General features: G+C 49.6%; 4 protein-coding genes across 15 annotated transcripts in view; 2 read left to right on the forward strand and 2 right to left on the reverse strand.

Annotated features, from left to right (window-relative positions):
* Positions 1–18,288: 18,288 nt before the first annotated feature.
* On the reverse strand, positions 18,289–29,350 carry RTCA (RNA 3'-terminal phosphate cyclase). Of its 4 annotated transcripts, none has more exons than XM_023746183.1 (10): positions 29,322–29,350; positions 26,398–26,541; positions 25,632–25,755; positions 24,677–24,735; positions 23,084–23,225; positions 22,592–22,716; positions 21,356–21,414; positions 20,310–20,404; positions 19,080–19,184; positions 18,289–18,715 (listed from the first exon to the last, which is right to left on the reverse strand). In XM_023746183.1, the coding sequence occupies exons 1-10, from the start codon at positions 29,333–29,335 to the stop codon at positions 18,614–18,616; spliced, it is 969 nt and encodes a 322-aa protein (XP_023601951.1). In that variant the 5' UTR covers positions 29,336–29,350; the 3' UTR covers positions 18,289–18,613. The 4 variants fall into 4 exon arrangements, with proteins under 4 accessions (XP_023601951.1, XP_023601953.1, XP_023601952.1 ...); XM_023746185.1 differs by lacking the exon at positions 29,322–29,350 and adding an exon at positions 28,352–28,425 and having other exon boundaries at positions 25,632–25,733; XM_023746184.1 differs by lacking the exon at positions 29,322–29,350 and adding an exon at positions 28,352–28,419.
* Positions 29,351–31,625: 2,275 nt separating this feature from the next.
* Positions 31,626–47,766, forward strand: DBT (dihydrolipoamide branched chain transacylase E2). 2 transcript variants are annotated; one of them, XM_006105070.3, is made up of 11 exons: positions 31,626–31,696; positions 32,981–33,104; positions 36,372–36,447; positions 37,684–37,865; positions 39,318–39,439; positions 40,994–41,210; positions 41,875–42,041; positions 43,693–43,770; positions 44,908–45,099; positions 45,209–45,280; positions 46,897–47,766. In XM_006105070.3, exons 1-11 carry the CDS (start codon positions 31,646–31,648, stop codon positions 47,062–47,064), a joined length of 1,449 nt encoding a protein of 482 aa, XP_006105132.1. In that variant the 5' UTR covers positions 31,626–31,645; the 3' UTR covers positions 47,065–47,766. The 2 variants fall into 2 exon arrangements, with proteins under 2 accessions (XP_006105132.1, XP_023601954.1); XM_023746186.1 differs by lacking the exon at positions 43,693–43,770.
* A 4,150-nt stretch (positions 47,767–51,916) lies between these two features.
* Positions 51,917–65,284, forward strand: LRRC39 (leucine rich repeat containing 39). The gene is made up of 10 exons (XM_006105072.3): positions 51,917–52,028; positions 53,051–53,241; positions 56,634–56,739; positions 57,311–57,467; positions 58,652–58,788; positions 60,259–60,404; positions 61,319–61,471; positions 62,956–63,095; positions 63,214–63,288; positions 65,169–65,284. Exons 2-10 carry the CDS (start codon positions 53,129–53,131, stop codon positions 65,222–65,224), a joined length of 1,083 nt encoding a protein of 360 aa, XP_006105134.1. The 5' UTR covers positions 51,917–52,028; positions 53,051–53,128; the 3' UTR covers positions 65,225–65,284.
* TRMT13 (tRNA methyltransferase 13 homolog) overlaps positions 63,923–68,902 on the reverse strand; it is a 9,229-nt gene continuing 4,249 nt past the window's right edge. Inside the window, exons 4-11 of one of the 8 annotated variants that reach the window (XM_023746179.1) lie at positions 68,753–68,815; positions 68,511–68,580; positions 68,248–68,354; positions 67,669–67,896; positions 67,471–67,543; positions 67,067–67,141; positions 66,145–66,343; positions 63,923–65,637 (exon numbers count right to left, since the gene is read on the reverse strand). In XM_023746179.1, coding sequence (XP_023601947.1) covers positions 65,442–65,637; positions 66,145–66,343; positions 67,067–67,141; positions 67,471–67,543; positions 67,669–67,896; positions 68,248–68,354; positions 68,511–68,580; positions 68,753–68,815 — 1,011 coding nt within the window. In that variant the 3' untranslated portion in view covers positions 63,923–65,441. Of the gene's footprint in view, positions 65,638–65,913; positions 66,344–67,066; positions 67,142–67,470; positions 67,544–67,668; positions 67,897–68,247; positions 68,355–68,510; positions 68,581–68,752; positions 68,816–68,902 lie in introns of all 8 variants that reach the window. The other 7 variants (XM_023746176.1, XM_023746175.1, XM_023746177.1 and 4 more) reach the window with 7 other exon arrangements.

A 68,902-nucleotide genomic window follows, 5' to 3' on the forward strand; every position in this document is an offset into this window, starting at 1 on the left:
ACATCACAGTCAGGGCCTGTGAATCTTGATAACTCTCTGAGTATTTCTCGACGTCAGAACACCTCGAACTGGTTTCCTTTGCCATACCGGCATGCGAGTATGCGACCTTGTTCTCATGGGGGCAAAATTTCCCATCCGAGACCCCATGCGCTCAACCTCAGGCCGCCCCTCGGGAGTAGAAACCATCACAATTGCCCACCTTTTCATCGTGCCGGGGCGGGGCGGGCGCCGGGGGTCGGGGACCGGGGACCGGGAACCGGGGGACAGGCCGGGAGGGGCCGCGTGTCCTCGGGGGACACCAACGGAAGAGTGTCTTCCCGGCGCCTCGGCAGAAGCGCGCGGGGGCCGGGTCCTCCCCCAGAGGCCCCGGCGGGTTTCTGGGCAACTTTCAAGCCGGGTGTCCCGCGGCCGTGCCCCGGGAGAGGACGGGCTGGATATGAAAATGGCGCTCCGGACCATCGTCAGAAGAGCATGCGCCCTGAGTGGTTTGTGCAGAAACGCAGAGGGGCCGGCGGCGGCTCCCTTACCCACCCGGGGAGGAAGGGGGCGCCCGTGGCCCCAGCCGGCTGGGCGGCAGCGCCGCGGGGCGGGCGAGTCTAGCTGGGCTCTCGCTGGTCTCAGCCCCCGGGCAGCTCTGCTGGCTGCACAGAAGCTAACAGGCGCCGGCGATGATAGAGGGACATGGCTTCGATATTCAGAAGAAGGGGTCAGAGCATCTCCTGCGACTGGCACACGCCTTTGGAAGAGAGTGAAGAGGAAAACCTACCCTAACATCCAAATCTCTAAGCTCTAAGGCCAGAATCCCACCAGTTGGGAGCTGGAAGAGTCACTAAAGAGCACCTTTCACCATCCCCCGGTCTTCACAGGAGGAAAACTATCTCAAAAGACTTTTTAAACATGTGAACGTCCTGAAAAGGAGGCGTTGTGAGGACGGTTCCACTCTGTTGAGACGCATTCCCTGTTTTAGGGGCCAGGGGCCCATGGCTCTGAGCTCAGAAAATGCAAACATCTCTTAAGCACGTGGGCCACAGCCACACAATCAGGTGAATTTTGCCTGATGTTTATTCCCCCGAATCTTGGTGTCAGCAAGCACGTTGGCCAATTCACATTATGTTCTTGAAAAATTCTCATTGAGATTTGTATGTGGAAAAGCCAAGCATTCGAATGTCTCAATAAACGTACCCACTCTGTTGGAAAGGCTAAATTAATTCAATGATGGAGAGCTTTATCCAAATTTGCCAATTTAAAAGTCATGTAGAATCTAAATTCGCTTACCAGATTCCTTAACAATTTTTCATCCCTGTTTTGTATTAGAAATGCTGCATTAGAAAAAGAAGTTGGAGTTCTCATTCAATGCGTAAACTTTACATTTCTCAAAGGAAATGGTCTAATGAAAAGAAATCTTAACACTATGCTTTCAGAGAAGGCAGACTTCATTGAACACCCTTTTGTTGTTTTTTAAATTGAATTTACAGAAACATGTTCTGTCCTATAATTCTCTTGCTTAGAAATTTGGGTCATGAGGAGTGAATCATGGCCTAAACAAATAGACGTCCTTCAAATTAAGCCCTCAAAATGAAAGGGTTTCTTTTTCCTTAGCACATGTGCAATATGAACATTATAATGAAATTTTTGAAATTAAAAATACTCATTTCGAAGACTCTAAGTAAGTTTTAAAATTTTTGCATGAAAAGAAAGTGATTGTCTGAATGATCAAAGCTCTCAAGCAAAATCTTCAGAACCTACATGGCATAGAAAAGTCTACAAAAAAATCAAGACAGTGCACACAGCACACATCCCTGTCAAAGTTCTAACGAGATCACAAACACTATTCTCTCAATTATGAAGTCAGAGTTCCCACTGGTTGTAGTTTCATAATAAAGTCATGATTTCACCATCTATGGGGGAGGATCATGGAAGACACTCCTTTCCAATCACCCAACTTCATATAAAAGTTAGGAATTTGCTTTTAAACAAACAAACGAAAAAGTGTTTCACACAAAGGAAATACTGAGAGAACTAAGATGTCACTCAACTGCAGGAAAGGGAGTCAATGTTATTCATAGACATTTAATAGCAGAGAAGTGACTGGAGTTTGAAAAGACCAGCATTTAGTCTAACTCTGCAAATGCCATGTGAGTGCTGCCTGTGACGCCCGGAGAGCAGGCCCAGGCTTTGCTTGTGACCAGCAGAGCTGGAAAACTCGGAGCTAAAGGCAGCTCCAAAATACGTCGCCACCCCCGGTCCTAATTCTGCCCCTCGAGGCTGTACTGATCACCCTTAGTCACTCTTGAGCCTAACAACCCTTCCAAAATGCAAAGGCAGTCTGGTTGAACATGGCCCTATGAACCAGGATGCCACGGCTCAATTCCCGGTCAGGGCACATGCCTGGGTTGTGGACTTAGTCCCCAGTGTGGGATGTGCAGGAGGCAGCCAATCAATGATTCTCTCTCATCATCGATGTTTCTATCTCTCTCTCCCTCTTCCTTCCTCTCTGACATCAATAAAAATATGTATATTTTTTTAAAATGCAAAGGCGCTCTCTCAGACCACATCTTCCTCTTAGTCTTTCCCAGATTAAGTCCCCCCTCCCCCTTTTTTTTCAGCCTTCTCTTAAATTCCATGCCCCCCTTGCTGTTCAGTCATTCTCTTCTCGAATTTGTCTATATCCCTCACAGTGTGTCCCAGAATGAACGTAGGCCAGTGGTGGCCTGGTGCCCCCAGCTCTGATATCAGAAGAAAGCAGTGAGGGGAGATTCAGATGGGAACGAAAGCCATACAAAACATAAAAACTAATGTTATTACTTAGCTGCAAGAAAATGAGAAAATATCTTCTTGCAAGAAAAAAGCACCCCAGGATGGTCAAAGGCCTGACAGCTGTGAGATTTACATCTTGTATCTGTTTAAAATCATCATCATTTCTCAGAATGTGTCATCGGAACATGCACTTTTAGTTCATGTCATGATGATGGGATCCAAACAACTAAAAGAAAACATAGCACACATACTCTGAATTCTCTTTAAAAGCAATTTTCAGTTTAACTAGGGAGCCAGGACTGCAGAACCCCGCACTGCTGAGGAATTTGAAATCCAAGGTCATGTGAATTGTTTGAATGTTTGAGAACTAATTCCTTGCCGGATGCCAAGAATAATTTAAAGCAGTTTTTAGTAAAATATACATACAAGATATTATTACAGTTACAAGAAGAATACCAAAAATATGTAGGCAGTGTGGCTCATAATACAGCTGCCCATGATGCTAAGACCTGGGCCTACCCCCGCCACATTCTGCACCCCACTAATCACCGATGCGTTTAAGAATTCCAAACCAGGCCGAAACCGGTTTGGCTCAGTGGATAGAGCGTCGGCCTGCGGACTCAAGGGTCCCAGGTTCGATTCCAGTCAAGGGCATGTACCTGGGTTGCGGGCACATCCCCAGTGGGAGATGTGCAGGAGGCAGCTGGTCGATGTTTCTCTCTCATCGATGTCTCTAACTCTCTATCTCTCTCCCTTCCTCTCTGTAAAAAATCAATAAAATATATTTAAAAAAAAAAAAAAGAATTCCAAACCAGAAGGAAAGACAGCAGGAGCCAGGCGGGACCTGGGACATCAGCTAGTTCCCGTGTTCAAACAGACTTCCTGGAGTCCAAGGAAGCAGGGGTCCCACCTGACTAGGTTTTGCCTATTTAATATATTTCATTTGTGAAAGATCATGTGATAACAGAGGAAAGAAAAGAGAAGGAGCTGAGGTGCAGAGTGGGGAACGGGTTTTCCAAAGTCACATAGCTGATCGGGGGTAGAAACAAGACCAGCATTCATCATTTGGTCTAATACCAACCATCTTTTCTCCGTTTTCTCCTAATTTAGCTTATTTTACATTGTTTAGCTCTCCGGTTCTTAAACATTTGAGATGATAAAGTATTGAGTAATATGTATATGCACAATATCTTAACTATTTTCTTCAAATTTTAGAGAAGATATTGAAATAACTTAAGTTCAGAATGAAAAAAAGTAGAAGATGTTGTATTGTCTGCCATTGCTATTGTTGTCATGTGGCTTCTATACAAATCTGAGTTATTTGTCCACTCCTGTGATTTGTTAATAGCATAACAGCATTCTAAAGAACATAGTTGAAGAAATGCTAGTTTAGTGAACATTAAATAAAACAACTCAATCATCATTCTTGACTGCTGCAGCCAGTAAAGAATGATGTAGTTTTAGGTCGAGCCAGGTAGCTCGGTTGGATTCGATCCCCGGTAGGGGCACATACAAGAATCAACAAATTGATGCTTCCTTCTCTCTCTCTAAACAAAAAAATCAATCAGTAAATACAAATTTAATAACATTATAAAATCAATAAGCTAAAAATTTATATTAAAAAATTTTTAAATAAAGTATTAGGAGGAGATGAACTTATGTGAATCATTGGATATATAAGTCAGTTCCTTTGTAGCCTGGAGTCACAGAAAAAACAATAGATTTTTCATCAGGAGCCCAGGTTGTAGGCATCGCTCTATCGCCAACTACATGCATTTTCTTAGATCGTTTCCTCTGCCGTTAAGTAGGAATTATAATAATTTCTAACTCATAGGAATAATAGTCGAATTAAAGGACTGTGCCATGTTGTCATGCCATTGTACACAAAAATGTGTTACTAATATAAAAGCCTATATTAAATACTAAATTATTTCCAAAATATGATTTTCACACACTTCAACTTATTTTATCTATCTGAATGTAGGTATTGTTACTTAACGTCCTCCTACTTAACCACATAAGCACAATATGCACTCACAGAGACGCTCTACTTATCGGCTGAGGACAACTCCACGGGCACAAGGGCGCGCCGTCCTTCATTTCGGATTGCCTGTGGCCATGGCGCTGTCTCTAGAGGGTGATGGTGTGATGGGGGCCAACGACGCCCCCCACGTCCCTGTGCAGGCGTCCTCAGGGGGTTCCTAAATTGCCCTGCTCTGGCTCGCCTTCCTTCGCTCGGTCTGTTCCAGAAGCCTGGGGCACAAATGTTGTTCCCGGCAGTTTCCATGGAAACCCTGGATGCCTCTTTGGAACTCTAGGTCTCCTGACCAGAAACTCCGGGAGAAAATAATACATTCAGTCATCTAATGGGGACCTTTGGTTTCCATTTCTCCCATCAGAATGCTGTGCAGTTATTGGACAGATGCCTGAAGGTTGCTCTGACTGCTGTTACTAACCCCTGTCATTGTATAGTATTGACTCTCATGGGAAAAACACACTTCCATGTACCACGCCTTCCTGCATGAGGGTTCTATGTTCTCCAGATTAGACCTAAAGTAGAATTTGAATTTGTTCGTGTAGGATACGCGTGGTAGGAATAATGCAACATGCACACAAACAAAAGTAATTTCTGCTTTTCCTAAAATATAGATCTTAGGTAAAATGCTTCTCTTCGTCACCATGGTATGTTTTCCATAACACGAAATAGCCATGTGCTTTCCACCTGTGCCTCGTGCATTCAGCAAGTAGTTGCTGTCTGCTATGTGCCTGGCGCTGTGCTGGGTGCCAGGGTTATCATCGAGAACCAGGCAGAAATGTCCTTGTTCTTAAGAAATGTCCATTCTAGAAAGGGACCAGGTAGGCAAGCAGGCTGCAGAGGGAGAAGGTGGAAGGTTGGAGTGAAAGGGGAGCGAGACGGGGGAAGGAGTGGGTGTGACGCCTGAGGGCTGAGATAGTGAGGCCCCACCGCGCTTCCTGTACGTGGTTGTGGGGAAGTGAGACCCTTGGGGTAGAGAAGAAACTCCATGGTGGGCTCTGAGCTCCGTGCAAACATTTCAGCAAAGGCCCTGACCTGTTAGGGTCATCAGCGATGAAGGGGCTTGTAAAAGGCTTCGTTGATGAAAAGGCCGATGAAAGCCTAGACGTCAGGGGTACCCTACATTGGCTTCCACGGGAGTGAAAGATTTCACTATTTTAAAAATCAAGCCATTGATTTCATTGTTTAATTATTGCCTGTTTATCCAATCGCTTCAAATAAAAGTGACCTCCCAGGAAGCGTGTAGGGAACCAGAGGGGCAGCAAACCCGAATCACCCTGGGGAATCCCACCTGACATTCCAGGGGGCGGGAGAGAAGGGGAAAAGGGGAGCTTCAGATGGGTTTCCTTTCCTCAAAAGACACCAAAACGGAGACATTGAGACACAGAGGCAAGAGGATTCGGCTTAACCGGTGCCAGAGTCTCCTCAACTTAACGGCAGGCTCTCAAACGATGCGAGAAGCATTGCTTTTGAATGTTCTGGAAGAGGAGAGAAAAGGAAAGTGTGTGTCTAGCTACATTACAGAGGATCTCAGAGGGAAAGGAGGGTGGGGTGGGGGGGGGGAATCACGCAAAGACCTGGTGTGCACATATGCCTAGCCCATGGGCACAGACAATAGTGCGGTGAAGGCCTGGGGGGTGGGCGGTCTATGGGGGGAAAGGTGGACCATCTTTAATACGTTCTACAATAAAGATTAACTTAAAATAAATAAATAATAAATTTAAAAGATTTTAAGAGCGGGATCTAGCCAAAACCGGTTTGGCTCAGTGGATAGAGCGTCGGCCTGCGGACTGAAAGGTCCCAGGTTCGATTCCAGTCAAGGGCATGTACCTTGGTTGCAGGCACATCCCCAGTGGGAGATGTGCAGGAGGCAGCTGACCAATGTTTCTCTCTCATCAATGTTTCTAACTCTCTATCTCTCTCCCTTCCTCTCTGTAAAAAATCAATAAAATATATTTAAAAAAAAAAAAAGAGCGGGATCTAGTCCGCTCTTCCTCGTTATAAAGAAGTCTGACATGTTCAAAGCTGTGGGGTTTGCTGCATCGAGAATCCCAGGCCCTCGAGAGCATCACTACCCTGACCATCAAGCCATCTGCCCACCTCGCGGAGCCTCGGCCGAACAATTAACACTCACAGAGGTTCCAGAAAGGCGACCACTCCAGAGCACCGAGCATTGCTGCCGGGCTCGCACCTTCCCAGACGCTACGTAATTAGAAACCACAGATGTGAGCGGAGTGCGTTAGACTTTCACCCTCGTCCCCGGATCCAGCGACGCGCACAGCAGGCTGGTGCCTTCAAGGGGCAGGACATGGACCTTCCGAAAGGAATGCCACTTGGGAGCGCTCTCCTGTGTCTGCTCCCAACACCTCTGACACCACCTGTGTGTGGGTTTTCACATCAGGCGGTTCTCCATCTCTCGGGGGTACTGACGGCGAATTCTGACTCTCCCCGGGGTGAGCGCAGACCCCACAGGCCTGTCTCACAAGACTGGGCCCACTTCGGATGCCGCCACAAGTCCCGCGTGGCCCCTGCACTTCTGACCGTCCAGCTCCGGATCGGGCCTCTCCTCAGGCCCGACCATTTGCCAGAATAGCTCCCAGGCCTCGGAAAAACATTCTACTGACTTTTGCCCATGTTTTCATAAAGGATTCAAACCAGGAACAGCCCGAGGGGAGCCATGCAGAAGGCGAGGTGTGGGGAAGGGGCCCTCTCTGCCGCCACAGCTTTGGGAAGGTCGCCAACGCCCTTCCCAGCGCCTCTACCTGCTGAAATCCTCGTGGCCGAGAACAGCTCAAATGATACTTCTGTCCGACTCAGTCACTCCCTCTCCTGTGTCCCCCAGACATCTTCCCGCACCTCTCTTTGGGGGCGCTGATCACACTAACTAGCATCTGCCATAAAGGCCCTGGGTCCATGACTCCACCCCCCCAGGCTGTGGAGCGCCTCCTCTTTCAAAGGGTGCCTTGCCTGCAATAAATCCCTGAAAAGGTGACGCCTGTCTGCAGGACGATGAGTCATCCCGAGTGGCTGAAGCAAAGAAAGGCAGTTCGGGATATAAAACTGGAGCATAATGGGAGTTTCTAACGCCGGGCTGAGGTGTTCGGGGTGTCACAACACACCCCGGCGTCCTGATTCCTTCATCTCCCCTTTACAGTAAGTCAGGCTTGTCGTGTGTTGTTGGTTGTTTTCAAGCCGTAAGTCTATGTTGGGTTGAAAAACAGAGCCATCAGATTGTTAGCAGAGGAAAGAGAAAAGAAAGAACCCCTGCTCGTGTGGAACTCTCCTTCATTCCTCCGAAGCCCAGACACTGTGGAGGCCACATTGAAATGCCTGCCTTTGACAGTAGACCAGCGGTTCTCAACCTGTGGGTCGCGACCCCTTTGGGGGTCGAACGACCCTTTCACAGGGATTGCCTAAGACCATCCTGCATATCAGATATTTACATGACGATTCATAACAGTAGCAACATTACAGTTATGAAGTAGCAACGAAAATGATTTTATGGTTGGGTCACAACATGAGGAACTGTATTAAAGGGCCAGAGGTTGAGAACCACTGCATTAGACCTACGATTGGGTTTAGGCTCTGAGATTTGAGCGCCCCTCTCCGGCTCAGCGTGTCCTCTGTAAAGGGAGGATGACACTGTCCTGGCTGCAACTTGTAAAGGACGAGAAAGAAGCCCCACATCGTGCGTGGGGAGGAGGAAACGACAGAAGGTGACTGAAGCGCCTTCGCACAGGTTACGCCCGCCGGTGAATGAGCAGCTTCCCTAGCTACCGCCTCCACGACCTTCTGTTGCAGGGGTCGCCAGCGAGACCTGTGCAGGCAGAATGGCTGAATCAAAGCAGGAAAGTCTGGATGTATTGGGAAGCATTCTAGAAGAATCTGCATTTCCTGTTTTACCCTTCAAGTGCATGGTCTGTGCGTAGCTTAACTATTGAGAAACGTCCCTGTAAAGGCAGAATTTTGGGTAGAAATTATAACTCGGGCTATTGCTTCTCTGATCCAGTGCCTACTCGTGCTCCTCCTTGCCCCTTCCCGGGGCTGAGATCTGCAACCCCAGGAAGATGTGCTAAGTGTGCGCCCTTCAAAGGGAACCCGGGAAACACCGTACTGTCTGTCTGGAAAGTGACCTTGGTTTCTGGAGAACAGTTTGCCACCTTGAGGGCTGTTGTGAGTCACAGAAGCAAGGCCCGGCTGCGAGAGATCGGGACAAATGCCCAGCCAGCGTCCTGGGAGCAAGTGCCACCACATCCACCCCCCCCCCCCGCCCCCTGTTCTATTCTTTCTCTTCTGATCCATCCTCTCCACGCTCTGCCGATCCCTCAGGTCCACCCTGAGCCCGAGAGGAGTCCGCAGGAAACTGGCTAATCAACTGGACCTGGGGTCAGCCGACCTGCGTTCAAATCCCAGCCTAGCTGCTTGCTTGCTTTTTAGATATATTTTTATTGATTTCAAAGAGGAAGGGAGAGGGAGAGAGAGACAGAAATATCAGTGATGAAGGAGAAACATGGATCGGCTGCCTCCTGCACGCCCCCCAGTGGGGGTCGAGCCCACAACCCCGGGCATGTGCCCTGACCGGGAATTGAACCGTGACCTCCTGGTTCCTAGATCACGCTCAACCACTGAGCCCCGCCGGCCGGGCCCCGCCTCGCTGCTTTCTTCCCAGCTCAGTGACTTAACCCGACCTGCATCGCTTAACGTAGGCATCGCTGAGCTCCTCTGCACCGTGGGGGTCAGCGAAGTGAGGGAGAGCATGCCAGGCCGTCAGACTGTGCCTGGCAACTGCAGTCAACAAAGGGTAGTTGCTGTCATCACTGTATTAGCCTTCACTGGAAGATACTTACCCTGTCTATAACTTTTAAAGGACAAGAAAAAAACATAGCACCAGGCAGCCCTACCCCAGGAGCTCAGAGAGGCGACGAATGAAATAGTGCTTACGAGGCCTGTTGAGTCACGCAGGAGAGAAGTAACACGGGTGTGGGCAGCTAGCAGGGGAAAGGGCTGACCCACAAAAGATCGCCTGCCGCTCACCTTTACATGACAGCAGCTCCGACTACAGAGATCATAAAAGAGACAACTGCCCTTGACATTTGACCCCCTAGAAGCTGTCACGGGCTCTGAGTCAGCCAACCGGGTACAGATTCCAGGGACCTGACTCTTATAAAAACAACCAGGGCGCGTGAAAGATGCCCGGACCCACCCCTCCCCCAGGACCTGGAGACGAAGCAGCCAAATCCACGGGCGCACACACACACACACATGCTTCCTAGAGTAAGTCCTTTCATAGAGCAAGTCCTTTCAGACGCTTCCTGGGCCCAAAGCACACCCCCGGGACACTGACCTGCGATTTGTGGGGCCCATACTTCCTCTTCTGCATAAGGATACCCGCTTGGGCTGTAAGGACCCCACATATTCTGAGTCACCTTCTCATTCTTCTGGGCGGCACGAGCCCCTTGTCCCCGGGTGAGAAGACAGGAGAGGTCTGCCCTATCACATGGGCAGGCCGGGGGTCCGGTTACCTTCTATCAGTTAGATTGCAGGCCGAGGGAACCGCATCGGGTTACGGGCTAGGTGTGCAGGCGTCGCCAGGCAAGGGCGGGTATGGATGACAGAGCGCGAGGCTTTGCCGTCGGAAAACACCAACCTGGCACAACGTGCAGCCTGATCCCAGACTTCTACCCAAACTGCCCGGAAGCTCGGAGGAAAGCCCACGGGCACCACCAGGAAGGCCGAGCGCATCGGGGCCTGTGGCGTCACTGAGGCGCTTTGTGGTGAGCGAAGGACCAGCGGGAGGGAGGGCTGGCCTCTGAGCTGAGAGGCCAACCGTCTGTGCTGGTGAAGATGAAGGTCCACACTCCCTGGGTTCAACTCCCGGCGCTGCCACTCGGGAGCAATGACGCCCTGGGCACGTTTCTCCATTCGTAGAAGAATGCTGATTCTAATAAACGCCAGCCATTGGCTAGACCCATCAACACCAGGCTAACGGGAGCTTTCCCGACAGTTGCTCTCTCAGAAACATGAGGACTGACGCGGACACTGGCCAGGGATTCCCAACCTCATCATGTGGCCACTTTGGACTCGATAGCAGCGCTGACACCCACCCACCACGTCCATCGTCCCGGCTGTGACATCCAGGGCCTCTGTGCTGGAGCCAGGAATAGCCGTGTAAGAACACACCATCTTCGGCATGTCACTCTCGCCTACATGTCCCGTCCACTACATCCACCATGTAACTAAATGATACACAAACCACAATGCAAAAGGCTGCCTTAAAATTACTTCCTCCCTTGCCCTTCATTCAACTCTGTGTAAAGATGGACAATGTCTGTCCTTTTTACCTACGTGTTTTCAGTGCCTGGCACGCAATGGACAATGAATGAATGAATGATAGGTGAATGAATGAATGAATGGATGGATGAGTGAATGAATGAATGAATGAATGGATGGATGATGAGTGAATGAATGGATGGATGGATGGACGATGAGTGAATGAACACACTCCAGCTTTTTCATATTAGACAAGTCTGCGTAGTGGTTAGGTTTCCTCACTCTTTGACTCCAGTCAACACGCAGAGGAGGTAAGCATGGATCACACACTCACCGGTGACGAGGAAACGGAACGCTGCGACAAGCTGGGCCAGGGTCCCGGGAGGCGGGAGGCGGGCGCACCCTTTCCACAGACTTCAGGGCGCAGAGCCGAAGGCCAAACACCTGATCTTCCCCGGGAAACAGCGCCAAAGGCCCAGCCCGAGGACTGGGGCCAAATAGGCCAGTGAGCAAGGAGGCCGGCAGCAAATCCCGGCGAGGGCTGAGCCCGCGGAGTCCCAGCGAGCAGGTGACAGCAGCTCAGACCCAGCAGCCGCCTGGGAAACCCCACGAACGGGCAGAAGCACTTTGGGCCCATCGAAGAAGAAGCTGTAATCATGTAGAGAACAGCTGAAATATGCTATAAAATAACACGAGAGTCCCAGAGTTCAGCAGACAGAATTTTCAAGGGAGCACCTGCTATTTCCATAGGAGCCCAAGAAAGTGATGCAACTGCATCAGGTGATGGCGTGATGTTTCTGAAGCACACGGTGGCGGGTTCCTGAATCCCCAGCTGCCCGCTGCCGGGATATAAACTGGTAAACAGACACACAGCCCCGCAAAGCCGTCACCTGCCCCTACCGCTTCCTTCACGGCCCCTTTACCATTCCCCGAATCTTCATTCAGCTAAAATGGAAATTCTTTTGGGCTCTGTGCCTTTTTCCCTTTTACACATACATAGCGAGCTTTCTTATAATGACGGGTTCTGTTTTCCTGCAGCAGGATTGCCTGGCGATTTCTGATTGGATGCCAGACTCTACGGTTTTTTCCCTTATTGGGGGCTGATATTTCCGTGTCCTGGTAAACATCCCTGAGATTGGTGCCGGGCCACAGTTAAGTTAGTGGGAGGCAGGTGCACCCTTTCGGGTGTCTTTTAAATGTGTTCGGGGGGACCAGTCAGCATTTGTTCTAGAACTAGCTATGCCCCACTTCTGGAGTGACCGTCTGAGTGCGCTGGACAATGCTCTGTGAACTAGGCCGTTTTCTCATAAGGTGGGGGTGGGGGGTGCGGGGGTGGGGGCTGGGGGTGCAGTGGGCAGGTGTGTGAGCACCAAGTCCTGTTCCCTCTGACCCTCTCAGGTGATTGGTCACGGCCCCAGGAAGTTGCTCACGTGCGTGTGCTCGTCAGTCAGTACTCTGCTGAGCATCTGAGGGGACCCTCTGCAGGTCTCTGGGCTCCTCTCTCTCCTCTCCAGGACTCTGTGGTGCGGACTCGAACCCTCCAGGTCTCCTTAGTCTGCACCCTCCGCTCGGCTCAGCGAGTTCACCAGGCTCTGGGGCTTCCCCACCCTGCCCCGGCCTGGAAGCTTTCTCCTCGCAGGAGCGGGGCGGTCATGGGCTCCCGGTGTCTGCCCTCCAGCTCAGACAGCATCTCCTTCATGGCTGATGGGCAACATCTCGAGCATGACCGCCCCATACGTTCTGTTCGCTTTTCAAGTGGTCTCGGGCAGAAGGGTGCACCTAGCGCCTGTTCTGCTAGCCTGGCTGGAAACAGGAGCCTGACAAACATGTTTGTTGTGTGTCCTGTAAATATCCACAGATAACAGATAGCTACGGCCCAGCTGGCCTGGCTCAGCGGTTGAGCATTGACCTATGAATCGGGAGGTCAGGGTTTGATTCCCTGGTCAGGGCACAGGCCCGGGTTATGGGCTGGATCCCCAGTGTGGGGTGTGCAAGAGGCAGCCCATCCATGATGCTCTCTCATCATTCATGTTTCTCTCTCTCTCCCTCTCCCTGCCTCTCTGAAATAAATAAAAACATATTTTAATAAATAATAGCTACAAATCCCTTATATATACATGACTCTTATACAACTAGGCTTTAAATTTTATAAATTAATTATAGTCAAATCCAAAAGTGAGTAACACTCGCTCAGATGAACAGCATTATTTTAATGGCAGCCTGCAGGTGCCTGATGCGGTGGTTTGCCTTAAACTGGGCACAGCAGTCCTCGCTCCAAACAGGTCTGCCTCCCTCGGGCTGCGCTGACTCACTCCTCCCTTCGTCCTCTGTGTTTAAGTCCCTGGAAAACATCCGTCTGCACCATGTCCCGTGATGTCATTCAGCCTCCGCTTTGTTCAAACACGCCAGTCACATGTTGAGTCCCCCTTGTTCTCTGTGGTGCCAGGCAATGACATGTGCGAGTGTGAACGCTGGGATTGTGTGACAGCGTGTGGTCATACAATGGCACGCGGATGATCCTGACTGCAGTCACTGAATTGGAAAAGCAAACATTTAAAAATTCTTGTCTAGAGCACACCGTGTGTTACAGACACTGCAAGTCCCAGGCAGGACAATAAAACTTCCATCAGCGTGGGAGCCACGGCGAGCAGGCTGACGACGTATGTGAGCCGAACTGTGAGGTCGCGTCTGCGACATCTAAGACGGCTGGTCCCGGGAGACTCGGGAACCGGGGCTGTGAGGAGCTGGGAGGGAAAAGTGGGGGAACGCTAAGGGAATGACAAGGCACCTGCCGGGAAGAGGCACAGGGGGGAGAAGAGAGCGTGACAGGATCTACTGATGACAAAGGAGGCGAAGAGGAGGAAGAGAGAGAAACCTGAGAGGAAGAATCTCAGTGTCAGAAACCCCAAGAGTAAGAAGACGGGAAAACAGATTATTCAGGGTCTTTACAGAGAAAAGACCATCTCCAGGGCGGGAAAGGACAAGATACCCCAGCCAAGGGCATGTGGAAGCATCGGGCAGCTTTCGCCAACAGCCAGCGCGTGGACCACGTGGACCCTGTGGAGTGGATCGCAGGGACCGCGGGGATGGGGAGTACATCAGGATGGAACCCAGGTCTTCCGGAGGGGCCCGGGGGAGTTCAGCGCTGGGCGCTGGGTTGGGAAGTCGGGTGCCTGGACCCCTCACACAACAAGAACTCGGCAGGACAGCTGGGAGGACACTACCAGGGCTTCCTGCTGCAGAAGCCTGCAGCTCGGTCCGAGGTCTCACCTGGGGAGCTCCGCGTCTGCTTCTGGTGTCCTGGGCGCTCTCCTGGTTTGGCCTGTGACGTGGCCATGTTTTCCCACCGTGTGACTGGAGGAGCCCTTCCTTCCCTATTGTGACTAGTTCTGGCCCTGTCCATGGCTTCCCTGAGCCTGGTTCCCTTACCTGCTCTGCTCCTTCTAGATTCAATGACGCTACCCACCGCCTCCCAGGGTGAGGGCAAGGCGTCCAGGGAACAGACAGGCCCACAGGATGGAAAAGGGGGGAGGGCCATCAGAGTAACCAAGCTCCAGGGAGTGAGGTCCCTATGTAGACCTCGGCGCTAAGTGGATGCCAAGAAGAGTACCTGCTTGGGCCCTGGTTGGTTTGGCTCAGTGGATAGAGCGTTGGCCTGAGGACTGAAGGGTCCCAGGTTCGAAGGGTCTTAGGTTCGATTCCGGTCAAGGGCACAGGCCTGGGTTGCGGGCTCGATCTCCAGTAGGGGGCGTGCAGGAGGCAGCCGATCAATGATTCTCTCTCATCATTGATGTTTCTATCTCTCTCTCCCTCTCCTTCTTCCTTCCTCTCTGAAATCAATAAAAATATATATATATTTTTAAAAAGAGTACCTGCTTGGTACTCTACACCTGCAAGTCCATGTGGTGAGAGTGCTCAGCAGGCCCTGGCTGGGTGGCTCAGGTGGTTAGAGCACTGCCTTGACATGCCAAGGTTGTGGGTTCCATCCCTGGTCAGAGCACATGCAAGAATCAACCAATGGCTCTAGCTGGTCTGGCTCAGTGGATAGGGCGTCGGCCTGCAGACAGAGGGGTCCCGGGTTTGATCCCGGTCAAGGGCACGTACGTAGGTGGCAGGCCCGATCCCTGGCCCTGGTCGGGGTGCATGCAGGAGGCAACCACTCAATGTGTCTCTCTCACGTCGATGTTTCTCTATTTCTGTCTTTCTCCCTCCCTCCCACTCTCTCTAAAAATCAATGGAAAAATATCCTCGGGTGAGGATTAACAACAACAACAAAAATCAACCAATGAATGCATAAAGAAGTAGAACAACAAATCGATGTTTGTCTCTCTCCCTTCCTCCCTCCCTCTAAAATCATTTTTTTTAAAGAATGAATAACTGGGAGATTGAATATGCAAAGCCAGCTGAGAGATGTGCAGGACACTGGAGAAAAAATCTCAACTGTAAGCCTTAGTGCCTGAGAACCCCCACGACGCCATCCGGGTCGGCTGTCTGCACACGCCTACCCACCGGTGTGGGAGGGGACCCGGCGGCCAGAAAGGTGAGAGGGTGGGAAAGGGCAGGGCTCCAGGCTCCCGGCCTGGAGAGGGAACCTTTCCCCTTTGTGTTCTCTGGGGTGACCGAGGGGGTGAAACCCGAGCCAGGACAGGAGTGAGATGAGACGCCGTGCCCTATTTCAGCTCAAAAGCGCCTTAGGAATTCGACGTCATTGGTTGTTCACACGGCCCACTGGGGAGCCGCCCGCTGCGGCGCGGCGTGAGGGCCCTCGGGTTTCGCATCAATGGGCGCTCTTTTCCGAGACAGAAAGTCCACTGAGGACATTCACCAGGATCTGTCTGATAAGGCAGTTCTTGGGGGGGGAGGGGGACGGGTAGCTGCAAAGATTGCCTTCGGTTCAGGAAGCGGCCTCACCCTGCGGTCTCATGTCACCTGCAGCAGGCACCGCCCTATTCGGTGGAGGAATACACGGGTTGTTTAAAAATGTCCTGCCAAGGCAGCAGAATGATTCTAATGGCTTTTTTTATCTCAACATTGTGACTTTATGTGTTCTGCAAGGACCCAAATGTTTCCACTTAAAATAGAAATAGGATCCTGGCAGACCATACAAGGAATGGTAGAGCTGGGAAGAATATCAGAGACTCTGCCCGGCCGGTGTGTGGCTCAGTGGTTGAGAGTTGACCCATGAACCAGGAGGTCACAGTTTGATTCCCGGTCAGGGCACATGTCCGGGTTACAGGCTCCATCCCAAGTAGGGGGCGTGCAGGGGGCAGCTGACCAATGATTCTCTCATTATTGATGTTTCTATCTCTCTCCTTCTCTCCCTTCCTCTCTGAAAGAAATGAAAACATATTTTTTAAAAAAGAATATCAGATTCTAGTCCTCATCCTATATAATAAAAGCATAGTATGCAAATTGTCCCCTCAACCGGGACTTGTCCAGGAGTTCGACCAGGGGGCGGGGCCGGCTGGGGGAAAGGAGGGGGCCCCGCTGGGGACCCTACCAGTGCCTGAATTTCGTGCACTGGGGCTCTAGTAATTTTATAAAAGAATGGAAATCTAACAGTTCTAAGCATTTCAACTCAACTGATACTTCTGTAAGCGATCGAAAAATAGGGTCCCCTGAAAAGCTAAGGCTCCAGGGCTGGTTAACTCACCTAAGCTGACAGCTAGGAAGCGGTGGAGCTGTCGGCAAACTCGCATCTGCTTGTCTGTTGGCTCTGGAAGGGCCGTGACATGGTGGGGAAGAGAGCGTCGTGCTGCGGCCTGGCCTTCCTCCCGCCGGCAGGACCCCCTGCACACCGAGGCTGGTAACCTGAGCGCGAGGAGGGATGTGCTGCACTTTGAATCAATGCTGAGCAGAGGCGAGCAGGGATTGGGGGCTGCCTTCCTACTTGAGTTTCTGGAATCTGATCCTATGACAACGGGGTAATGACCGACCTGCGCCTCTTTCTTCCCACGTGGGGCGTGGATTCTTCCAGCGGTGCCCCAGCCTGGAGCCTCCTGGGGCCAGTGCTCCTCCCAGGGTGTCAGGTGGCCAGTCCGAACCAGTTGCTCGCCTCGGGGCCCTTTGAGAAACATAGAGACTCCTGGGTCTCCCCCCAGTTATCCCGTCAGAATTCCAGGGGGCTGAGCGGGCAGCCTGGGAGCGGCATCTGTGTAGGCTGCCCTGAGACACTGGTGCACGCTGCCGGACAAGTGGCTCCGACCGGCGGCTGCACAGCCAGTCCCCAGGCGTCTGAGACAGCCGGTTGGTGATGACCGTCGAGGCGCCTCGCGCTGGGCTGTCTTCGCCAGGACACAGCTCTTCAGAAGCGCAGCCTAGAAACCGCCTTCAATCGCCTCACGTCTTAACGTATTATCCCAACTACATGATTTGGAAAATGGGGAAAAAACAGAAAGCAGCAGCAGTATCTACAGGGGTGGGCAAAGGTCGGTTTACAGTTGTGAGTACACGAAAGTTTATTCTTGTATTATTATTTATTCACTATTGTATGATTTATTTGTATTATTCCTCTATTATTCATTATTATCTTGTTACTGTCCTTAGGACTTATCTGTTAGGTAATGATGGCTGGGATTTCACCGGCTTTTGCCCACCCCTGTGTACACAGAGCCCTCATTCCCATTAGTCAGCTGCCTTGAACATTTTCCATGTATTGCTTTCCTATTTTTCCTCCCTTCCTCTCTCTCCCTCCCTTCCTTCCTCAATTACTGTACAGTTAAGCATAACAAATGTAGACCAGCTCAGCGCTTTCTGAATGTGTGGTAACGCCACCCTCTGATCTATGTCTTGGACTGTTTGATCTATGTCTTGGACTGTTTTCATCATCACGGGTTGAAGTCCCAGACGGAACAGTTCAGCCCGCTTAGCTCAGACACCAAACTGGTTCCCAAGTAACGTAAGTGTGGGAGCGCCCGGTGCTGCGAGAATGCCGAGCGATGGAAGGCACGCTGTGTTCCGAGACACACAGCCAGTTTGTCCTGCGAGCGGAACAGTAACAGAGCTGGGGCCCACATCCTGCAATTCTCCTTGTTTGGCTTTCACAACACGCCCAACAGGTTCGGCGCCGGCGTGTTACCCCAGGCCCGGCGAGGGCGAGGGAGAGGGCATGTGGAGTTAGGATGAGACGATGCTCACTGAGTCGTGGACACAGCGAGGGCGTGAGCGGGGAGCGGTCCATTCACACGGTGCGTGAGACTCGGCGCAGCGATCAGACCACGCAGGTATCACGGGCACCTCGACATCCCCGACTTCATTTATTAAGTAAGAAAGGAAAGCACACGTACTCCGGGGGAACAGAAGATTTTATACCAACACGTTCACACTGAGATCAGCTGTCAGACACCCACCGGCGGACAGCTCCCTGTCCACGTGCCGGGGGACATTCTGAGTCAGACGAATTGGACCGCGGCCCTGCAGATCTAGAACACTCTACTCCGCCTGGAGTTTCAGTGGGTCCTTTAGCAAGGACTCCCGAAGTGCCGTCCTGCGGTATTTACGACATGAGTCAGTGCGATAGGTCGCCGCGGTGCCGTCCCCAAGGCACAGCCCCTACAGGTTTGGATTCGTCATCGCGATCCCTTGGCACTCGATGATGTAGGCGTCTTTCGAGGCATCTCCTTCCTCTTCTGATTTCTTCACCGTGAATTTAGCCTGAAACCAGGAGAGAGCTCAGTGCGCAGGTGATAGGAAGTGCCCATAGCTCCATGAGCTTAAACAGGTGGGTAGCTAAACATCAGAGTCCTTTTAATTTTATAATTTTTTTTTAAATTAAGCATTTAAGTATTTTTTCTTCTCTTAAAATTGGTTCTCTGCACTTTTTACAGTTAATGCACACAGCTTCATTTCTTGCCTTTTTCAGTAACATGGAGCATATGTCCACCTTACTACAGTCTTTATAATGTAGTTTTATAAAATAATATAAAATGTATAAAGACAACTGGGTTTCTGTTTATTAAAATCTGACCCCAAACCGGCTATGATAAAAATCAGCTACTACTTCTGCTGGGACGCTCACCTTTGCTAGCTGTTCGGCAAAATGTATAGCCGTCTGCGTGTGGAGTGTCACGGGTCCTGTTTTTATTCTGGAAACTCCGTTGGCCAGTGCCATGAAAATGATCAGCTATGGAAAAGGAGTAAAGAAGAAACATCTCACACAGTGGCTAATATTGGAGTTAAAATTCTCTTGCTTCCCACATATAAATACCAGAAATCATAGCAGCTGAAAGAATTCCTATTTCCTTAGGTTTCCAGAAACCCTAAGAAGATGACAGAAAACCCGTGTCACCCAGAGTCTATAGTGTGGTACCAAACCGTTCCACAGCAGTCCTCAATATAGATTTTTTTAAAAATTAATGCTTAAGAATAAACTATTGCTGAAAGGTGACATAGTAATCAGACCAACTATCTGTACGGGCTGGTCTACATATGACAGGCTTCTTCCACCCTCTAGAAGAACACCCTTCTAACAGGTAAATCAACACTCTAATTCAGAATTACGGCGAGCGTGGCGTAGACCTGGGCCGGAAGGAAGGGACTGGCAGTAAGGGAAACCGTCTTAAGAAACTGGTCAAGAGCCTGAGGAACAGTTTCTAAAGGGAGGCTGCTGACTTGAGATGGAGAAGGGAAAAGCGTGGCAGGAGGAAAATCTATCAGGACGGTGGGCCACGGGAAGATGCCACTTGGAAATAGTCACTGGTTTCTCAGTGGGAGCAGGCGTGTCCGGGTAGAGGCCTATGGCACTTCCGAGAGGAGGCGCTGCAGGCATGAGCGATGGGATGAGGAGCAAGGCGGGGCCAGGGACGGAGACCTGAGAGTTGTCAGTGCAGATGGAACCTAACCCATGAGATGGGGCAGAGTCACTACGGGAGTGAATGCAGACCCAGAAAAGAGGGGTGAGCCCGAGCCTCGGGCTCCCTAACTGCTCAGGGTGAGATGATGGGAATGTCAACAGTGACGAGCCAGCAAAGAGACTGGATAGATGGCCTTGAGACAGGAAGACAGTGTGTCAGCACCACGGGAGGAAGTATTTCAGGAGGGAGGGTGACCGGCCGTGCCGAGTGCTGCAGCCAGGTCTGGAATCCGAGGAACAAATTCCAGGCTAATACTTTAATAACTCACTCAACTGCGCCACGCCAGCCGGGGCCTGACAGCCGGGGTCTGACAGTCAGTATTAACATGTGCACTCAACGCAACTACCAAGCATTCAGATCCGACAGGCCCCGAGGCTGGCCCCGGAAGTCGCTACCTGGTCTTGCAGGTACTCGTCCACGGCCCCGCCGTGCCTCAGGTTCGCCAGGAGCATCTCCGCAGCGTCGATGCCAACCTTGTCTGCATTGACACCTACAGGCACGGGGTAAAACAACTGCATTAACGGAGAGGCCAAAACCTGAACTCGCAGATCCCCGTCAGCACGGATACGACGTTTTTCAGGCCTCTCCACTCATGCAGTGCGACTTCCAGGGCAGGAGCTTTCCTGTATTTAACCTTCTGGGCACTCGGCGTATGACTGTCTAACCACAAGATGATCAAGCAAACCCAAAAGGTGGGAAATCTTATAAGAAAATGGTCTGGACTTTTAAAATGTCAATATCACCAAAGGGGGGGAAAATGGTGAAGAGACTATTCTGTAGCAAAAAGAAACTCAACAGACATGATGACCAAATGCTGTCAGTGCTTAAAAAAGATAATAAAACAAGAAAATCTGCCCAGCCTGAGTGGCTCAGGGGTGGAGCGTCAACCTATGAACCAGAAGGTCACGGTTCAATTCTTGGTCAGGGCACATGCCCAGGTTGCGGGCTAGATTCCCAGTGGGGGTGGGGGGCGTGCAGGAGGCAGCTGACGAATGATTCTCTCTCATCATTGATGTTTCTCTCTCTCCCTCTCCCTTCCTCTCTGGCATCAATAAAAATAAGTATTTTTGAAAACCCCACATTGCACTAAGAGACTTTGGTGCAATGGTTATGTCTGTAGGTGACAGACACCTTCTTGGGGCGTAAGGATGGTGCTGTGATGATGCTGCCATCTTCAGAGATCTTGCAGCTCGATGCTCAGGACGGGGGGGGGGGGGGGGGCGGGCAGTGAGAACAAGGTGGGGCGTTCACCAGCCCTGCAACTCTTCTATGGGTTTCAAATCTTTCAAAGCGTAAAGCTGGGGGAAAGACTGAAAACGTAATGGGCTCTAAAACAGAACCAGTCAACCGTACCCTTTTCAGCCTGCCACCCAGCACTCCTCCCACAGAGACATGGAGAGTTTAACTGGCGCTGGGCACAGGGGACCCCCTTCGTTTGTACCTCGTTTGCCGAGCGCTGACCCCGCCAGCAGGCAGCCCGTGGACGTCTCAGCCACCACGCTGCAGAGGAAGAGAAGAGCATGAGCGCCCGAGCCACCGAGACCCTCGCGTACATGCCAGGACACAGGGCGGCCGCTGGCCGACGGGGAGAATCAGATCTGGCTGGTACGCGGCAAAAGTGAGTGCTTCCAGCGGAGAGCAGCGTGATTGACGTTCTCCATCCTCACGGAGGCGTGAGGGCCCTCATCCTCGATGCCAACCCACCCCCAGGTGGGGGGAGCCCTCCGGGAAGTCCCGTCCTGCACGACGTGTTGCCGCCCCACAGCCACACTGCGCCGCACAGCAGTCAAGGGTGACCTTAAATGGGAAGGTCTTTCCAGAGAGATGCTCAGTTTCATTTTAGGTTTCAGACAGCGTTACCACACTAGAGCACGCATTTACTCTAACCCCGTTAGCAGTAACTCCGAAAAAGACCTTAACATTTAAATACCCACAAAAGAGACTTTTACACCTCAAATAAGCATTTTTATAACACTCGAATCACTAACTCCTAATTAGATTAATAGAGTAGTTACATTTCTATTTCTTCTTCTTTTTTTTTAATCCTCACCTGAGGATATTTTTCCATTGATTTTTAAAGAGAATGGAAGAGAGAGGGAAAGACAGAAAGAAACATCAATGTGAGAGAAGCACATCAATTGGTTGCCTCCTGCACACTCCCCGACCAGGGCCAGGGAGGGGCCCAGGCCAGGGAGGAGCCTGCGACTGAGGTACATGCCCTTGACCGGAATCGAACCCGGGACCTCTCAGTCCGCAGGCCAACGCTCAATCCACTGAGCCAAACCAGCTGGGGCTCTATTTCTTTTCGAAAAGATCTTGGCCAAATCTAATATTCGTCTGTAAACTGACTTCACACAGGTACAGAAAAGCAAGGGGAAATATTTCTCCCAGATCAGCTTCAAAGGCCAACTTCTGGTGAGCGTCGGCGTCGAAGTTCACCACACAGACAAAGGGCTCTTGCAATGCAATAAAGGCAAACCGTCCTCAGAAAAAAATTCGGAATAAAATAATCATCTTCATTCACTGCACAGCTGTTTCAGGTGTAAATGCCCTTTAAAATAGATCTTCTTAAAACTATAAACTTCAACAAAAGACACAAACACACCACCCTCCAAATCTTGCATGTGTACGAGACAGTTATTTCAACCCAGGTGTGGGAGAAAGCCCGGAGCCGCACATGATGCCGCTGCCGTTGCCGAAGGCGTGGTCCCGGGGCTCCTGGACCGGCTGGATGTTCACGTACAGGTCCCTGAACTCCTTCCGGAGGCACCTCACGGCCGCCGCCGCCATCTCCTTCGCTACCTGTTTTGGCGAAACAGAAACGCAGAGTAAACCAAGTTCACGATGATTGTGGCAACTGTCTTCACACCTTCGAGACAAACAACTTCTATGTGCGTTACAGAAAGGCTTGACTTGCATGAGCAGAGAGCACAGAATTGTAAGAAGAAAATTTTAATAAAAAGATTAACAAATTAATTCTTCTAATCATTTCTAAGTTTAGTTGCTAGAATACTTATCAAGACTTCACACACTGCCAAGAACATCTGGATGACTTACTTTAGATCAATGATTCTCTCTCATCATTGATGTTTCTATCTCTCTCGCCATCCCCCTTCCTCTCTGAAATCAATAAAAAATAATAATAATTTTTAAAAAATGGACGACTTACTTTAAAGGGCAAAGCGCCGGCCACAAAAGCCCTCCCGGATATCTTCGTCACAGAGCCACGCTCAGTTATGTTTATCGGGTTCAGCTGTTTCACTGGAGACACCTGGACAATCACTTCACCACCCCCTTTTGGGTAGTAGCCCCTACAAAAAAGCATGGCGAACACTCACATTCCCTGACGGCATGACACAAATAAAGCTCGATATTTACCAGGTAATAACATGGGGATGATATCCAACCACAGAATTGCTGGTTAAAACTGCCAAGCCCCCTTTTGGATCTGTGCTGCCCAATATGGTAGCCTCCATCACCAAGGGACTACTTCAATGAAATAAAACGTAAGCTCAGCTCCCCAGTCGCACCAGCCGCATTCCAAGGGCTCAACAGTCATATGTGGCCAGTGGCTACCATGCGGGACAGACAGGGGGACGGGTGGGGGACATTTCCCTCCCGGCAGGAGGCGATCCTGCCCAGGGTTGTTTCAGAATAAAACCCTGAGGTAGGACCGTGTCTCTTTTGCACCTGCCACGTTCCAGAGCCTAAAACAACACGTGGCGTGTAGTAGGTGCTCAGTGAAGAATGTGTTTAAGGAGCTGAACACCAATACAACTGATTCGACGGGAGACGCTGAGAACACGCGGGTGAGGGCGCGGGGCTCCTGTCCACGAGGCGCTCCCCGTCGGGGAGGCGATGGCCCCTCACACAGCGGGAGTCAGGCTGTGAGGACCACACCAGAGGTGTGCATATGAACTCATGGACAAGTCACACAAGAAATTGCAAGTTTCATCTGGAAAGAAATACAGGATTTCCAACTTTTAGGAGAGCAGGGGAGGAAAAACATGAACGACGACATGCAAGTGTGAAGGCACAGCAGGGTTAAGGAATAGCAGGCAGTCGCATAATCAGGACACACGGGATGTGGAAAGGAAGAGGGGAACAGTGAGCCCGGCCGGCGCGGCTCAGTGGTTGAGCGTCGACCTATGAGCCAGGAGGTCGGGGTTCCATTCCCAGTCAGGGCACAGGCCCGGGTTGTGGGCTCAACCCCCAGTAGGGGGCGTGCAGGAGGCAGCCAATCCATGGTTCTCTCTCATCACTGATGTTTCTGTCTCTCCCTCTTCCTTCCTCTCTGAGGTTAATAAAAATTTTTTTTTTTTTAAAAAGAGGGGGACAGTGAAGCCAGAAGGTACATTGGAACAAGACTTCAGCGCCACAGCAAGAAATGTGGCCTTTCTCTTGGAAAAGCACCCCGAGGGACTGTGCAGAGAATCCCTCCTGTGACCCCGCCGGCCCTGTCCAGCCGCCGGCGCAGTGGGGGCCCTGGATCCGCTCCGAGCCCAGCTCACACTAGACAGGAAGGCGCCTCAGAGCAGAATCCCCCTGAAAATCTCTCTCCCCGCAAACGAGTGAGTATCCCGGGCAGCTGCTTCCCAGGCCCCCGCTCCTGCTGCTTGCTGTTGGCAAACCACAGAGCACAGTGATTCCCTACAGGACATACAAGGAGAGTGGGTGCCAGGACGCTGTTCTCTGCCATCTGACCTCTCCACTATTTTTACCATAAGTGGTGGGTCCAACGGCCGCGAAATAAGCAACTTACCTCATCTTAATGTCACAATTAAACTTGAAACCAAATTTTTCAGCAATTGGCTTGAACACCTGAAAAATGAGAGCATTGTCGCCTTAACAACCAATAGTCACTGATTCAACAAGTGCATCTATTAGACACAAGTGCCCAGCACGGAGACTGAGCTAGTAACGAGGGGTTATAGTGACGTAACAACGCGTAGGCTAGTTCCAGTTTTTAATAAAATAAGGGGCGTGGAGCTGAAGTGGAAAGTTTAACATTTCATGAGCCAGGGCTGCGCAAGTCTGTGTCATGAGAATAAAAATCGCAACTCGGGGTCCTTGATCCCAATGATCATTTTACCCGGGAGGCGCTGTTTCTAACCCTTTCCCTGTAACGCTCCGCGAGGAATCAGAGGGTTTTGCTGAACAGGATTCTATTCCGCCTTCTCGCTTTTTTTTTAATATAACATACATTTAGGTTATTTCTTGGCTATTATGGATAGTACTACAATGAACACGAGCTCTCTCGGAGATCTTAATTTATCAATTCTCTTGGACAAATACCCAGAAGCTGCATTACTGGATCAGGCGGTCATTTTATTTTTAACTTTTTGAGGAAACTCCATATTGTTTCCCACAGCGGCTACCACACTGGATTCCCACCAGCAGTGCACAGGGGTTCCACTTTCTCCACCTCCTCGCAACACTTGTCAAACATAGTATTTCATTCTGGTTTTGAGGTTTTTTTTCTTCCAAATCCTAAGTCCCAGAACTGATTTGTATAATAAGTAAGAGAATTTGTGTAATAATGACACGAGCTTTTTAAAGGGTTCACCATGAACCCTATCTAAGCCGCAACACGAAATCTACGGTAAACATAAGCCCACCGTGAAGAAATACACAGGAACGCGCACAAAACCACTCGGATACATTTAGATGGAGCGCACAGGTCACCGTGGTGTGTCGGCAGCCTCGGAAGCCCTCACCATGGCCGTGTAGTCGATCTGCGGGGCCATCTCGGCATTGGTGCCGCCTCGCAGGCGCAGCTCGGAGGGAGACGCGGCGAACAGGACGCAGGGCAGGGACACCTGCAGCAAGAGGCACACGCTCCTGAGGGGAAGGCAGAGCGGGCTTAGCTGCACTTTCCTTCGAGACGAGGCTTCGCAAGAAGGTGATACTGACACATCCCCCTTGGCGGAAGCACAGACAACGGGGACAGGGACAGCAGGTCCACGCCCTCAAGTTTAAAGTTAAAAGCCATTTCAGTCACTGAATGACAAAATCCTCCATCTTAAAGACACAGTCGCAGAAACTGGCCTGACATGTAAATGTGATAAACCCATTTCTCCAATGGGAAAAAGGAAAACCAAGTTCATTCTAAAAGCAGTAGAATAGGGTTCGTAATAGCTGTGAGTCAAGAATGAAGCATACTCCCAGGCAGAGATGAGGACGACTACACAGCATGAAAACAGCCTTTTTCACATATGCAATTTCTATTAATAAAAAGCAGCGAAACAAATATGCTATACTATACACATGAGAAAATTCCAGCTATATAATAGCTGCAGTTAATAAACAATTACGTGCCCCAAAGTCTCGAACCCTCAAAGGTAGGTGTGTTATCTCCACTTTAAAAAGTGAGGAAACAAACTGAGAAGGGCTCAGCCCGGTGCCCAGGTGCAGGCAGGACCGGCATTTGAACCCGGGCCTGACTCCAACGCCCAGCCTTAGGAGGAAGGAAGAGCCACGCACCCTGCCGTCTTGGTGTCGGCCGTGTGGCTCCCTCCTTTGATCTTCTCGGGTGTAAACGTTATCTCGGTGGAGCCGATGTCCGCTCCCTCCAGTTGCCCGGCGCATAGGTCTCGAATCATCTCCAGTCCGGATAAGTGCTGAGGCCTTTAGATCAAAACACTGCATCAAGACGCGTGCATTCCAACTGCCTACGGCCCCGCGTGCCATGACACCTCCCAGGGTCAGCCCTTCCGCGGGGGTTTTATGCGCCTGGACGACCTGCTAGCAGGCGTCATCTTACGGGATCCTTCCAGACCATTTAGCTATAAACACATACACTGACATGCTGTCAATTAGAAGTATGCAAAAGAGGGAAAGTAATAAAACTGCCTAAGTGTCCCCACTCCCCCTTGCCCTTCCCTGAATAGTCTATGGCGCCTGTTAGGGGCTGAACTGTGTCCCCTGAGATTCATACGCTGATGCCCTGACCCCCAGCACCTCAGAAGGTGACTCTATTTGCAGACAGGCCCCTACAGGAGTTGATTAAGGTAAAGGGGGCAGTGAAGGCGGTAATCCATTCTCACTGGTGTCCTTATGAAAAGGGGAGATCAGGACACAGAGAGACCCCCGGGATGTGCCTGTACAGCAGGATGACCGTGAGAAGAGCAAGAGGGTGGCCACCTCCAAGCCAGGGAGAGAGGCCTGGGACAGAACCCTCCCCTGTGGGCCTCCCCAACCCCGCCAGCACCTTGATCTTGAACTTCGACCTCCAGAACTGGGAGAACATACACTTCTGTTTTTAGGCTGCCCAGCCTGTGGGATGTTGTGACGGCAGCCCCAGCAAAGCAATAATGTGCCTAATGCAACCTTCATGAATTGGATGTCCCTGCTGGTGACGGGGGTGCTGGGAACTCTGGCACAGGGAGTGAATATTCACCAGCTCACTCACTGCCTTTTAATCATTTCAAAATGGCCTGTGGGTAAAGGAAGAGGCTAAGAGCTAGCTGATCGACGGCAACGGACCGCACACAAAATGCGCACAGAGGAATCGCTCCGGCTTCCACCTGGGTCCTCTTCTAACAGGTGCATCCACCCGAACCTTATGGGATGGCATCCCTGGCTTCCAGACACCAGGGACGAGGCCCAGGGGCAACGTGTTCCCCCTCTCCGCACGCAGCCTACGTCCTGGTCCTACCACAGCTGCCTAGTGGCCTGAATGAAAGCGAGACGGACCCAGCTCTGGGCCCCTTCCTGTTCTGATTTGAAAATGTGCTGTTTAAAGAGTGGGGTTTCCTCTGGCTCCACAGGCCCATCGGCCTCACCTGTCTTGCCCGCTGCTCCGAGCTCCCCAGGCAGCTGCGATGCCCCGGGAGGAGGGGAGGCATTTTGAAAGATAACTCCTTAGGAAACGAGACAACTCTAGCCAGAGGACACAGGCCCTGTTTTCCTCCTTTCTTTTTGATTGTTTTTTTAATTGAATGTTTTGGGGTGACAATGGTTCACAAAATCACGCAGGTTTCAAGGGCACAAGTCAACAAAACATCATCTGCACACGGCATCGTGCCCATCACCCCAAACGAAATCTTTCCGTCCTGCCCCCCTACCCCCATGACAGCTGTCAGAGGGGAGGGGGTTGGGGGCCTGTTTTCTAAGTTTGCCCCTGGAGGTTTCAAGACTGAACAACCCAGGCCACGGCTAACAGCCCAGGCTGAAGCCCGCACCCGGGGACCCTGCTGCCCGGATCTTCTCAGCATCACTGCGGCGGCTCCTGAGTCCCCAGCCCCACGCCATCCCCAAGGCCCAGGCTCCGCAGCCCGCCCCTCACGGCCACCCCCGCCCAGCCCCCAGCCCACCCATCCCAGTCTCCCAGCGGGCATCCCCTTGGCCCTGCCATCCCCCAGGCCCCAGAGCGCGACTCCCACGGCCTGTCCCTTAGCCCCCAGACCCCTTGGTCCGCCCCCAGCGCCCCGATTACCGCAGGCCGGGCGTGCTGCGGCCGGCTCGGATCTTCTGCACCCGCAAAGAGAGCCCCGGAGGCAGCTCAGGGCCCGTGACACTCTAAGGATCTTGCCGCCCTGCGCAGGGTGTGGGGCGGAGACAAGAGAGATGGTGAGACCCTCAAGCTTTCCACCACACCCCACACTCACACCCCACACCACACCCCGCGGCTCGGGCTCGCACTCACCCCTTTCCAGGAGCCCGCCGTCCACCTCCACCCGCGGCCCCGCCATGGAGGGCGCCCTGGGGCCCGGCCCGCAGGCGCACAGCCTCCAACCGCGCGCGGCGAGGACACGCCGGCTCCCGCCCGGCAGCTCCGAAAGCTGGTCCTCGCTGGGGCCGCGGGGCTGGCGGAGAGGGTAGGATCGGAGGCTCCGGAACACGATTCCGCGGAGACCACCCGCTTCGCGCCGGGTCCGCACCCCCAGCAGCCACTGCGCCTGCGCGCCACGCGGTGCTGGGTGGGGGGGGCGAGCACGAACCGGATTCCAGCAAATCCGGGCGGCGGCCGGGCGGGGCCCCCAGCGCCGCAGGATATGCGTCCCCAAGGCGGTGCCCTGAACGCGGACCGCAGTGCCGCGGGCTGCAAGCCTGCCTTTCCCGGGACCGGCGCCGGCAGCGCCCCGCAGGCCTGTGCGCACGGCGGTGCTTTCCCCGTTTCCTCCACGACCCGCCGCGCCTGGAGCTGGGGCCTCTTCGAGCTGCGGGTGCGAGACCCGGCCGGGCCTGCACGCACCGACCTCCCGGGTGCCTCGTCCGCAGCCTGTCCCTTGAAATGCGTGTGCCCTGGTGCCGAGTACTATTATTGCTTTTCCTCTCGCGAGACGCGCGCACACTAGTGCGGCCACTTTTGAAAATAGTCTGGCAGTTCCTCATCGTGGTTAAAATTAAAGATATATAATAGAACCCATGTCTCAACAAGTGCATTTTCAGGTATAAACTCTTACCTTATGAACCACATGCCATTGGCTAACCACTAGCACCTGTGTCACCTCGAGCTTGTTAGACGTGCAGACTCTCGGGTCCTGCCCTGGTCGGTTGCATTGGGAGCTGCATGTTAATAAGACCCCAGTTGATATGAATGTGCAGTGCAGGCTAGAAGCCACCGCCCTGGAGAAACTTTTGCAGGAGGAGGATCAAGAATGTTCCTGCCCTGGCCGGCTTGGCTCAGTGGATACGATAGAGCGTCAGCCTGCGGACTGAAGGGTCCCAGGTTCGATTTTGGCCAAGGGCACATGCCTGGGTTGTGGGCTCCATCCCCAGTGGGGGGTATGCAGCAATCAATGATTCTTTCTCCTCATTGATGTTTCTATCTCTCTCTCCTTCTCCCTTCCTTTCTGAAGTCAATAAAGATTTTTTTTTTTTTAAAAAAGAATGTTCCTAGTGTGGACATTCCCAGGCACGGAAAGGTCCCCAGCAGGTGGCAGGTGCGGGTTAAGTCCCTGGTCAGGGCGCATGCCCAGGTTGCAGGGCTGGCTCCCCAGGAGGGGGCGCACAGGAGGCAGCCAATCGATTTTGCTCACATCTACCCACATTTCTCTCTCCCTCTCTCTAAAATAAAAAATATAGTTTGAAAAAATTTGATGTTCATGCAGGTTAGAGCACGAATCAGTACTTCAGTCATTGTTAAGGATGAATACTACTCCATGATATGGATGTACCACATTTTATTTATCCATTCACTTGTTGAAGGAAATTGGAGGTGTTTCCAGTTTTTGGCTATTATGAACAATGCTGTTACAATCATTGTTGTACTAGCCTTTGTGTAGACATATGTTTTCCTTTCTCTTGGGTAGACACCTAGGAGTGGAATTGCTGGGACATGGTCATATTTATTAGTTAAAAAAAGAGAAGAAATTAATTCTTTGTCTCTTTTGAGTGAAAGGATTAACTAGTGAGTAGGTGGCATGTCTCTTGCTTTTGGAAAGAAAGGTAAGAAAACATAATACTGAATTTGGAAGCAGTAAGCCATTGAGGTAAAAGAGGATAAAAGAAAGGAAATAAGCTAGATGTTTTATTGGGAGAAGGTAGAGATAAAGGGACATTAAGAGGAAGAGATGGTATAGGGACCCTAGAGAAAAAATAATTCACTTCAAAGTGTTTTTATGTAACACTTGCATGTAGTATTATCAAATATATTAACAGTGCTTATAAAGTGTTTTGTTAGATTTTCCTTTAAAGATAATGACTTTGATTTATTGCTCACAGTAGTCCGTGTGTGTGCACGCGTGCATATGTGTGTGTGTATAGGTGTGTGTGTGTGAGAGAGAGAGGGAAATACACTGAAAGGTAAATAAGGCAAATAAAGAAGGGTGAGTTTAGATACTATTAGACATTGAATTTGTGTAATACCTGAGATTTTGTTTCACAGCCACTAATCTTCACAATTGAGGACTTATAATGTTCTCTTTGTCCCAGTTATTTTTCTCTCTCTCTGTATTTCTTTAGACATCCGTGCAGATTTTCATTCCTGATAAGAGGCAAAAACAGACAAATGTCACCCTGGAAACTTGGCTGTGCAAGCTCTGATCTTCTCTTTCCTGGTTCTAAATTCGAGGCAAATAAATGTGCACCAACGGTCATCTTTGTAGTCCAAGAGGCAAATAAATGCGATTCATATGTCTGTGACATATATTTCCTGTGCTGAGAAGGGAAGAACATGTTAATAACATGCTTATTTTAGACATCAGGGTAACCTTGTTCATCTTCCATGAAAAAATATTGAACAGCCAGTTCAAATGGTCAGGGATGCTCGCTGCGATAAGAGCTGCCAGTCGTTGGGACCTGGTTCAGTACAGGCCTGTGACCCCATCAGTGGGTCGGAGCCTGGCACCCATCATCCAGGCGGTTGCAATTCGGCGGAAGACCGGAGCTATTTTCCTGCGCATCCTCAGGGCTGAGTCACACACCTCCCTCCAGGTAAGCGCCTTTCCTTTGTGTTCCCTTAACTCTGCCTCCCCCGCCCCCGCTGCATGGACTACAAAGATGACCGTGGGTGCACACGTCCGACATCGTCTGCGAAATGAAACCCGGCTGCCCTCCTCCCACTGGTTCCCCATCTTCCAGCTTTTCTCCTCCGGGCATCCCTTCCCGCCCCGCCCCCGCAGTGGGCGTTGCTCCGGCCCCGCCCCCCTCCCTGATTGGCTGTCCGGTGGGCCGCTCCTTCGCTCTCATTGGCCACTCAGGGGGAGGTGCGTTTCCCGGATCCCAATAGGTGGCCGGGCAGGGGCCACGCCTCCAATCGCGGCGCCGCTGTAGTTTCCGGAGTAAGATGGCCGCAGTGCGTGTGCTGCGGACCTGGAGCCAGAGAGCCGGGCGGCTGGTGAGCGGGCCGGGCGGGCTGAGGTCGGGGAGGAGTGATGTGTCCGCAGTCTTGCGGGGGAGGTGTGTGCGTGTGTCCTCCGAGGGCCGCGCGTACCGGGCACGCGGGATGGAGAGGTGGGGGGACACCCGCAGAGCGAAGGGCACCGAAGGTGGGAGCCGACGGGTCTGGAGACCCATCCCCTCCCCTCACCTGGGCGCGCACCTGGCGGGACTCGGCGGCCCTCCCGCTCCCTCTGCACCCCGAGGCCCAGCTGGCCTGTCGCTGAGCAGCATCTGGGTGCCGGGCGCTGGGACAGGCACCGGGGATGCACCCATTGAGCATTCAGGGAGCACCCACTGGGTGCCAGACACGACGCGACGACCCCAGCTCTCAAGGGACTCGCAGTCCAGGAAGAGACCCTCGGAGCAAAGCATCACTGCATGGTCCTTGCCCCCGAGCAGCGGAGACACCTGCTCCAGCCTCATCCCTGGGGCGTGTCCTTGCCTCCCAGGTCTGCACCTGTGTCTTCCCAACCTCGGGCTCCATGCAGCTGCGACCCACCACCATCACCCTGCCGTTCCCCACTGTCACTCGGTGTTTTGGCACTAAGCAGTGAACATCCCGTCATCAGAGTGTTTCATCTGATTTGTATTCAGTTCCTACTCTGCCCGAGTCCCCTCTCCCCCAGAGCTTCCTACAGCGGGCGACCCCTAATCTTACAAAGCCTTTCGGGAACCCGCTACGGACCAGGTCTGGTGCTAGGCATCCAGGATGCAAATATGAATAAGACCGACACCATCCCTGTCCGCACAGAGGTTAATCACAGCCTGTGGTGGAGGACAGACAGACAGACAGAGAGACAGGGATAGGCTGTAGACAAGCAGTTACAGCACAGCGTAAGGCGTGCGATGCATGGACAGGTCCTACAGCTGCAGGAACACCTAGGAACGGTCCCAGGTTCAGACCGGAGTTCCCAGAGGACATTGCATAACCTGAGCTTTGTGAAAGAGAAGTAGGAGGGGCCAGCCAGCCGTCCCCAGCAGCACCTGACCGACGAGGTCCCGGCCTCGCTCCCCTGAGAGCTTCCCCATCCTCGGCTTCCCCGGCACCCGCTCCCCGATCTTCTTCTTCCTGCCACTTGATGTCCGGTGTCTGACTGGGGCCTAGATCATTTCAGGTCGTTTATGCAGTGGTAACGGTCGTTCCACTGTTAGAATGGACGTGAAATTCCGTCTGTACTTAGAGAGGGAAGCCGTAAAGATCACGTAACAGGGCTTTTCCTTTTGGTCTTCTGGTCGCTAGGTTTGCGTTCGCTACTTTCAGACACGGAGTGATGTTCGTGCTTTGAAACCCAAATATGTGTGTTTCTTCGGCCACCCTTCCTTCAAGGCTAGCCATCCGCACCGACCGCTGAAAACAACTGCTGGTGAGTGTGACCACCATAGCCACGTGAGAGAACGTTTCGTATCTTACTCAGCACTTTATCTTAAGTGATTGTAGACTTATCAAAGTTTGTGGGGTGTTTTTTTCAAGTGGACCTTTCATTCCTAGCCTGGCCCTCCTTGCTCTCCCCACATTTATCCTTCTTTTTTTTAAATTATCTTTGCACCCTACCTCTCCCCCACTCCCCTTTCACACACTTTCCCTTGATATGTGTGTCTTCATGGAGTTGGGAATGGGTTGTCTTGGGCCATCTTCTCTTTATCACCTGGCTCATCTCTGTGCAACAGTCAGCGTGGATAGACTGTCCTCAGTCCAGGGAAATGTGACTTGATCGTCTGATAAAATAGTTTGTGCCCTTGTACTCCCTGCCGTGTTGGTGGTTGGAGGAGGGCTTCATCTGTCCTGGTGGATGGTGGGATGAAAGCAGCCGGAGGTGCCCCTAGATACAAAGTTCCCTGCTTTTACCATTTAATTACCCCCCACCCCCACGTTTTCTACCCTCTCTGAAGAACTCGAGGCTGAAAGGATTAGATTTGCGAGGGCACTAAAACTCTATTTTCTGACGTTCTCTTTAGAAACCTGGTAAAGAGCCCTGGACTTCTGTTGTGTCCTTACCCTTTTGCCAGATGTGGGCACCTGGGTCTGTGCTAGCAGTGAAAAGCAGGGGGTTCCAGGCAGACCCGCCTGAGGACAGTCAGTCCTACGTGCCTCTGACACGCCATCTGCCACAACACCCTAAGATATGTGAACCTACTGTCACCATTTGTGTTTTTTTAAGATTTTTATTTTCAAAAGTCGGTCTTTGGTGAGAGAGAATAGAGGCCAGTGAAGTTCCAGTGCAGGCAGTTATGAGCTCTAGGTTCATGGCCTACCACTTGCTGGCTGTGTAACGTCAAGCAGGTGACTTAGTGTCACCTGGAAAGTGGGAGTAGTCACAGTATCTGACCCTTTGTGTTGGTGTGAGAATCAGTTCATGCAACACAGATATTTACTGAGCACCTACTGTGTGCCAGGCACTGCTCTCGGTGCTTGGGATACGCTCTCTTCTTTAGTCCCCAGCTTAGTAAGTAGCTAAGCTGGAAGCCTAGAGCCTGATTCCTTTCTCACCTCAAACTGATGACCATGATCCATTCAGTTTACAGCTTATGTGTTTCTTAAACTTGTCTTCTCCTTTTCAGGCAGCTTCAAACTTGTATAAATCTGTTAAGCTCCGTCCGTCAGCTTCGTCACCTGCAATAGCCTCCTAACCGCCTTCCCTGCCGCCCCTTCCCCGTCTCTCTCCGCCACACTCCTGCCGGAGACAATTGTCTCCTAACATTGTAGACCTAAAGCTACAGCCTGAGATGGCCGCGGGGACTCCCTGGCAGGAAACCACTGCTGAGTAGCAGCCGTCCTCAGAGCAGCTTGAAGCGACATGATTTATTATCTGTCGGGATCCTGGGCGTCAGCCCGGCTCACTGATGTGACTGTGTTTGGCTAGAGCCTCACCTGGGCTGGAGGGTCCAGGACGCTCTCCCTCACACGTCTATTAGTATTGGTTTCCGGCTGGGACATCGCATTGCTCCACCCCTGGCCTCTCATACTCCGCCAGGTTAGGTCGGCTGCCTTCCAAGAGGGACAAGGGAGAGCTGTGAGGGCGAGGTCCTCTGAGGCCTAGGCTCCAGAATTTACACACTTTCGCCCGGCCGGCGTGGCTCAGTGGTTGAGCGTTGAACTAGGAGGTCACGGTTTGATTCCTGGTCAGGGCACACGCCCAGGTTTCGGGCTCCATCCCCAGTAGGGGGCATGCGTGAGGCAGCCGGTCCATGATTCTCTCTCATCATTGATTTTTCTATCTCTCTCTCTCCCTCTCCCTTCCTCTCTGAAATCAATAAAAAAATATATATTTTTTAAAATAATTTACACACTTTCACTTCTGCTATATTCTATAGGTGAAAGCAAGTCACAGGACAGCGTAGATTTTAGGAACGGTGAAACAGACGAACCCTCACTGGCCCCTGATTACCTGTAGGATAAACTTCAAACACCTCACCTCCGCCTGGCACACAAAGCCCTTTAAAGTCTGGGCTGATTTCTCCCCACAGGTCCTGGCCTCAGCCGCACAGAACTGTTGGCCATTCGCTAACGATGTTGTCACATTTCCATGCTCTTGCACATGCTGTGGGCTCATCGTGTTCCTTGCATAACCTGGCTTTGCATAGAGGTGTCATGTGCATTTACTTGTCACGTTTTAGTCACTCAGGTTGGGTCCCGGTCTCCATGGTAACTGTTCTTGAGCACTGACCTCTGTGTGCCTCTATGTCCTCGGGCAAAAAAGGCTTCAAACTAGAGTTGCTGGCTCAAAGTCATGGGCCTTTTCTTTAAGGCTTTGGGTACTTAGTACCAAAGTGTTCCCGAAAGGTTCCCGTTTAAATGAGCAGCAGGCCGCGAGAGGGCCCGCTTCCTAGCATGGAAACAGGCTCCTGAGACCTCATATCCAAGACACATTTCTTTACTACTAACTTACCTCCTCATATTTATTAAAGAAAAATGTGCTCCTGAATCAGCTGTTTGTGTATTTTATGAGCAGTTGTACCTATTAGCAGTCTAAAAATAGAGGCACATTCTTAAATCAGTTCAGAGCCATTTGCTAACCAAACATACTGACTTTCTTGGGAATAATTACCATAAAGTTTCATTGGCATCCAAGTGTTATAAAAAGGGGGTAGATCTTTGAAAAGGGGTAAAAAGTGGAAAGTGGAAGGAAAAGACTCAAATTGAATGATAAGTTGGCAGAACATAGTTTGGGCAAATAAGAATCTCCCATCGAGTTTTCTGTGTAGGGCTCTGCCTGATCTTTAGCCACTAAGAGTGAGAGTATGAAGCCAAAATACAAGGTCGACAGAGACCTGGAAGCAGGCTGTTGGTGGTTATGACAGCTTCGTAACGTGAAGCAGGGGATGCGGTGGGGTCTCCCTAATACACGCCATGTTTCACAGTCTGTTTACAGCCCCTGTAACAGAACATGGCTTTGGAAGCTGGGAAGTGGGAGTTCTGTGGCGGTGGCGGTGGGTCGGTGGCATCAATGGACTTATTTAAATGTTTGATGGCTATGAGTGATCATGATGCTGTTAAAAATTGAGAAATTTTTATCTGTAAAATGAAATCATTTCTGCCTCTGCTGGAGAATATTTTCTAATTTTAGGTGTAAAAGCATCTCCTAACAACACGTGACATGTTTAAGGAGATTACTTCTCATTTGTCTTTGAAGGTCACCGGGGACAGATTGTCCAGTTCAAACTCTCAGACATCGGAGAAGGCATCAGAGAAGTAACTGTCAAAGAATGGTAAGTTATTGTGAGAAAGGTTTAAGTCCATCTTAAGATAATCAGAGTGAAAATAAGTAGGTTCGATTTAAATGGAGAAAGTTGCTATCACCTCCCAAAGGAGTGGGTGGAACGAGCTGCTGGTGTCAGCATGCTGGTGAGCCAGTTCTCACAACACTGCGTCTTGTTCTGGGCAGTGTCTTAAGCATCATTTTCTCCCCTTTTTAAAGACGTTCACAGCCCACCCCTCGTTTCAGCTAAAAGCAGAGAAGTTCACCTCTAAGGGATGACGTGTGTCAGTGCACTTGCTGCCTTTCCGGAGGGGCGGAATCCCGGGCCCTCCCTGCCTGGGAGGGAAAGCCCCATAGGGGCTCTCACACCTCATGTCCCTGTCACGGGTGGTGTGTTATGTGGACTGAGACCTGGTTAGGACAGGAAGACAAGGCATGAGAATGACAACAATAGTGATGTTAGTGAAGAATGAATGCAACACGTCAGGAATGTGCTAGTTACGTCAGGAGTGGTATTAGATGTAAGCATAACCAATGGACGCAGACACCATGGGGGGGAGGGCATGAGTCGGGGGGGGGGAGGCAATGGGGGGATAAGGACACATATGTAATAACTTAATCAATAAAGAAAAAATAATAAATCAAAAAATTTTTTTAAAAAAGAATGGTATTAAACTCAGAATCACATGCAGTATTTGAGGTTGGTCTCATTCTCCCTGCTCTGTTTGGTAAAGCACACTTAAAATAGTTATGGGATAAAGGGATCGATATAAAAGGACAGGCAACAATAATTCTAGAAGAGAACTCAAGCCAAAATTCATGAAATTACAAAGGTTGTGTGCTGGGGACATCAATTTTTCAATCTAATTCTAGAAATAATAGGCACCCCTTAAAGTTTGATACAGGCTAATATAAAACAATGAAAGGAAACACACACACACACACACACACACACACATTTAAAATACTTTTTTAGAACCTTTCCCAAGGAGTGGGTGAAGCAGAAAACCTGAAAGTTTAATTAAATTTTCAAATTGCAGATCTATGAATGGTTTTAAAAAGTTGGTATTGGAGATAACACCAGAGAGGTTCTGGAAACCATGATGGTCTTTTCTGGAACATTCTCTGGTGCACCTCTGGGACTCACTGCTAGCCTGGGTGGATAGGACCTAACTCAGCGTGGCGTCAGCGGTGCAGGCTGCTCGGCACTTGGTCACACGGCAGGTCTGACACCTGTTTCTTGTAGGTTCGTGAAGGAAGGAGACACCGTGTCTCAGTTCGACAGCATCTGTGAAGTTCAGAGCGACAAAGCTTCTGTTACCATCACCAGTCGTTACGATGGCGTCATTAAGAAACTGTACTATAACCTAGAGGACACGGCCTATGTGGGGAAGCCACTCGTCGACATAGAAACAGAAGCTTTAAAAGGTACTGAAGTGCATGTCCCTGTTTGCCAAGTTGATCGCTGCTGTCCTTGCATCCTTGGGTACCAATCAAAAGGGATGTTTATTTTTAATAACTTACAGGAAGTCAGGGAAATAGAAAGGTCCTTGGTGATGCATGATTATCTTTTGACCAGTCGCCATGGTAACTACATGGACAGTAACAGTGACCTGGTGGCCAGGCTTCTGGAAACCATAGTGGTCACAGAAGCAACAATGAAAGATCCAGGACACTGGTCACTGCTAACAAAAGGTGTAGTGTGCACAGTGGATGGCTCTGTGTGCCGCGAATACGGCACAGAACAGCACTCGTGCTGATGGCTGTGAAAGCCAGGCTTCCTGGAGAGGAGACGCAGGAGAGAAAAGGAGGAAAAGCCGGAGGAGCAGTGCGGAGACCCGCATGCGAAGAAGCAGCGGCCGGGGGTCTCACCATCAGTGCACTGACAGGGATTCCAGATGAGAGCGCTCCAGGGAAACGGGCACTGGGCTGGTGCCGTGGGGCGCACAGCTGGCTGCCCTCCCCGAAGCCCAGGGCTCTGTCTCCCCGGAAACAGCGCTGTATCGGAGGCTGGCAGGGACCCGTCTGTGAGGCAGCCCTCGCCCGCAACCTGGAGGGAGCGCTGGGGTTCGGACAGGTCCACAGTCAGAGGCAGAAGTCCCGTGGGTGCCTGAGACACAGAGGCCCTGCGGGCTGTGCAAGAGTGTAATACTAATGCAGTCACTCCGTCATCTGTCAGGTTTCACACTTACGTTTCTTATCCTTACACGTGAGTAATTCTGTTGAACCGATGTAAGAACTAAACCCAACCCAATGGCAGTGACAGCCCAGTTTAGACCTGGGATGTCCTGAGTCTTTATGCACCATGACCAGCTCCCTCCAAACCTGGGAGGTAGCTTATTGAAGCCTTTCATCATTTATTTAATTTCTGTTATCAAAGCAGGACGCTGCATTAGAGAAAGTTATGAGATAAGAAAACCAAAAATAAGAAAATGAAAACATGCTCCCGCTACTCAGAAATCACCACTCTTCACACATCAGTGTTCAAAGCAGAGGAACATTTCAATGCTGTGTCATCTCGGGGAAGCATTTAGGCTGGTCCCAGACTTTACATGATCCTTCCGTGTAATTTACCTCCCACCTGATCCTTATTTCACGAGACTTATAAAAGAAATTTATTAGGAAAGTGTTTAAAATACAACATGTTTTAAAATTTATGGAAGAAGCTCTCATTTTTTAACTGGTAGCTGGCTACGTGATTTCAACAGAAACGAAGTGAATACCAGGTACAAAGCCATGAAACACCACCAGATACCAGTACCCCCACCTCTCCTGTTTGTTTTCCTTTCTGAAGTAGCCCGACTATTACGCCTTTTGTCTATCATGTAGAATCTTTGTATATATTCTCAGCTGAAGAGTAAACATGTACCTTGTTACCAGATTCCGAGGAGGATGTGGTGGAAACGCCTGCCGTGTCCCATGACGAGCACACTCACCAGGAGATAAAAGGGCACAAGACGCTGGCCACCCCGGCGGTGCGCCGCCTGGCCATGGAGAACAACGTATGTTTTCTTAACATGTAAACGTGAGACACAGAGAGAGTATGTGTTTGCATCTGAAAGCTAGCCAGCTGTCCAGATGAGGTGGCTCCAGTTGGGGTGGAAGGAAACATGGGAATGTCTGTTACCGAAAAGTGGTAGTTGCGTCAAGGCACTCGTGAGAAATGAGAAGACCATTGGGAACTCATTACTTCTCCTGATTGAGGAGTGTGCTTTACTGTGCTTTCTTAGAGCTGATAACATCAGGGCCACCATTGATGCAGCTCTTGTAAATACTCGTGTCTTAGGTCAGGTGCCCTAGGAGAAGGATTGGGGACGTGATGATTGATTGATTGATTGATTGATTGAAAGAGTGAGCACCTTTACTGGGCATGAGCATAGGGGAGGGAAGAGGCGGGCAGTGGGCCAGGCAAGGATGGGTCTCTAGGATGTGCCCTGATCCCGGGGAGGTGGGGAGAACCCCAGAACTGAGTCAAGGAGGCTGGCCTTTGGAATTCCTCTCATCAGCCCGTCCTTGGTGCCTAACCTCCCGGGGAGGGAAGGTGGCTCCCGGGGCGGGCAATAAGAATTTACATGGTGTTTCATTTAATCTTCACAGCTCTGTGAGATAAGATAGGAGGAGGTCAGGAAACCGGCCCAAGGTCACAGAGCGGTGGTGGAGCCAGGATTCTGAAGTCCGTCTCCCGGTCTCCACTGACTGCTTCCCTCATAGGAGACCTGAGCCAGACGCTGCACACTGACCCCCACTGTAGCCCCGGAGGGGGTTCGGACTGTCCCCATTTTGCAGATGTGGGAGGGCAGAGTTGATGAATTTGCCTGAAATCGAGGAGGGAGCCGAACTGGGGCCTTGGACCCAGATCTGCCTCCTCCCAGTGTGCCCACGGGCAGGTGTTTTGTTGGTTTGTTTTGGGAAAAACAAATGTGTACTTTTTGGAAGTAGAAGAGTCACTGAAGTGTCACTGAAGTGTTCACATCCCTTCAGCAGTTATCCGACGGTTGCTCCAGAAGCTAGCCCGAGGAAGAATCGGACTTTATAGCCAAAAATTAGCAAGCGCTTGTGTTCAAATCAGGGAGATGCCTACATAAGTTACGGTATAGACTAGAGCCTTCATGGCCATTTATTCGCCATTAAATGCATTCAAATATGAAGACCATTTAGCATAACAGAACATAGAGATAATCATGGAACACTAGATCATTAAGAGCATCAGGTGACCTCAGTTCTCTGTAGTTTCTAAAAATAGAAAAAATCAATTAAGAATCATGCAAGAAATTTAAGAAGAGTTGATTGTTTAAAAATGTAAGTTTTCATACATAGGTATGGATTATCTACAACGTAAATACCGCATGGTTACCTCGTGGATAAGTAGGAGGGAGCTGTTCTTATCGCGCTCTGTTAAGATAACGAAAATGTTACTTCCTTATACTAACTTATTGGGCAGAGGTACTTTTTTTTTTTTTACCTACAATGCATTGAATTCCTCTTAGCGACTTTCATGATGGATTTATTTATTTTCAGGTAGTTTTATTTTTCACATGAAGTGTATCCTTTTTTAGATTAAGCTGAGTGAAGTTGTTGGCTCAGGAAAAGATGGCAGAATACTCAAAGAAGATATTCTCAACTTTTTGGAGAAGCAGACAGGAGCTATATTACCTCCTTCACCAAAAGCCGAAATTATGCCACCTCCACCGAAACCAAAAGACAAACCTCTTCCTACCCCAGTGGCAAAACCTGTGGTATTCACAGGCCAGGACAGAACAGAGCCCATAACAGGTAACAGGAACGGTACTGCCGGTGACAGTGTAATCTACTGGGGAGCAGCTGCCTCCTTAGGTCCATGCAGATAATAGGGTATTTTGATTTTTTTTTAATTTTCTTTATTTATTTTAAATAACATGGTGTTTGTAATTCTTACTGAAGGGAAAGTTCAAGTTCAGCATACAATTTATTTTTAATGATGAAATAACAGTTTTCCCAATTTATACTGTTAATTTCTGAAGAGTAAGTAACGTGTTAGCCAGTTTCTTGGAATATGAATGTGTAAACGAATAACTGTTCAGTTTGAAGTCTCCAGATATTTTAAATATTCATTAGTTTTTGTTAGCTCTCAAAGTAATTCCGTCTGACTTGTTGTTTACGAACACCTAGGATGATAACTTCCTGAAGAGGGATATTGCAGGAAAGCCGCTGGTGGATCCTGGCCTGCAGCCTATAGAGTTATCTGCACACACAGCCTTGAAAGCGGCCACCTGTTGTGTTATTGAACTTGGCACCGGGGGTTGTGCGGCATTCGGGGCTTTGGCACTGAAACTCGTGGCTTTCGAGCTACATAATGGTGTGGGGAGGAATGTAATTGAGAGTAAACAACATTAACCTATTTTAGGTTAAAAGGAGAAGGATTAAAGGATTTAACAATTGAAAATATACTGTTTTCCAGGCTTTCGGAAAGCGATGGTCAAGACCATGACCGCAGCCCTGAAGATCCCGCACTTCGGCTACTGTGACGAGGTCGACCTCACCGAGCTGGTGAAGCTGCGAGAAGAATTGAAACCCGTTGCTTCTGCTCGTGGAATTAAACTCTCCTTTATGCCCTTCTTCATAAAGGTGAGGTTCCATTCATTGCCAGCAAGGGTGGAGTAGGGCATTTAAATGCTCTTTTCCAAATACTGAACGTGTTAACTGTGGGTTTGAATAAAAATACTACTTCTCACCAGATCACCTAGAAGAACGTGCCCTGTTGTCACCCGCTTGCCTCTTGGAGCTGGTGCGGCTGGTCCTGTCAGTGGGTGAAGCCTTTGTTCTGTAAGGACCATCCAGCGAAGCTCTGTTTAAACAAAAGGGAGAGCTGGTATTGATCTTGTGTATCACTGACATATATTTACTTCCATTTTTTAAAAAAAAAATGTTTTTATTGATTTTAGAGAGAGGAAGGGGGTGAGAGAGAGAGAGAGAGAGAGAAACACCGATAAGAGGACCATCGATCAGCTGCCTCCTGCACACCCCCTACCAGGGATCAGCCCACAACCCGGGCATATGCCCCCACTGGGAATGGAACCGCCAATCTTTGGATGCATGGGATGATGCTCAACCAACTGAGCCACACCGACCAGGGCTTACTTCCATTTATTCAGCAAACTTACGTTGAGGCTCCTGAGAATTGTTTCTAATACTGGGCCTTGGGATCAGTATAAAATGGAATAAAACCATCCGCTAACCTTGAGCAGCTCACAGTGTAGCTCACATGAACCACCACTCACAAAGTTGTTACATGTGCCAGACCCCGTGCCCAGCACGCTGCACACGGGAGCTCTCTTAATTCTCAGAATGACCCTGACATCCCCCACCTCCCATTTAAGGAAATGGGGGCCCAGAGAAGCGAGACCCCAAATTTCCGGTTCTGGTCTGTTTTACTCAAAATGCATACGGTTATCGCTAACTGCAGTGTGGCTTCCACCAGCCTTTCCCCACACTGCACCGAGGCTGAGCTCCCATAAATCAAACTCTTATCACTCCCCAGTTCTTTCCACGGGCTCCCCCTCATCGCGTCAGGATGGTTTCTAAACGCCCGAGTGCGGCATTCAGATGCGACCATGGGGCGCTGCTGCCCTCTCCAGTCCGAGCTCTCGGTCGCTCCCTCTGTTCCGTCAGACTGAGCCACCATCCACCGCCGTGTGCCCTCCCACCTTGGTCAAATACTTGCATCCTGAGTATAGCCTCCTCCATGAGCCTTCTGTGGCTGTTACAATTTGAGTTCAACCCGGGAAGTCGTTAGCACTGTCCTTGTCACACAGGGACAGCTTCCTGGGGACCACAGGTTTGCCTCTCACGGGAACTCTACTCAGAGTGAGGAAATCCCTTAGAACTGAGGCATTTTCTCTGGGACTTGGCCAGCCCATGTGTGGGGTGGGGCAAAAGCAGGATTGCAGTTGTGAGTACCCAAAACACAGTTTACTGTTTCTTATTTATTAATTATTGTATTATCTCCATACAAACCACTGTAAACCTACTTTTGTCCCACCCTGTAGTTATTTTGAAAAACCTTTTTAAATTTAAAAAAATTTTTGTGGGGAGAAAATCTTGATGTTTACAAGCTACTGGCTGCTTTCTCTTTTATTCTTAAGCCACCAGGGTGACCCTGTTCCACCTTGCTGGGCAGTCACCTGCCCCGGCGATGTGGGCTTGCAGTGGAACGTGGCATAAGCAGGCGCCCCCCCTCCCCCGAGTTCCGACTGCTAACCTCGCTCTCTGTTGCCAGGCCGCCTCCCTGGGATTGCTGCAGTTCCCCATCCTCAATGCCTCGGTGGACGAGAGCTGCCAGAAGGTCACCTACAAGGTTGGCTGTGTGTGTGAGAATGTGCTTGGCCTACACAGAACGCAGTGCAGGTGTGCTTGTCAGTGAGTGGCGTCTGGGTCCCGCAAACGTGAAGCGTTTTAGACTAGAACCACAGGTAGGGAGGAAGCAGTAAGCTGAGTCTCACTGGTGGTGGTTGTGGCGGGTTTGCTGGTTAATAATGATACTGTGCAGCTATGCATTCTTCAGCCCTTTTGGTTGAGGCAATGGGTCATACTACCCATCCCATCACCCCTTCCCTCAGAAAGAATAACCTCTCTCAAAACAGAATTCCTGCGATTCTTAAAACAAGGGTGATTTAAATGAGAGAGGTGAGGAAAGTTTGAACTCTTCTGTTTGGAGTGAAAGTTGATTAAGACAACTCTTGGGGACGCTAATTCTTACCTGTGTGTCTCACTAGAAATGTACGAGCAGGAAGTGACTTGGGTATTCTGAGGGTTGTGTCTAAGGTCTTCCCAGGCGATCAGTATTTCCTGATTGAGGAGAGGCTGGTTACAAAGAGTTCAGACAAGGAAATGATGTTTGTCTCCGATCCCAGGATCCTAGGGCAACTCAACTGTTCATGTTGAGATGTGCGTCCTTCCAGGATTTTATTTTTACATACATCACACACACACACACACACACACACACACACACACACACACACGGAATTACACATACTGCTTAATATTGCTTAATTCTTTTTCATTTAATATATTATGGACATCATTACCTGTCAGTAAATACTGTTACCATTTATTTAGCCACTGACCTGTTGTAAACATTGTGGTTGTTTTCAGTGTCTCAAATTTACAGACAGTCTGAACTCAGCATCCCTGTGTGTCTCTACATGCTTCTGTCTTTATCTCTGTAACAGATTTGTATAACTGTTGGTACGTATTGTTGTTAAATGTTCGCCAGAAAGCCCGTGTCAGCTTACATTTCCACTAACAATGTATATTCTTACCGACAAAAAGAGTTCCTTTTTCAAAAAATTTAAAAATCATTTCTTTGAAGCCATCCCATTCTGGGGAGGTAAGGTTTGGCAGCTGTTATGGGGCAGTGGGGCAGTGGAGCTGGTCCTCTCCTGCTGGCTACGAGAAGGCTACTGTAGTAGTGTTATTGTTATTGTTTTAGGCGTCTCACAACATCGGGGTGGCCATGGACACCGAGCAGGGGCTGATCGTCCCGAACGTGAAGAGCGTCCAGGCGCGATCCGTGATGGACATCGCGGCGGAGCTGAACCGCCTCCAGCAGCTGGGCTCCACGGGGCAGCTCAGCACCGCCGACCTCACGGGGGGCACCTTCACCCTCTCCAACATCGGCTCCGTGAGTGCCGCGCACACGCACCAGCCCGACTCAAAAAAATTTTTAAAATGTCACGGGCCGCTTGCTCCTCACAGGCCTAACGTTTCCACTGTCTTCGCTTGTTTTTCAGATCGGCGGCACCTACGCCAAAGCAGTGATCCTGCCGCCCGAAGTCGCCATTGGGGCTCTTGGGTCAATTAAGGTGTGTTTGTGAAAGAACCGAAACAGTTTAAGCAAGTCGGGAGAGTGAGCACAAACAAGAGTAATCTTTTATTATTATTATTATTATTGTTATTATTATTATTATTGATTCCAGAGAGGAAGGGAAAGGGAGAGAGAGAGAGAGAAGCATCAATGATGAGAATCATTGATCAGCTGCCTCCTGCACGCCCCCCACTGGGGATCGAGCCCACAATCCAGGCATGTGCCCTTGACGGGAATCGAACCTGGGACCCTTCAGTCCGCAGGCCGACGCTCTATCCACTGAGCCACACCAGCCAGGACAAGAGTAACCATTTCTGAGGTTTCCCTCACTTTGCAGGGTTGAGTGCAATGCTCGGCGGGGTGAGCAGTTGTTTCTTCCTGATGCCCCGGCCAGCGATCCCAGCGGCCTCTGTAGGGAGGGTGGTGACCTGACTGTGCCCCTGCGAGTCCTCCCCTATGGGTCCGCCCTGTGGGTCCCCCGCTGTGGGTCCACCTGGGGTCCGCCCTGAGGGTCCCACGGCTCCCACTGCGAGTCTATGGAGAATCACAGATAAGCCATCTGCTTCCCCCACAGTGCCTTGCTTCAGAATGCCAAGGAGTAAGGGTTGCAAGGGTTGTTAACCTGGCTACAAGTGAGTCATGGGGGTTTTTCCTTTTTAAAAAAAATGTCCAAGCTCACCCCATACCAACTGAATCAGAATTTGGGGGCTGGGCATCCCTATTAACTCGGGGTCCAGAACCCCCAGAGGTAAAACGCTAAGGTCCTGGATGGCGTTGGTGTGCCACTGTTATTGCGTGTCATTATCACTACATCAACCTGGATTTTGATCTTTAGGATTTCAAAAGTACCTTTCTGCTTTTTTATTTCATTTTTTAAGTCATTCACTTTTAAATAGCTGTCAGTGGGCTAGAAATTTGGGGAAATCCAGGTCCTTTACCATAGACAGACAGAGTACGTGCCTCTGAACAGCGTGCTCCATATGGGACCTCTTCCACCTGACGTGCCCAGCCCCGCGGCCGCCCTGCCCCTGCTGGCCTCCCACCCTCCTCCCTCCTCCTGCAGTCTCTGTCTCGGCATCCACATGACGGGGTCCCCACTGCTGGTGAGGAGGCCCGAGTGGCGAGGCTCCCCCTGCCCACCCCGTCCAAAAAGATGCCCCTCCCCTCTGCTTGCTACACGCTGTCCCCCTGCCAACTGCTCCGCTTTTTCTTCTGCGCTTTTCAGTCTGACCCTCTGTATATTTCACTTGTTTTTCCTGTCTGTCTCTCCCCATTAAAATGCTCACTCCACGAGGGAAGGGTTACTTGTTCTGTTCACTGCTCCATCCCAGAGTCTAGAAGGGGCCTGGTACGTAGCAGGTGCTCAGTAAACGCGGGTTCGGTAGCTGAAATCTGAGATGAAAGTCACTGTGGATATGGAAGTCCCGGGACCAGCTGCCGTCGAGGAGCTGAGACTGGAGGCTCATCCTCAGGGGGAGGCCAGCAGGATGGCGTTTCCAGAGCCCTGGGAGGCCTCCCTGCTCCGCGAGGAGGGGCGTGTGCGGTCTCTCTGGTCTCCTGCTCCAGCTCCTGCTCTGCGCGGCGGAGGCTGACTCCCTCTTTCTGCGTTTCCAGGCCCTTCCTCGGTTCAACCAGAAGGGAGACGTGTATAAGGCGCAGATCATGAACGTGAGCTGGTCGGCCGATCACAGAGTCATCGACGGGGCCACCATGTCGCGCTTCTCCAACCTGTGGAAGTCCTACTTGGAAAACCCAGCGTCCATGCTGCTGGACCTGAAGTGAAGACCGGACGTCCCCAGCTGTTGGAGCTTCCAAAGAGAATAGGGCCTCGCTGTGCCGCGGCCCCCGACAGTCCGTGTCGTGCCCGTTGTGTTGGATGATTAAATTCTGAGGCGCCACGCTTACCCCTGCTCCGATACCCTCTCCTGCAAGTGAGGAACAGTGGGCTGGTTCTTCCGCGGCTGTAGTCACATTGTATAGGTCATGGTGTTAGTTCTTAATGGTGCTGAGGCCGCTGTGTCAATGGATTGAAACTGCCAAGAACACAATTCGTTCCCCAGAAGACAGGTAGCCATAGATAGTATCTGCCCTATTCCTTCTCTTCTCTTAAACTGACTCAGTGAGACTTTTTGATTACACGAAGTAGGGAAAAGGACTGTACAAAAATACCTTCCATTCCCCACAGGAATGCAATTGCTGTATAAACCAAGTGCAATTATACTTTGGATCTAAGATACCCAGGGGTCTGTTACTGTGCAAAGGTCGTCAATGCCTTATTTATGTAAATTAGTATCTTTTAAAGGGGGAGATTGTAAGTGGATCTTAATGCCCAGTTACATTTTATAACCAGTGAAGAGAGAGAGCCATCCAATTGGTGTGGCTCAGTGGTTGAGTGTTGACCTACGAACCAGAAGGTCATGGTTCCACCCCAGTCAGGATACATGCCCAGGTTGCAGTCCCAGTGTAGGGCGTACAGGAGGCAGCCGGTTGATGATTCTCTCTCATCATTGATGTTTTTCTCTCTCCCTCTCCCTTCCTCTCTGAAATAAAAAATATTTAAAAAAAGAAAAAGAGAGAGTAAGAGAGAGAGAGAGAGGAGTCAAATGGGTAATTATGGACATTAAAATAAAATAACAAATTTCATATAGAAATGAAGATATCTTTTGGTAGCGGCCCACTTTAATCAGAAATAGCATGATGAATACAATCCAACATTGTGATTTGATTCAGAAATTTAGTTGTTTCAAATGTCTAAAAAACTTCCAAGTGTTACATGTTAGAAAAAAATTGTTTTAACATGTACTTGATTGTACATGTTAATAATGGAAGTAATGTTTAAATTAGAAAACAATAGCTCGGCCCTGGCCAGGGAGCTCGGTTGGTTGGAGCGTTGTCCCCATACACCAAGGTTGTGGGTTCAATCCCGGTCAGGGTACATGTAAGAGGCAACCAATGAATGCATAAGTCAGTGGAACAAATTGATGTTTCCCTCTCTCTCTTTCCCCCTTCCTCTCTCTAAAAATCAATAAAGAAAAATAAATTAATGAATCAACTGAATGTTGTTATATTTTAAATTCAGATAATATGAAGAGTTGCAAAGAAAATAAAGCATAATCCTACCACTATGAACATGTTGACAATGTATCTATATACACAGCAATTCTTTTTATAAAAATGGGGTCATACTATACTATTTTATAATTTTTTTTAATTTAACATATAGGTAACTTTAGATGTCAATAAACACTTCTACATTATCATACATTTAAATGGCTGCAAAGTATTCTATCGTGTGTGTCTATTATACATTTCAATATTACACGGCTACTGTATACCAGGCCAGGAGCAGCATCGGGTGGGCGGTGGGCCCCAAGGCTCTGCTGTATTCCTAGAGGTTGGCATTAAGGGGAGAAGCCAGAGTGGGCCTCTGTGCTGACGGCTGAGGACAAAGCGGGCAGCCAACTCTGAATAGTTGGTGCCGAACCTGACATGGCTCATGTTCTCCTTCGCCCATCGAAGTGACCAGAGGGCTTGTTTACGTTATCGGACGCACCACCATCTAAGGCAGCGGTTCTCAACCTTCCTAATGCCGCGACCCTTCAATACAGTTCCTCATGTTGTGACCCCCAACCATAAAATTATTTTCATTGCTACTTCATAACTGTAATTTTGCTACTGTTATGAATCATCATGTAAATATCTGATATACAGGATGTATTTTCATTGGTACACATTGAAATAATTAAAGCATAGTGATTAATCACAAAAACAATATGTAATTGTATATGTGTTTTCCGATGGTCTTAGGCGACCCCTGTGAAAGGGTCGTTCGACCCCCAAAGGGGTCTCGACCCACAGGTTGGCGTCCCACAGGTTGAGAACCGCCGATCTAAGGGAACACACGCCTGGAGGTCTGCCAGCTCAGAATGCAGCGGAGATGGATCGATCCCGAGGCGAGGCAGCCCCAGGACCGAGCACAGGGCCTGGCCACACGCCGACGCACATGCTGGTGGCCCCGGGGGAGAAGGCAGGCCACTCGCCCTCGCTGAGCAGGGGACGCTGGAGACGGCCCAGACCAGAGCCACAGACACATCAGATGCGTGACGAGCACAACTGCAGCTGTTCAAGAGGCCTTCCCTCCCTCCCTCGGCTGCTCCTCAGCACCACGAGGCGTGTCAGCAGGCAGGGCGTGGGGCGGCTGCGGGCGGCCTGACAGCCAGCAGAGCGATGCAAGCGGGGCAGGATTTAGTTAGATCTGGGGAGAGTCGGGACAGTCCAAGAAGGGTCACCCTCGTCTCAGCCTGCGGAGGAGGCAGCACCCTTCACCTCTGCTTCACACGGAGTTTCCTGCAAGAAGGTCCTGAGTATGCTCCACATACGGGGAAACGGTTCTAAACACACGGAGAGGGAAGTCCTACTCGGGATAGTAGTTCGGAAAATGTGATTTAAAAAGAACATTAAAAAAAAATCAAGGCTGTAAAGTCTGTAGGGGAGTCACAAGAGTGCAACCAGCTGGAAAAACCTAGCGATTTAATTTCCTGGAAAAATGCAGCCAGAGTGCCAACCGCGGGAGTAGAGGCGAGTGACGCGGATGGCAGGTGCGACCCAGTTAAGTCCACCTGCAGGGACGCATGTAAATCAGGCGATTGGGGACATTAGCTGTTCCAGGGGGACCGGGAGCAGGCCCGGGCCGGGCACCACACTCTCAAGGCTGCGGACCAGGGGCTTCCGATGGCACGTGACCCGGCCGTGGCCCCTGTGTCCCTGGCGCAGGACTAGAAGGGCCGCTCGGCTCCAGTGCTGCTCGGACAGCGCAGGACAAACGGTCACAGAGGGGCCTGATTTTTTCAAACCGCCAGTCACTTATGGCACTCGTTCCCCTCATAAGCTGGTGAATATTAGAAACATGGATATGTAAGTGCAAGGCATTCCCATTTCTTAAAAATATTATACTGAGTATGTGTGTGTGTGTGTATAAATTTTGTTATTGATGTCAGAGAGGAAGGGAGAGGGAGAGAGAGATAGAACATCAATGATGAGAGAGAATCATGGATCAAGGCTGTAAAGTCTGTACGGGAGTCACAAGGGTGCAACCAGCTGGAAAAACCTGGGGACTTAATTTCCTGAAAAAATGCAGCCAGAGTGCCAACCTCGGGAGCAGAGGCCTCCTGCACGCCCCCCACTGGGGATGGAGCCCACAACCTGGGCATGTGCCCTTGACTGGAACAGAACCGTGACCTCCTGGTTCCTAGGTCAACGCTCAACCACGGAGCCAGAGGAAGAGAGGAAGAGCCGCTCGCCAAGCCCAGCCTGGGGCCGCCTGGGAGGTGAGCCAGGTGCCGCCCACCTTCCTGATGAGTGTCACCTCCGCCCCGGAAGTGGTTCTGCAGGGAGGCACAGCCTGAGGGTCTGGGGGCAGCGCCAGGGCTGCGGGTCCACAGGGGCCTGGTCAGGCTCCTCTCCAAGGCCCCGCGGCTTCCAGGCGTCCTAGTGTCACCCACTCACCTCGGGAGGCTGTGGCGCGTCCCGGAAGAGAAGCGGCCGCCACGCTGGTTTTGCATCTGTAAGGGACGCTGGGAGCCCTGGGCCTCTCCTCGACTCTCGATTCTCGGAAGAAACAGCCCGCGCCCCCCAAAGCCATATCCTGGCGGTGGAAACAGAAGCCCAGAGAGAGGTGGGTGTGGAGGCCGCAGAGGCGGGTGGCAGGCAGCTGACGGGGCCTCCACCTCGGGGAATAATTCTGATGAATTTGGGAGTTCACGGTTGCTGGGCAATAAGGAGTTAAGGTCAGAAAACGGGGTTGGCTGGTCTCGGAGGCTGAGGATGGCTGAGGTGGGTCCGAAGTGGTGACTAGATAAGAGGTTGGAGGGAGGTCAGAGGCAAAGGAAAATGAGGAAAGGTTTTGCAGAAGAGACTGCGCAGATAGATTCTGAAGAACAGCGTTATCACTCGGCCGGCGTGGCTCGGGGTTGAGCGTCGACCTATGAACCAGGAGGTCACAGTTCCATTCCCGGTCGGGGCACAGGCCCGGGTTGTGAACTCCATCCCCAGAGTGGGGGGTGCTGGAGGCAGGTGGTCCATGATTCTTTCTCATCATTGATGTTTCTATCTCTCTCTCCTTCTCCCTTCCTCTCTGAAATCAATAAACACATATATATTAATTATATTAGCCCTAGCCGGTTTGGCTCAGTGGATAGAGCGTCAGCCTGCAGACTGAAGGGTCCCGGGTTTGACTCCAGTCAAGGGCACATGCCTGGGTTGCAGGCTCCATCCCCAGTTGGGGGCGTGCAGGAGGCAGCCGATTGATAATTCTCTCTCATCACTGATGTTTCTCTCTCTCCCTCTCCCTTCCTCTCTGAAATCAGTAAAAATATATGTATTTAAAATTTCATTAAATACTGACAAGGTGGAAGTCACGAAAAGCGGAAGGACTCTCAGCAGACACTCTTTCTCAGGAGCGCAGGAGGAGGCAGGCCTGCTGCTCGGTGATGCCCACGGCGTCCTGCCGTGGTGGGAATGCACTCACATCAGCACCTGCTGATGCTTCAGAAGCTCCACGTGGTCCCTGCTATTCTCAGCTTTGCCCGTGAACTAAATTTAGAACTCGGCTGACATTGCCTCTCACTCGGTGACAGTCTGACCCAGGGTTCACTCACTCAGGGCCACGCTGGAGACGGTCCCCTTGCCATACCCTCAGCTGATCGCGGCTAGCGTGGGCATGTCAGCGTCTGTCGCCACCGATGATGGTAAGTCTTCTTTAAAAAATGTTTTTTCTCCTCCTTCACATATAGATAGGTTGCTGCTGCTGATGGTGCCTTTACCGTGTCTGTATTGGCCAGAATGTACAACTGAACTTGATATTGGATCTAAACGACTCTGGGGGTTCCTGGTCACTCGTGTGATTGTCCTTCTCTGGAGGGTTCAGGAGCGTTTGCTTTGAGGTTGTATTTCTTTCCTTTTGACTTTGGGAAGCTGAGTTTCCCGGTCTCGGCACTGCTGTCCTCGCCTCCGGCCAGGCACCACGCTGGCCTGTCAGGGGATAACCAGATGAGGAAATGAATGAGCCCATGCAAGTCTAGTAAAACGCACATTTACATGTAGATACTTGGGATTTTAATAAATACTTTGTTGTCTGATAGGCAAATACTTCGGACTGGCTCACCTCTGAGACAACTTGCAGGTTGACTGTGACACAGCTGGGTGGTGGGATTCTAAGCATTTGTATCCCAAGGTTTCTAAATGGCACAAGATTCCGCAAGCTCCCTGTGTGGGTTCTGCGGGCGCTGCTTAGAAACAGGGACCCTCTCCTTAGGGTTTTCTGCATATTGGCAATTAGTTATCAATTATTTGTCTGTCTTGGTCTCTCTTACCACACATACTGCATACTTCTCCTTTAAAGAAATCAATAATGTAGAGGCAATTAATAATGAAAAGCAGCCCTAGCTGGTTTGGCTCAGTGGATAGAGAGTCGGCCGGCAAAGTGAAGGGTCCCGGGTTCGATTCCAGTCAAGGGCACATGCCTGGGTTGCAGGCTTCATCCCTGGTAGGGGGCATACAGGAGGCAGCCTATCAATGATTCTCTCTCATCATTGATATTTCTCTCTCTCTCTCTCTCTCTCTCTCTCTCTCTCTCTCTCTCTCTCTCTCCCTCTCCCTTCCTCTCTGAGATCAATAAAAAATATATTTAACTATATATATAAGCTATTTGATCACGATGTACTCAGTGAGCATTCTGAAATGCATTTCTTTCCTCCTCTGGTCCAATTAGGTCCCTTCTGAGACACACCTGTGATCCCGCTATTTAAACCTAAGGAAGCTGGGGACTCTGCGACAATGTGGAGAAACCATGTCAGGGAACGGGGTTTGCGCCGGGGCTGTCAACGCCGTGAAGGAAGTGTGGGAGAAGAGGATACAGATACTCACTGAAGACCTGAAGCGAGAGAAGGAGTTTAAACAGAAGTAGGCTATACTTCCTTTATTCTTTTGAATGAGCAGAAATTCATGGCATTCTTATAGGAAAGAGCATTTGTTACAGGCCTTAGTATTGAATTTGATAGAGATGTTTATTTATTGAAACCTCAACACATACCCAAAGCAGACACCCAACTCAATCAAGAGTGGCCGTGTGACGGGGGCTCGGAAAACACAAAGTCTCTCTGTGAGAACCCTAGTTCTCCTGGGTCCCCAGAGGACTCTGCTCAACATTCACCAAAGTTTGATGAGTACCATTTAGTCTACTTGTCAGTGATTATTTGCTCAACACCATATCCCCTAGGGTCTAAAGCAACATCTGGCCTGGCCAGCGGGGCTCAGTGGTTGGGTGTTGATCTATGAACCAGCAGGTCACGGTTTGATTCCCCGTCAGGGCATATGCTTAGGTTGAGGGCTGGATCCCCAGGGTGGGGCGTGCAGGAGGCAGCCGATCAATGACCTTCTCATCATGATGAGAGCTGTTTCTCTCTTTCTCTCCCTCTCCCTTCCTCTCTGAAATCAATGAAAATATATTTTAAGAAATAAAACAACATCTGGCAGAAGGCTCTGTAGACTCTCACCTATTTCAATAGCAGTGAGCTCCAGCCAGGGCCTCCAAGAATCCCCTGACTCCTAGATTTGGCTATATTTAAGTCGTTTGGTTCTCATCTGCCTTCTTGGTATCTGCCTGCTTTCCCCACTGAATGTCTCCGGTGCTCTGCTATTCTTGCAAGAAGAGCCCTTTTCCTCACTGATTCCCCATAGCTCCACTCCTCAGTTCTCTTTCTAAGCATTACACGGTCTTGTGTTAGTTAGAAAATAACAGAAAATGCAACCGAAAATGGCTAAGCGGGAAGAAAGTCCCGAGATGAGGCACTTGCAAAACGCCAACAGCCTTGTAGAGTCAGCTTCTCTTGTCACCTTCCACTGCCCATCTCCGCTGAGCTCCCCGAAATGTCACAGGATGACTACACCCCCAGGCCTCAGAGCCAGGCACCAGAGAAGAGAAGGGAAGAATAGAAAGTATTTCTATTTCTTTATTGGCCAGAATTGGGTTATGTGTACACCCCTCATCCAGTTACCTTCTCGGAAATGGGATTGTATGATTGATTCAGACAAATTAGGGCTTACTGGTATACCCGGGTTACTTGGGGGAAGTGTAGACGGTTGAAAATAACAGGTATTCTCCCGGCAAAGAAGAGGAGGAAAAGATTATTGATAAGCAACTACAGGTGTCAGATAACTGTCCCTAAAAGCCTGGGGAGGGGCCATTCTCCCAACCAAAGCCAGGAGAGATAACGATGCTGCTGACAGTGATGAGGCTGGCAGCCCTCGCTGTGCACCCACTGCTTACTAGGTACGCTGTGAACTGTGTATTTGCACCACCTCATGTGATCCTCTCAACGTGCTGAAACACAGCCTCCTCTGAGGAGAAAACCGGCATCCTAGTGCCTTAAACCAGAATGTCCACTTTCCGGGTGAAGGGGCCCAGGGCTGGAAGAGCAGCCACTGAGTCACATCTCCGGCGTCTACCTTGTTGCTCAACTGTGCGTGGCTTTCATTCCTGCAGTCACCCCAAGGCCCCAAATAGAAACACCAACTGCAGCCAGGGGATTGGACTCCGGCCAGCGGGCAAATGCACTCCCTGCTCCAGCCAGCATCCCATGGGCCAAGGCTTCCCATGACGCGTATCTGGCTGCAAGGGGGGATGGCCCAATGACATCTGTGCCCACTTACATTTAGAGGATCTGTTACTGAGGAAGAAGAGGGTAACGGATACTGGGGACGATAAGCAGTCGCTGTCACCCATGGGTCCTATTATTTTCTCCGTTTTCAAGATGGGAAACCCAAGGGACAGGCCTCAGTCCCTTGTCAAAGATCACGTTGCTAACAAGTGTGGAACCGGTATTCACACTCACGCAGTCCGACGCCCTGTGCATTACCTCGACCCCAGGTCTCCCACTTCCCTAGGTTGGCTTTGTCTAGGGAGCTACTCTGATGAAACAAACCCCTTGTTTAGAGTACACACTTCTGATCAAGTTGACTTTACCGCACTCGTAATAAATCCTACTCGTTTTTAAAACAGTGGCCAGGCATCATGGCGTGGTTTAAACTCTTGAATTTCACCTATGACCTGGGTCTCGTCAAGAATCATTTATTGCAGCAGCTCTGAGTTCTCTCTGTGCAAGAGTAAGGAGTGTGAATTACTAGTGTTTTCCCCTGCCGTGTCTTCTTTTTCAGCTTCATGACTAGATTGTGATGGGGAGGGAGGACTATGTTCGTCAAATGTAAATTCTAAAAGTTGTTACACACTCCTCCTCCATCACTAAGGTTACGTCTAGACTCCTCTCTGGATTTACTTAGGTCAGCCCCTGGAGACATTCATTCATGCATGCACCAAACTGACCTTCACCTGGCCTGAGCACCAGGGGGCGCTAAGGATAAACCACCCCCAGATTCTGCCCAGGAGTTAGAGACAACACTTACGCTAACAGATATAATTACTATATGCCATATTAGAGGTTTCTGACCATCTTTAGGGGAAAAGAAATCAGATACCATTTGATAAACTTAGGGGAAATGCCTATCTTTTTTTCACACCTAGACCAAAATTAGTTTTTAGTTCTAGCTAGAATCTTTACTTGGAATTTGCAAAATGTAATCTTCTCTTAATTTTAATCTTAAAACACTTTCATTGTCAATCGGGAGCTCAGCTGTTCAGTCTAGAAGGCCACACACACCGACATTCCCTTGTTAGCTGATTAGTTAAATCTTAGGCAAGTCGCAGATGAAAATATACAGACTCTACAGAAATATTTTACAAACACAAACAGCAAACATTACACTTTTAGAGATATTTGGGTTTCTGTGCATTAAAATAAAACCCTTGCTGAAGATCAGTTAATAGGCAAAACTGTTAAGAATATATCTTACCTCCCAGATGTCAAGAGATTTTGACAAGGAAATATTCAAATGTTTTAAACCTCCATTCTCTGATGATGCTTCGGTTTTGGATTAGATGGTTGCACAGCTCTGTGCATATACCCAAACCGCCAAGTTGCACTGTAAAAGGGTTCGGTTTATGGCACTAAGCTATGTCTCCATAAAGCCGCTAGAACAAATTCATGGGGAGTTACGATACTTTTCAAAGACGTAAAAACAAAGCATTTGTGATACTGATCATATTTAACATCCTTACAAAATAAGTTCTTGTTTGCTCTCCAGACACTGCTGATCAGTTGTTTTTGAAGGGCCCTCCTTGATAGAAAAGTGAATGCTCTGGCTCACACCCAGTGTCGTGTCTGCTCTGCCCAGTTGAATAGGAAGGTGAGTGTGGCCTCTGTCCTGGCCTGTGAGCTAAGGGACTCCCTGTCTCCCAGGCTCGTGCGGATCTGGGAGGAGCGGGTCACCTTGACGAGGCTGAAGGAAAAGGTCACCAGGGAAAATGGCAGAGTTATTTTGAAGATAGAGCAGGAGGAGTGGAAGGTAAGCGTGGCAGGTAATGCTCGGTGGTTTGTCCACATTCTGCTTTTCGCAGGAGGATGATTCTGACACTGTGTCATTAAGACTGGAATTAGTTTAAAAATTCTAATTTTAATAACATGCCCAAAGGAATGAACAGCTGAAAAGAAATATAATGTCATAGTTTTTGTGTGTGTGTGTCTGCAAAAACTCAATTTGCTTCTACTCTGCGTAAACTTAAATCATTTGTAGTATTTCTTCTTCTAATCCTTTTCAGAAGTTATTTCTCATTTTTAAAAAAATAAAGGATGACCATCTGCCTAATGAAAATCACATAGCGTTTCTGAAGCAAATAACTCAGTTAAAACTTCACAAAATGGAAATAGATATTATTGCTATCAGGTCCACCGACTCTCATATATACTCACAGGCACACACACAGCCCCCCAAAAGTGAGTAACATAAAGCACTGGAAAGATCACCCACTTTCCAAGGTTCTTTCACAGATGCAACAATTCCTCTACGACCCCACTTCCGTGCGGCAGGACACGGAGTGATGGAAGTAACATCCTGTCTTTCCTTTCTCTCGACTCAGACCCTTCCTTCTTCTCTCCTGAAACTGAATCAGCTACAGGAGTGGCAGCTACACAGAACTGGTTTGTTGAAAATCCCTGAGTTCATCGGAAGATTCCAGAACCTCATTGTGTTAGATTTATCTCGAAACACGATTTCAGAGATACCCCGAGGGATAGGTAAGGAACTGCTTTTATCCCCGTGCTGTCTTATCCACCCGCAGGTGTGCTTTTCATTGGATTTTTGTTTGAGGCCCGCGGCCGGGTAGCTCAGTTGGTTAGAGCATCATCCTGATACGCCAAGGTTGCGGGTTTGATCCCTGAATGAGTGCATAGATAAATGGGCCAACAAATCAACGTTTCTCTCCCTCTGAAATAAAAAATCATACATTAAAAATAAAACCGGTTTTTTGTTTGATACATAGAATAAAGATCTCATCATTCCATAGCCCTGAGTCTTGAGAAAATTTTAAACATCTGATCTACATCGATGTTCTGGGGGGATCCACGGTCCTGGGTTTACTGAGGTGATTCAGGAGGAGAGATCCATGCAGAAAAGTCTCTTCAGAAATGTAATTGTATAGATTCTAAAACCAATATTTTTGATTCAGTAATTCCTCCTCGAAGGGGAGAGTGTGAAGGGAAGAAAGGAAATTAGAAAGATCACTTAGCCCTAGCCAGTTTGGCTCAGTGGATAGAGTGTCAGCCTGTGGATTAAAGGGTCCCGGGTTTGATTCTGGTCAAGGGCACATGCCTGGGTCGCAGGCTTGATCCCCATTAGGGGTCGTGCAGGAAGCAGCCTATCCATGATTCTCTCTCATCAATGATGTTTCTATCTTTCCCTCTCCTTTCCTCTCTGAAATCAATAAAAATACATTTTTTTTAAAAAAAAAAGAAAGATCACTTAAAGGAGAAAGGAAATCCCCAAAGTGAAAATCGGTCAGGATATAGTATAGATAAAACGGGATGAAAAAAATGTGTTTTTGCCTGAAGCACTGGTACACCAGCCCCTTATCTGGGAAAAGTTAACAACTTGTCAACTGTGAATATATCAACATAAAACTGGCAAGTTCTTTTTTTTTAATTATGTTTTTGTTTATTTCAGAGAGGAAGGAAGAGGGAGATAGAAACATTAATGATGAGAGAGAATCATGGATCGGCTGCCTCCTGCACGCCCCCCACTGGGGATCAAGCCCGCAACCTGGGCATGTGCCCTGACCGGGAATTGAACCGTGACCTCCTGGTTCATAGGTCGACGCTCAACACTGAGCCACACCGGCCGGGCCTGGCAAGCTCTTAATGTGTAATACTTCCCAACGAAACATTGTCCACCCACCTGGTCTCACTGTGCACTGTTTTCGTAGGGCTGCTTACTAGACTGCAGGAGCTGACTCTTAGTTACAACAAGATCAAGACGGTCCCCCCGGAGCTGAGTAACTGCGCCAGCTTGGAGAAACTGGAACTGGCTGTCAACAGAGACATCTGCGAGCTTCCTCCCGAGGTCAGGGAGAGTGCCGGCGACGCCGGTGCCCGTCTGCTAGTGGCTTGCTTCTCTCAGTGGTAGGATCGTTCAAAGCAGCACTAGTAAAGAAACACTACCCATTTTCTTCCAGGAAATATGTAGTGAAAGCCGTTTCCTGTTATTTTAAGTAAGAGGCATTGTTTAAACAAGAGAAACCTCCGCTTAGCATAAGATGCTTCTGTTATTGTCACAGTGCTGACATCCTTCATTGACCAGGCTGCGATCCATTGAAGGCCAGAAACATCGACCAGCTGCCTCCTGCACACCCCTACTGGGGATGTGCCCGCAACCCAGGTACATAATAAATGTGTGTCGAATGAATGAATCGTCATCATGAAGCACAATGTGTTGATAGAAAAAACTCTTTGGTAACTAGGTGGTTGTTATAGAGTGCCCAGATTGCTTTTAAAAATATTTTTTTATTTATTTCAGAGAGGAAGAGAGAGAGAGAAACATCAATGATGAGAGAGAATCACTGATTGGCTGCCTCCTGCATACCCCCTACTGAGGATCGAGCCTGCAACTCAGACATGTGCCCTGACCAGGAATCGAACCCTGACCTCCTGGTTCATAGGTTGACACTCAACCACCGAGCCACACCCGCCAGGTAACACAAACATATTTATGCTGATGTAAAAACAATTTCTTTATACTCTGTTCTGAGCCGTTTAAAATCGTAAAAGTCTGATGACAGATTTTGATGAAGTGTTTTATTCATGGCTTAAACTTGAAAGCTGGAGAAACACCCATTACTAATGGAACATTTCTTATCCTAGAGGACTTCACGCCTGTTGGTAGCATTACAAGTTGTTTGCTTGCCTGGTTGGAGTGGCTCAGTGGTTGAGCGTCGACCCATGAACCAGGAGGTCTTGGTTCGATTCCCAGGCAGGGCACAGGCCCGGGTTGCAGGCTCGATACCCGGTGAGGGGCGTGCAGGAGGCAGCTGATCCATGATTCTCTCTCATCATTGATGTTTCTATTTCTCTCTCCTCTCCCTTCCTCTCTGAAATCTATAAAAATATTTTTAAAAATAAATAAATAAAAATGTGGAATGACTAAACGGTAAATTCTATGCCTGAGGTACCATATGTAGAGCATCGGCACAGAGAAGAGGGTCCCATTAAAGATAATTTTGAATATGAGCTTTTCCCTACCAATCTCCGCTCCTGGACGAAAGGAAAGCATGTTTACTGTGAGAAAGGAAAGAAGTCCCTCCCGGCAGGTCTGCGAGGCCTGGGACTGGGTCTCTTCGGGGGAGACTTTCCTGGGAGTAGATGAGCTTCCGTGGGAGAGCGCTTCATGCTGGAGGTCACTTAGGTTTCCTTTGATTTCCACGATGAGGACATCGAGCCCACGCCTACGGGAGCTTTCCTCGCTGTAACGGAGCTCCCTCGCCAGGGGCGTGTCCAGCTCGTTCCTTCATTTTGGGACCCTCGCTTGCCTCCTCAGCTCGGCCGCCTGACGAAGCTCACCCACCTGGACCTGAGCATGAACAGCTTCACCGCCATCCCCGCCGCCGTGCTGAGCATGCCCGCCCTCGAGTGGCTGGACCTGGGGAGCAACCAACTCGAGCAGCTCCCCGATGCCATAGAGAGGTAAGGCAAACAGCTTCTACTCCACACTGAGTTCAGGGAGGAAGGAGGGGGAGAGAGAGAGAAACATCAGTGAGGAGAGAGAGTCACGGATCGGCTGCCTCCTGCACGCCCTGACCGGGCATTGATCAGAAAACCTGGGCATGTGCCCTGACCGGGCATTGATCAGTGACCTCCTGGTTCATAGGTCGATGCTCAACCACTGAGCCACACCGACCAGGCAAGCAAACAACTTTTAATGCTACCAATGGGCGTGATGAAGTAACCTAGGATAAGAAATAACAAATAAAATGAAGGGGACCCCAAGCATAGGCACAGTAGATACATCTAGTTCTAACTGTGCTACCATTTAATAGAAGAGTTTCATTTACTCCAAAAAAAGAAAAGAAAGTAAAATAGCAATGTGACGAGAACATGCCGCAATGGTGACAACATTGTGTGGTGCATGCCACACACTTCTGTGCACTTTAGGAGTGGACGAGGAAGCCGGACTGCTCAAGGTCACAGTACGTGTGTGATCCGGGACTTGAACCCAGGCCGCCTGCCCCCAGAGTCTATGGTGTTAACCACATGCACACTTCCTTTGCCTGCTGAGCACATTAGTAATTTCCGATTTTTGCTGATTCGGATTCGATCCCATTTACAGCAGCCCTTCTTTAAGAAATTCTATGAGAGCAGTGAAGAAGTCTAGAATACACTGATCTCATTTCCACTTCTGCACCATGACGCTGCCCCGTAGGGATGAACTCCCCAATGCCGTTCCCTTATAAGCAGGTGAGGGGAGGTGAGTTCACTCAATAGGTATGCTGGCTAGCAGAGATGCTACCGAAGGTGACATTTCTTTGTTAAGTTCCTAAGAACCAGGGTGTCTATATTGTGTGTGATGGACTCATCGCAGAAACCTCTTAATTCTTCAGGATGCAGAGTCTGCACACGTTGTGGCTGCAGCGGAATGAAATCGCCTGCTTGCCCGAGTCCATCAGCAGCTTGAAAAACCTGGGCACGCTCGTTCTCTGCAACAACAAACTGCAAGACATCCCGGCGTGCATGGGCGAGATGCCCAGCCTGAGGTACGGGTTCTCCACACCAGACTGGCACGCTCCTTCCGGCTGCGGAACACAGCCACACAGAGGAGTCACTACACATCCGAGTTCTCCTTCAGATGAGTACACGCATTTCAAAGACGTGTCCCACTTTGAAACTCTAATTTACCAATCGGATGCATATAATACCGAGTCCATAAGACTAAAGCCGTGCTGGGATTTATCAGCATCAAGGAATGCCCTATATTTTTTAATATGTTTTATTGACTTTTAAAGAGAGAGGAAGGAAGAGGGAGAGAGAGTAACATCGATGAGAAACATCATCAATCGGCTGCCTCCTGCACGCCCCATTCTGGGGAGCAAGCCCACAACCCAGGCATGTGCCCTGACCCGGAATTGAACCAAGATCTCTTGGTTCCGGGTCAATGCTCAACCACTGAGCACGCGGCCAGGCAAGGAATGCCCTCTGTTGGTGACGTTTTCATGAAATTGCCTAAGTTCATTACTATTAAAACTCCTTTGGTATCTTCCTCCCAAAATTTAACTTCTTGGCAGTGAACATAAGACATGAGAATTCATGCCAAATCCCACGTCTGTAACAAAACCATTCATTCATTCATTCATTCACTTGTGCAGTGACTACCAAGGTCTGTTCCAGATGGTGAAGTTACGGTGATAAAAAGACACAAGCAAGTCTATAAAATACGCATATTAAGTTTATTGCGTTCATTGTACAGATAAAGCAGGCTTTCTGTTAGATGGCCTGGCTCAAGTGCAGGCGAATGGGAGTGTTCTGAGCATGTGTCAGGTAGGCCAGGTGAAGCTATCCTGTGCAGTAGCTTCGGGGAATTACATGCATTTTCGGCTGACTTTCAAGTTACAGTGGGTCTGTCGGGACATAACCCCATTGTCAGGTTGAGGAGCCTCTGTGTGTTTGAGATGCATTAGCAATGCCCTGGGAAGTCCCACTGCTCCACATTAAATCCGTGCTGCTAACAGTTGCTTGCTTTTATTTATTTTAAAATGTTTTTATTGATCTTAGAGAGGGAGAGGGAAAGAAGAGAGAAAGATTGATGAGAGAAACATCCATCAGCTGCCTCCTGCACGCCCTCTACTGGGAGGAGTCCTCACTCTGGACATGAGCCCTGACCAATCGAACCCGTGACCTTTCCTGCACTGAAGTGCACTGAAGGTCGCCCAACCGAGTCACACTCGTCAGGACTAGCAGTTACTTTTACGAGCTCTGGAAATAAGTAGTATTTTTTTCTTCAAGAAAGAAACGTAGAGATTCTTGGGCTATGTCACATCTCACCAAGATGCTCAGTCATTGGGACCAGCTAGAATGAGTTGTTTAGAACAGCGGTCGCCAAGCGGTGGTCCGTGGACCACTGGGGGTCCAGGAGGTCCGAAAGGCTGGCAACCGCTGGCTTATACTATCATCGTTGCTATGTCTCCAGGGAAGTGCACACTCCCACGGCACCTATAAGCCCTGGTTTCTGGCACTCTGCTAGGTTTGTCAACTTCAGAGACAACCCGCTGAGACTGGAAGTGACCCTTCCCGCCCCTGAGAGCACCGAGGAGGAGGAGAAGCAGGAATTATTCGGCCTCCAGTTCATGCGCACCTACATCCAGGAGTCCCGGAGACAAGCAGGTATGCGACTGGTGCTTCACGCAGGTTCCGTATTCCTTCTGGTGGAGGAGTGCTTACGTTCATGAACTCCTTTGTGGATTTCTTCTATCTTTTTAAAACATGTTTTTATTGATTTTAGAGCAAGAGGAAGGCAGAGGGAGAGAAGCATCTATGGGAGAGGAACATCCACCAGCTGAACCTGCAGGTTCCGCAGGTGAGGAGCAGCTAGGGGCACGTCCCACATGTCGGTCAGGATGCTAAGGGCAATGAACAGGGTGGGGGAAAGCTGCGATTGGCCTACGGCTGGCATGCTGAAGGGCAATCGTTACTTCCCATAGAGAACTAGGTACCCGTGTCGGAAATGTAAATGGACCACAAGACTGTGTCGGTGATTCTCGTGTGTGTGTAAATGTTTTATGAAACAAGTGATTGTGCCTCCTATAGCATAATCACTTATTTCTGGGCATGAGGTGTTGAATGGTACAAAACGGATGGTGTGACGTAAATGAGCATCGTCTGACCCAGTGTATCAGGTTAATTACTGAATGACTAGTAGCCCTGCGCATGAATCTGTACGCCAGTAGCTCACTGCCGCCCTACTGTAGCTCCCCCCTCCCCCTTGCACCCCCCTCCTGGCTTGCTGCCCTGCCCCCTCCTGTAGCTCTCTGCACCCACTTGTACCTCGCTGGCCCACCCTCCTGCTGATCCATGATCTGGTCGTGATGTGCTTGGTCGTTATGCCTCAGGGCATAATGGCTAATTAGCATATTCCTCTCTTATTATATAGGATGTATTATCTTCATTTATATTTCCTTGAATGGGGGGGCACATGAGTAACTCACTTAAAATAGAATCAAACTACCTTACTTTAATAATATTTTGCATACAACTTATAACAAGAGAAAAAGATTTTAACTTAAACAGTCAATACAACCAAGTCTGCTTATTATTTATTAAAATGATGAGATTCATGAACTAGCACTATTTATAACAGTTAGTATTCATTGAGTACTTACTCTGTGCTCCGACTATTCTAAGCATTTTACATTCATAATCTCATCTGATGTTCACAACAACCTTGCGAGGTAGGCTTTATTATTGTCGTCACCCCCATTTTAAGAGGAAATTGAGGCACAAAGAGATTAGGTAGCTTGCCCAAGGTCACACAGCCGAGAGGTGGTAGGCTTGGGATTTGAACCCACGCAGTTTCACAAAACATGAGATTAAACTAAAATAGAAAAGTCAGGAATTAAAAATACGCTGTTTCATTTACAATTCATGTAACCACAGACCTATAAAAAAGTTTCCTAAGAGTATCATTAATCCAAAACTAGTAATTCTGAATCTTTGTCTTGGCAAACGTACCAATGATTAACACATCTGTTTACAAATAAAGGCAGAATCACTCAAGGATGCGATGTGGAAAATCCCAGTCTCGCCATGTGACTGGTTTAATATTGCTGTGCATAGAAACTCTTTACGAGGTAACTGAGGCATCAGTGTGAGGTGTCTGGTTTCACTACCTAATTTTCACTACATTCCAAATTCTTTTCCCAAACAAGAGAGAACACACTTATATTTGTATTTATACATGTACAAGTAGCCTGTTAAGAGAAGTGAGATAATTAACTTCAGAAGTTATTTGCAAATTTCGACTTAATTTGTGAAGTGGGCTTCTCAGTGTCTTTTTGGAAGTTCTAACTGTATAATACCCAATAGAACGAAATAGTTTTTTCTTCCCCTGGAAAACATCGCTTCGGTTTTGGAGTTTGCTTGGACAAATTCTGAGAATATATAAACGCAGATCTGACCCTGGAAATCTGAAGGTGAATTTATTGGTTGATTGTGAATAGCTCTGGATCTGTTTGCAAAGGAAAAAAGCAAACTGACTATTCTTTCCAGATCTGCTTGGAAAGGAAAACCCACACAGAAGCCAATGCGCAGGCTGCCCCGTTAGAAACTGACAACTGATTATTACGCCTTGAACTTGAGAAATAAAAAGGACTAAATAAAACCAAGGGACAATGAATTCCAAAATTCATGTACCTAGAAAGTGACTGTGCTAGTCCCATGGCGACCTGTTGTGTGTTTCAGATGCCGCAGCCGACTGTGCGACCACGCCCCCCGCCTCTACAGACCCCGACGGCTGACGGGACCCAGGTGCCTGCTGAAGTGACTTTGGTAAATTCTCTCAAGCCTGGACTCTTCTCAAGTAAAAAACAAAGCTAGTACCAAAGTTCAATGAGGCACAACGTTTTTTTAAAGTTCGCATTACCTGCTATAAATGATATTTTTGTGAATATAAAAATACAATGTAGAAGGCCTTGTTTTTTGGTGGAAGACAGATGGTGTTCAGTTTCTTCTCCGTCAAGCAGTCGCGTCTGCTGGCGGAGCCTGCGCGGGTAAGGCCGTGAGCAGCACGTTCTCCAGGGACACCCCCGGGTCGGCGTAGCGCTGCAGCGCGGCCCGGAAGCCCCGCCGCTGCAGGTACTCCAGGCGGCCCTGGTCAATCAGCAGCTTACACAGGCGCCCCAGCCTCTCCTTCTCCTCCGCAGGGAGAAACCTACAGCAAAGAACACACAGAGCAACGCTCACGTTTGTCAGTTTACAACAAGCTCTTTTATGGCTCCTGTGTACTGGAAGCCGCCGGTGAGCTGCCAGACCCTGGGCGCTGTGTCCCATGCTTCCCAGACACGCTGTGCTTATGACCACAGTGCAGACGTGAGTCTTTGAGCTGACGGCCACACACATGTTCATGAATGAACTTCGGCAGCATTCGTCTGGGAACAGAGATGATGGACAGTCCCGCCCCAGAGCTGTCCAGTTCCCCGTCACTTACCCGGGCAAAGTCCCGGCGCGGTCCTCAGGGCCTCTGTGTCCCCCGCCATCATGCTCCTCGCCGTCCTCGCTCTCGTCATCTCTTGTCCTGGGGACACTGGAGGCCTCCAGAGCAGCTGTCCGCCTCCCACACGTCGCCCAGCTACTCATGCGCTGGAAATAGTGGAACTCCAGGGCTCCCAGGCCCCGGGCCCTGAAATAGTCTTTGCCCACATAGTGTCTCCAATCGCACCTGTGGTGACAGCACAGCGCGACCACAATGCCAGCCACAGGGCTCCACTCCTCCGCCACGTGCCCTTCACCTCCGACCTCGGCCGCAGCGCCCAGGTCTTTGTCTGCCTTATTGTTCTTTATCCGTTTGGCTGAAGGCTCTTCATTCCCCTCCTCACGCCTGGCACCGTACGTTTCAACCAGACAGCGTAACGCCAGATCTGCAAACACAACCACGGCCCCAGGGCAGCGTCTTCCCCACGAGTCCTTTCACTTCGAGGGAGCACTATGGCTTCTAAAACCCCAAACCAAAAGCAGCCAACCTGCTTGGCTTCCCACCAGTGATCATTCTCTTCTGAATGGTCAGCTTTGTTCGTATTTGCTCCTTTCTCACTATCGTCTCACTTTCTTGAATGATTTATTCTGCATAAAGTCTACTTCCCCATAAAACTGTCCGAAGCTTAAGGTCTAGTTTGCAAAATCTTTCAGTCCAAATCCTGGGACTGACTTCAGGTCTCCTGCCCTGGCTGAGGAAATGCCTCGCACGGAGCAAACTCATCTCCCTACACTTACAAGCCACGGAGGTTTCCACCTCAAGAAAAGCCGAAGAAAGAAATGAAGAGGCCAGGCGTCCGTGTAGGCTGGCGGAGGTGCCAGTCCTGAAAGGAGAGATCGAGGGAAGACGCAGAGGGAGAACCAGGAAGGAAGAGCCACCGAGGAGAAGCACACCATTCAAGACGGGGAGCAGGAGCGCCCTGTATCTGATCTCACACGGGGCCATGAGCAGCTGAGCAGGAGGCCCTGTCTGCTCTCCTACGGGCAGTGCTCCCGTGCAGACCACCAAGCTGTGACCACGTGACGGGAACACGGAGACACCCCTGAAATGGCGGGGCCATGCGCTAGGACCTCGAGAGCATTGAGACGTGATGGGTGTGCGGGCTTACCTGTCGCCGCGCCACACAGGTGCTTTCCGATTCCAACCACAGGCAGCCTCTCCCTGCTCAGCACGGGAATCCTGTCTGACATAAAAGGAGAGGAGAACTAAGTCAGCCCCTCGTGGGATAAGGCCTTACGGTGCCTCCCCAAACAGAGAACTAAGCAGAGTCTTTGAATTTTAGGGCTGAGAGAGACTCAAACGAAACATTCGCACTTGGTGATTTAGGAATGAGGCTCAAAGACGCAGCGGCTGGGTGAGGAGCATAGGCGGCTGTGAGCGAGCAGCGTGGCAGCTGCCTGACCAGGCCTCGCCCTCGCGCCTCACGTGTGTCATGCATGGCTGGACTTCCAAGCAACCCGAGTTGGAAACGTCTATGATTTATGGCAGACAACGGAAAGTTACGCAACTCACTCAAACACAGGTGTTGAATGTCGATCTGAAGTCTTTGAAACACTGAATTTTTCTTTCTGTGTTTGCCATCTACCTGCACAAACAGAACATTATTATAACCATGGCTTTTCTATGTTTAAGAAAAAGCTTTATGAAAATAAACAAGTTCTATTTGTTTTCAAAATTCAGAGCAAAATCCCCTTTCATTAAGAGACATGCCTCTGGTCTACGAGGAAGTGCAAGCCCATCTGGGCACAGTGTGTGGCCGTGGTCGCTCACCTTGAACCTCGTGGGCACCTTCTCTACGAGGATGAAGTGAACTTCTTCGGCATCTTTTAAGGCAATATCAACCCAGTGAGATAATTTCCCCTTTCCTGCTCCAAACTCAACAAAGCATCTTCTTGGACCAAGTAACTTTAATTTCTCAATGTTACCTAAAATAGAAGCCTGCAAACCTCACGAGATTATTTTATAAACGAGAGCAAACACATCTGGCTCAAGTGGGAAAAATAGCAGAAGGTAATGTCTACAGAAGGCGGCATGGTCACAAGGAAGATGTCTGTGGCTTTAAATTTTTTTCTCTTGCTTTGTTTTTAAATATTTAACACGCAGTACTCAGACCCATAGTCAGGCCGAACATTTTAGTAGACGTTTACACATACTTATTAGAAGGGAAGGGCTCTGTCCCTGAAAGGCACACTGAGTGGAAGCTCATTAGTAGCTACGTTTAGAAGGAACGGAATGTTAGCTTCTGACAGACCAGAGGCCGTGTTCAGGATCAGCGTGGCCTACACATACCTGCTGCTTCAGGTGTTTGGTTGCAGAGTCACCATTGTTAGGGTCATTAAGGGCATCATGCAATGCTGGATGGGACATAATTTGATCTTTAAGTGTAGAGTTCAAACCTGTGCCAAATGTAAGCACAAGAGCTTAAGCAACCAAACCTGAAACCACAGGGCTCTGGACAATGGTAGGAACACCCTTCAACCACACTGGTGCCGGTTCACGTACCACCTAACTGTTCTTAAAAGTCTTGAACTCACAACTTTAGGCAGACTTACCCTCACTTGCTTTTTTCAACTTCTTAATTAAAATTTCCAACTGCTCTTCAGGGAGAGAAGAAATTGGAACCTACATACAAAAAAATGAGGGGTGAGCTGATCACTAAGAATATCAATTCTAAAGGAAAATGCATTCTAAATTTTAAAAAATTAACTTATTCCAAACAAAAATTGGAACGCAGCTTATTCAACGTGGAGACAGCTTATAAATGCTGTTTAAAAGTAAAAAGTCAAGTACTTACTAACTGTTCAGGTATTTCTGTTTCGTCTTTTAGGCCTGCGTTAATATCTTGAATAAAGAAGTCCTTAACCAAAACAAAACCATAAAAATACTGTTATTGTGAAGAGCTCACAGAAACTGAACTGAAAAACTGATCCTTCCCTTCTCCCCG

Source organism: Myotis lucifugus, unplaced genomic scaffold, assembly GCF_000147115.1.
Source record: "Myotis lucifugus unplaced genomic scaffold, Myoluc2.0 scaffold_633, whole genome shotgun sequence".
NCBI classification, from domain to species: domain Eukaryota; kingdom Metazoa; phylum Chordata; class Mammalia; order Chiroptera; family Vespertilionidae; genus Myotis; species Myotis lucifugus.

What these genes read in the sequence shown, in the direction of transcription:
- LRRC39 (XM_006105072.3), top strand. Translation starts at nt 53,129, where the DNA reads ATGTCAGGGAACGGGGTTTGCGCCGGGGCTGTCAACGCCGTGAAGGAA. An exon ending in AGAGATACCCCGAGGGATAG is followed by an intron (nt 57,468 to 58,651) that starts GTAAGGAACTGC and finishes CTGTTTTCGTAG; the next exon opens with GGCTGCTTACTAGACTGCAG. An exon ending in GGCGAGATGCCCAGCCTGAG is followed by an intron (nt 61,472 to 62,955) that starts GTACGGGTTCTC and finishes GCACTCTGCTAG; the next exon opens with GTTTGTCAACTTCAGAGACA.
- RTCA (XM_023746181.1), bottom strand. Translation starts at nt 27,163, where the DNA reads ATGTTCTCCCAGTTCTGGAGGTCGAAGTTCAAGATCAAG. An exon ending in AGATCGACTACACGGCCATG is followed by an intron (nt 24,736 to 25,631) that starts GTGAGGGCTTCC and finishes CTCATTTTTCAG; the next exon opens with GTGTTCAAGCCAATTGCTGA. An exon ending in GTCAGCGCTCGGCAAACGAG is followed by an intron (nt 20,405 to 21,355) that starts GTACAAACGAAG and finishes CCGTGCCTGTAG; the next exon opens with GTGTCAATGCAGACAAGGTT.
- DBT (XM_006105070.3), top strand. Translation starts at nt 31,646, where the DNA reads ATGGCCGCAGTGCGTGTGCTGCGGACCTGGAGCCAGAGAGCCGGGCGG. An exon ending in GCCAGAAGGTCACCTACAAG is followed by an intron (nt 43,771 to 44,907) that starts GTTGGCTGTGTG and finishes TTATTGTTTTAG; the next exon opens with GCGTCTCACAACATCGGGGT. An exon ending in CCCTCTCCAACATCGGCTCC is followed by an intron (nt 45,100 to 45,208) that starts GTGAGTGCCGCG and finishes CTTGTTTTTCAG; the next exon opens with ATCGGCGGCACCTACGCCAA.